Source organism: Orcinus orca, chromosome 6 (genome assembly GCF_937001465.1).
Source record: "Orcinus orca chromosome 6, mOrcOrc1.1, whole genome shotgun sequence".
In the NCBI taxonomy this organism is placed as follows: Eukaryota; Metazoa; Chordata; class Mammalia; order Artiodactyla; family Delphinidae; genus Orcinus; species Orcinus orca.
The window spans coordinates 50,906,450-50,957,622 of record NC_064564.1 but is presented as its reverse complement, the minus strand read 5'-3'; the positions used below and the strand labels follow the sequence as shown (position 1 = coordinate 50,957,622).

At 42.1% G+C, this 51,173-nt stretch overlaps 4 protein-coding genes, 2 long non-coding RNA genes and 2 pseudogenes across 6 annotated transcripts; 2 read left to right on the top strand and 6 right to left on the bottom strand.

Moving 5' to 3' along the window:
* Positions 1-2,886: 2,886 nt before the first annotated feature.
* LOC125964703 (interferon alpha-3-like) lies at positions 2,887-3,485 on the bottom strand. The gene has a single exon (XM_049711086.1). It carries the CDS (start codon positions 3,483-3,485, stop codon positions 2,940-2,942), a length of 546 nt encoding a protein of 181 aa, XP_049567043.1. The 3' UTR covers positions 2,887-2,939.
* A 1,584-nt stretch (positions 3,486-5,069) lies between these two features.
* Positions 5,070-7,000, top strand: LOC125964711 (uncharacterized). The gene is made up of 2 exons (XR_007477947.1): positions 5,070-5,283; positions 5,676-7,000. It is a non-coding gene; the product is annotated as an uncharacterized LOC125964711 (long non-coding RNA).
* Positions 7,001-7,176: 176 nt separating this feature from the next.
* LOC125964708 (interferon alpha-13-like) lies at positions 7,177-7,750 on the bottom strand (annotated as a pseudogene).
* Positions 7,751-17,787: 10,037 nt separating this feature from the next.
* On the bottom strand, positions 17,788-18,447 carry LOC125964694 (interferon omega-1-like). The gene has a single exon (XM_049711077.1). It carries the CDS (start codon positions 18,388-18,390, stop codon positions 17,803-17,805), a length of 588 nt encoding a protein of 195 aa, XP_049567034.1. The 5' UTR covers positions 18,391-18,447; the 3' UTR covers positions 17,788-17,802.
* A 9,896-nt stretch (positions 18,448-28,343) lies between these two features.
* On the bottom strand, positions 28,344-28,920 carry LOC125964702 (interferon alpha-3-like). The gene has a single exon (XM_049711085.1). The coding sequence runs from the start codon at positions 28,918-28,920 to the stop codon at positions 28,375-28,377; it is 546 nt and encodes a 181-aa protein (XP_049567042.1). The 3' UTR covers positions 28,344-28,374.
* A 2,017-nt stretch (positions 28,921-30,937) lies between these two features.
* LOC125964712 (uncharacterized) lies at positions 30,938-33,380 on the top strand. The gene is made up of 2 exons (XR_007477948.1): positions 30,938-31,100; positions 32,892-33,380. It is a non-coding gene; the product is annotated as an uncharacterized LOC125964712 (long non-coding RNA).
* Positions 33,381-33,556: 176 nt separating this feature from the next.
* On the bottom strand, positions 33,557-34,130 carry LOC101288804 (interferon alpha-13-like; annotated as a pseudogene).
* A 10,024-nt stretch (positions 34,131-44,154) lies between these two features.
* LOC125964696 (interferon omega-1-like) lies at positions 44,155-44,825 on the bottom strand. Its single transcript, XM_049711079.1, has one exon. The coding sequence runs from the start codon at positions 44,766-44,768 to the stop codon at positions 44,181-44,183; it is 588 nt and encodes a 195-aa protein (XP_049567036.1). The 5' UTR covers positions 44,769-44,825; the 3' UTR covers positions 44,155-44,180.
* Between the last annotated feature and the right edge of the window lie 6,348 nt (positions 44,826-51,173).

Sequence of the window (51,173 nt, the reverse complement as noted above, 5' to 3'; positions counted from 1 at the left end):
TTTAGGGTGAGGAGTTACAGTTATCTTCCTACGAGGTTGGCTGTGTTTACTTCTAGTCCTGGGCTGTGTTTCTGCCCTCTTTATTTTCCATATCAGCGAAGCTGGCTTATCCTTTGGGATTGGTCTTCTTGAAAATAGATTTATTAGACCTGTTTGACAAGTAACCACCATAGGTGACAGGTCTATATCTTGTTCACCATTTTATCATTAGTACAGAGTTCATAATAATTATTCCAAATAATTATTAACAAAGAGTATTCTTAGATTTTCCATTAGACCTCCCATCAGAAGCTTCTAGTGACCTCGCGTCAGAACCTTATATTGAAGTAATTATTAAGCATCATTAGATGATTCAGTACATTTCTACTGAGCCTCTTGGTTCATCATTCTCCATCTCACAGTGAAGACGTAGGGTGGTAAAAATGTAGGGCATAGGATGCTAGATAAAATTAGCCTTCTCTGCTTTCCTGGTGTCAGAGTCTTTGTAATGTTATACGTTCTTTTTCATTTAGTATTTTTCTGGGCAGGGGTTGTCTTGCTACTACTGATTTACTTCCTTTTTCATCTTGAGTTGAGTATCTTAAGAGGGAAGCAAAAATGGAAACATAAAGGGCCCATACCATGATTTTCCATAATGTGCAATACATCATTGATTTGCTTCTCCATTCAACTTTCTTGGAAAGCTGTCCTTGCATTTGATGTACTGAGGTAAAAGGAAAACAAATGCAAATCTGACTATGATGAGAGTGAAAGAAGTAAAGTGACTCCCCAGGTGAAATAATGACAATGGGAGTTCTACTCTTGTTACCCTTCCACTTGCTCCAGAATGGGTTCTGCTGATTAATTTCAGCAAATCAGCTCTCACTAAGGTCAGTTCTATCTGTTTCCCTTGTAGTGGATGGTTTCAAGCGCAGAGCAGCTTACTGACATTCAACATCATATTCATCAAAATAATGATACATTATCACTGTAAGTGATTAAATGTCAGGATTTAAAGTAAATCAAATCTTGAACATTGATACGAGTTTTCAGTACATCAAATCCATGAAATCTCTTCAGAAGCAAAAAATAGTTCAAAAAAGGAAAACAATGCAGAGAAAAAAATAATCCACATCCATTCTAGGTTCCACCCTATGTCTCTCCTCCAATTCAGACGGCAACTATCTCAAACCTATTTTCTGTATATATTGTCATTCCCTTCTCTTATTCATCCTTCCACCTTCTCCACTATGGTTTCTGCTGATTAATTCTACCAAACAAGCTGTCACTAAGTGGCCAATGCCATCTCTTTTCCCAATGTAGGAGCACTTTCCATCTACGTTTTCACGAATGCATTGAATCTTCTAAGCAGTTCCAGTCTTTCAAACATGGTCTTCTCACTTTTCTCTCTTGTCCTGTTAACATATGGCCATTCCCCTTGCTTTCCTTTGTAGCGTTCCCTCACTTTTAACGTTAAGGTGATAGGATTCAATTTTCAGTCCTTTTCTCATGTGATACTCTCCTCCTGTTTGATCACTTCTTCTGTTCCATGCTTTACACTTCATGGAATTGCTTATAAATTGCCATCTCCAGTATCCAATGGACATTTGCACTGAAATGTCTACTAGTTAACTATAGGTAATATCTACTGCTTTAATTTCTATATCCTCGCATGACATGATCCACCTTCTGCTGGGGAAATTCCATTTTCCCACCTTCTCACTGTAGCACTAAATTTAACCGATATTAATTTCTACTACAAATTAGTACTATTTTAAAAATAATTAAATTTAATTGTGAGTTAACTGATTTTTTAAATTTATTTATCTATTTGGCTGTGGCAGGTGTTAGTTGTGGCACACGGGATCTTCATTGCTGCGTGCAGGATCTTCATCACGGCATTCGGGATCTTTGGTTGCAGCATTCAGGATCTTTTAGTTGCTTGCGGCATGTGGGCTCTTACTTGTGGCATGCAGGATCTAGTTCCCTGACCAGGGATGGAATCCGGGCCCCCTGTATTGGGAGAGCAGAGTCTTAAACACTGTACCACCAAGGAAGTCCCTGTATTACCTGATTATTGTTTTTAGGTTACTTTCCTTTAAAAAAAAAATCAAAGTTACCCAAAGCAGAATTGGATTAGTTATGTTCACCTCTAGGTCCTGAGGGCAACACACGACCTGGCTAGAAGAAGTCTATTTTTATTTCTAACGTGAAAATCGTAATGATGGGTCAAGGAATTGTAACATACATTCTTTCATCAGGTTGCACATTCAGGCTTGGTGTTTCTTTGTCTTTTTTTTTTTTTGTAGTGGTACGCGGGCCTCTCACTGTTTTGGCCTCTCCCATTGCGGAGCACAGGCTCCGGACGCGCAGGCTCAGCGGCCATGGCTCACGGGCCCAGCCGCTCCGTACCATGTGGGATCTTCCCGGACCGGGGCACGAACCTGTGTCCCCTGCATTGGCAGGCGGACTCTCAACCACTGCGCCACCAGGGAAGCCCCTTGGTGTTTCTTTTTTAAAGAAAAAAAACAAAACAGGAAGTTTTCTCTAGTAAGAATTTAATGAACAAAGAAAACTCCTAAACTGAGTTAATACAAAGTATATATTTATTCTCTTAACCACAATGTATACATGCACATAATATTATGTAAATAAAAATAATTTAAATCTTTATAAATAGTGAAATAAATATTAAAATAGATAAATAAATATTTAAGTAGATAAGTAAGTAGATAGATCAACATGGGCATCTATGAGGGACGAGTGCCTGTAGAGTAGAACATCATGTTGCTTACTATTCCTGAAAACACTGGACAAATTCATTCGATTCAGGGCATGATGAGAGCAGAAATGAGAGTCTTTGACATGGCAGCCCAGGTGGAAGTATGGTCTTGTTAGGCAGTGAGAATCATTTCTCAGGTTGAACCAGGTGTGTGTCATTCCTTCCTCCTGAGTCTGTCTTACAAGTTCGTTGATGAAGAGAAGGATCTCATGACTTCTGCTCTGACAATCTCCCAGGCACAAGGGCTGTACTTCTTCTCTTGCAGATAGACAGTGATTCTGTGGAAGTATTTCCTCACAGCCAGGATGGAGTCCTCCTTCAGCAGGGGAGTCCCTTCCAGCCCCGCCTCCTGCATCAGACAGGCTTGCAGGTCAGTGAGCTGCTGATAAAGTGCAGTGCAGAACTTGTCCAGGAGGGTCTCATCCCAAGCGGCAGCCGAGCCCTCTGTGCTGAAGAGCTGGAAGGTCTGCTGGATCATCTCATGGACGACAGCGATGGCTTGAGCCTTCTGGAACTGGTTGCCTCCAAACGCCTCCTGGGGGAATCCAAAGTCATTTCTGTCCTTCAGGCAGGAGAAGGGGGAGATTCTCCTCATCTGTTGCAGGAGCATCAGGGCCCTCGTGTTAGCCAGGCTGTGGGTCTGAGGCAGGTCGCAGCCCAGAGAGCAGTTGGAGTGGCAGCTGAGCAGCACCAGGGCCAGGAGTAAGGACACGGTTGGGGCCATCGGGGACCCTGCAGATGCTGCCGGCCTGGCTGAGGTGGGGTCTCTGTGAACCCTGCTCTCTAGGTTCTCTGAAGACCTTCCTTCAGGCCTGGGTCTTAAATGGGAGCGAATTGGTTTCCATTTTCTGAATGTTCCCTCTTACTTTCTACTTCTGTTTTTGCTTTTCATTTTGCACTCTCCAGACAGGTTAGGGCAGCGTTTCTCAACCACTGTTTTTCATCCTTGCCTCCCCTTCTCCTGCCCACAGAACCTTTCTAGATATTTTTTTTCCATACGGCCCCCCTATGAAATTTTGATACACAGATATACTGGGTACATCGGTATGTACTCCATGCGTATCTCTACTTTATAAATAGAAAAAGAAAGTGAAAAGTTTTTTCTTTTTATTCAAAGCAGTGGTGAGTATGACAAAAATATTTAGGCTAAAAATTAGCTGTAAAAGCTACTGCAATTAATTTAACATTTTGGTTAAGTGTGCAGAATGACTTTTAATGTAATACATTTACTTAATAAATAGGAATGTATCAAACTACATATTCAATAAAAATTTATACAAATACTTCATAAGAATACCAATGTGTAGATATATTTAAAAATCTATCAAAACTGCTAAAACCATTGAAAATTTAAATGATTTTCTTAACATTTATTTTTAAGTAATTCTTAGTTTTGATTCATACCATAAAATGATTTCTAACTTCACTAGATGCTAGATATTCCTCTAGATATTGTCAACAACTTTTTCTCTTTAGGACTAGACGTAATTATTGATCTCCTAGATAACTTTTTTAGAATTAAATAATAAAATACAACCTATTTGTGCTTAATTCCCGATGCCCACATCACACTGAGGCTCAAACATAAGCAAAATCCACAAGACAGACAAGGACAGCTCATAAGTAAGCAGAGGGCACCTCTCACATTATGACTTTGAGTTCAATCATATGACGGAGAGAAAGTCCTGTAATGAAACATCAAGCCACCATGGCTTGTAGCACTGATCCTGCATATTGTGTATCTTCCATGCACTCAATGTCAATGCCTCTCGTCTCATACACAAGAAAACCCAAAGAGAAAAATGAATACAAAGGATAGGGTTGGATAGGGTTGAGCTTTGGAGTGCCACCCACCATTGTAGTAGCTAAGATTTGTTCGCACCCCTAACAACTACTGTTTGCACCCGTGGGAGCGATCTGCTCCCAGATGATTTAGGAATCATCATCGATTTGAATCTTTCTCTGTATTTTTGCATTGAATTTCAGATTCCCCAAAGGACTGTCAGAGGTTCCAATCCAAGCCTATTCTTTTCAAACAAAAGAAAACCATCTTTGTAATTAATTGAGAACTGGATAAATGTTGATTGGGATCATGGAAAGAATTCACTTTCAACTCTGATCATGAATTCTTTTATTTTGCAGTGGATGTTCTGTGGCCTCAGCCCCCTCTAGTACCGATCTTTCAATAAATAATAGGTATGTGACTATCTGTGGCAAATCAGCTCTGTAGCAACTGGACTCTGTCGTATTCTCTGTGGTATCCTCGGCACCAGGCCCAGTGTAATCACGCAACAGGTAATTGTTTTTTTGGTTTTTTTTTTTTTGCGGTACGTGGGCCTCTCACTGTTTTGGCCTCTCACATTGCGGAGCACAGGCTCCGGACACGCAGGCTCAGCGGCCATGGCTCACGGGCCCAGCCGCTCTGCGGCATGAGGGATCTTCCCAGACCGGGGCACGAACCCGTGTCCCCTGCCTCGGCAGGCGGACTCTCAACCACTGCGCCACCAGGGAAGCCCGAACAGGTACTTTTAACGAAAGCAGTTTCTCAGATGGTCTCCTCCCACTGGAAGGCAGTTACGAATGACCAAGCTATTTTCCTTTATCACGGTCATATTTGCTGGGATTATAATAGACAGTGGCTGGTATTCCCACTCTACTCCTACTGGTATCAGTCATGCCTACTGAGTTTGTTGCTAAAACCACTAGGATTCTCTTTCCTTTAAGGTGCCTATGGCTCTGGGGATTCAAGTTGTAAGAGCAGCACAATTTTCAGCCGTTGCCCGGCACTCTATTAAACTCAGGAGGATGGCCTCGTCGCTAATTTGTCCTCTACTAGGTCATGACAGAAAATAACCAGCTTGATGTCACATACAGAGCCATGTATCTGAACTCAAAGTCTCCCTGATTCACACAGGTCACAGCGACCAGACAATTAACCACGTTACTCTTCGGTGGATCTTTACGGATGTGGCAATGACTACCTATATCCTGAGATTCTTTGGAGACTCCTCACAAAGACTGATGAATGATCCTTTTCCTCCTGTGTCTTCATTCCCTTTCAAGGGACGATGGGGTCCACTTCAGTTTGATTTCCAAATTTTGACACATAATAATTAAAGCATTACTGCAGGTTTGAAATCAAGAGTTTGGATTCTGAGTCCTCGGTCTGCTCTTTTGGCCTGGTAAATGGCTCATTCTTCTTTATTTACATGAATATATTCTCTCTTCTGGTTGCCAAGACATGTAGCCTTCAATGCCCTTTCTGGTCTGAATGTTTCCGTCCCCACAAAATTCATATTTGGAAGTCCTAACCCCCAAAGTGATGGTATCAGGTGGCGGGCCCTTTGGGACTTGATTAGGGTGTGAAGATGGAGGCCTCACGATGGAATTAGTGCCCTTATCAACGAGGTCAGAGATAAATGCCTCCCTCTCCTGCTGTATGATGATACAAGGAGAACTCTGCAGTGTGAGACCTGAAGCAGGCTTTCACCAGAACTGGACCGTTTCTGTATTGTAAATAAGTTCATTTGTATCCTTTTTTTTAGATTCCACATATAAATGATATGTCTCTTTCTCTGTGGGTCAGATTGTTTTTTAATGAAGTGTGTGCAAGCAAGAACATTACTTGTTCCCCTCCACCCCACCCAGAACTTCATTAGGACAAATAGTGTAAAGATGAAAAGTGGTCTTATGCACTGAACTTGTCTCCTCGTCTATTAATCATCCAATAATTTCCCAACTTCTTTGCAGTGAGATTTCCACGAGGATAAATCCAGGCCATGTAATGTGAGCAGAAGGGCTCTTGCCCTGTATAGTCCTGGCCCTTGAAAACGTCCCATGTGATGCACCGGACTTTTTCCCTTTACCACTGAGTGGAATAGACTCAAATACTGCAGAAAAATTTGCAGTCACCTGTTGATGATGGAAAAATCCACAAAACAGGGGGTACCCATGTCCCCGAATCACTCTTTGGAGAGCAACTTAGAACATCCATCTGATCAGGAATGCCTGCCTTGTGTTCTTATACCAGGGAAAGATAAGATTCTATTATGATCAAATTCCTGACAGCATTCTCTTTACCCGTTACAGCAGTCAGCATTAAGTTAACTGACAAATATCTTTAACACCACACTATCCAAAAAACCTTTCTATACTTCATGTGTTGAAAATAGCAAATACCTCTCCCAAAACTTAAAGTGATCTTTTAAATTACGTTATAAAATTATTTATACAAGAAAAGAGATTGTGTTCTGTCAAAACCTTTTTTAAAATCATGATTTTCTTTTCAGACATTTTTCAGCCTGTGAGGAAACACAAGTCGAGATTGCTTTGGACTTGAACACTAATGTAATTGAATGAGAAGTGTCACGAGTATAAAAAATATTCTGTATTTGTTGACATTTCTTTGAGGATTCTTACATAAGGGAAAGGCACCTTTTAATTTCCACTCTGACAACCTCCCAGGCACAGGGGCTGTATTCCTTTGCCTTCAGATAGACATGGATTCCATGGAAATACTCCCGGGCAGCACGTCCCAAATCTCGACAATCCAGATTGTCTTTTTTCATCTGCTCCAGTCGGTGCAGCCTCAGATGAAGGCTAGAGAGAAGTTTATCGAGGAGGGTGTTGTTCCAGGCAGCACGGCTGTCCTCTGTGGTGAAGAGGTTGAAGATCTGCTGGAGCATCAGATGGTGGTGACAGGTGCCTTGAGTCACCTGGATTGGGTGACTCAATCAAATTTTTCCAAGGAAATTTGAAGTCGGTTCTGTCCTTTAGGCACCACTGAGAGGGGATTCTTTGCAACTGTTCCAAATGTTGGAAGACGTCCTTGTTTTCCTGGCTATGGCTTCTAGGCAAGTTCCAGCCAAGAGAGTAAGCAGGGATAGAGCAGAGCAGCACTCCTGCCACTAGCAAATAGATCTGGGCCATTAAGAAAGGGTGATTCACTAGACGGCCGCCAGGAGAGGCGTGGGCACCGCCAAACAATTAATTGGAGGGAAGCTTCCTTCCCTGGAACTGTGGACAGCGTCCTTCCCTAGGCGGCCGGTAGAGGGCGCAGAGTTTGTTTGGGAAACGCCGACGATTAAGTTTGCCTTCTGCAGCTGTCTCCTGCAGCTCGAGAGACAGGGCGAAAAGTAGTCCCTGAGGCTGCTTTAACAATCAGCATAGTGCGCGAAACACCTTGGTTTTCTCGGTGCTGAGTGTTGAAGAGGAAGCCTTGTCGCGGCCTCGCCAGAGAATTTTTGTGTGGCTGGGAACAAGAACTTTGCATTTTCAGGCTTCCCCTGAGTTTTGCGCTTTATTTTCTCACAGAAACTTGAGCGAGGCAATTTTTGGGAAAGAAGCCTTTTTCTGAGCGGTCTGAGGTGGGGAATCAGAGCGATCCCCAGCCGCAGAGAAAAGGGAGCCGATTTTTCCGATTCGGGCTCGTTTCTGGCGCGAGACAGCGAAGGCCCAGAGAAAGGGGAACGCGGCGGCGGCGATGGGACGACAGGACGGTGTTGGGGACGCCCTGAGGGGTGAGTCGGAGCGCGGCCACCACCGGGGCCGAGGACGCGGGAGCTGAGCGCCCCTGTAGATTCTCTGGGACTTCATGGAGTCTTTCAAGGATACAGCGTTAAAGTGAGGGAGAAAGTATTGAGTATCTGAAAAGTAGGAATATTAAAAAAATTCACAGCCTTTTTTTACATTTTAAAATTAATTTTATATTTAACTTAATTCATATGATATTTAAATTAAATATTTTAAATGTTTGATATTTTTATAAATTTATGTTAAAATATTTTCAATATTAAGCGTAGAATATTAAAATATATTTTCATATTAAAATATAGCATTTTATTAAACTTTATTTAAACTATATTGTCTTTATACTAAAGTAAGTATTTCATATAATTAATTATTTGTCTATTTATTTTAGGCTGGGTTCAGTCTTCATTGCGGTGTGCAGGCTTCTCATTGTGGTGGCTTCTCTTGTTGAGGAGCACAGGCTCTAGGTGCGCAGGCTTCAGTGGTCGTGGCTCGCGGGTTCCAGAGCACAGGCTCAGTGGTAGCAGCACATGGACTTGGTTGATCCACGGCATGTGGGATCTTCCTAGACCAGGGCTCGAACCCGTGTCCCCTGAGTTGGCAGGCGGATTCTTAACCACTGCGCCACCTGCGAAGCCCCAAGTATTTAATATAGTTTTACTTTTCTATCTTTAATGGAAGCCAACTCATTAACTCATATTGTCAAGATTACTTTTTTGCTTGTTTTTAATTGAGGGAATTACCATGTTTGACAATTTCTAATGACCCCGTGATAGTCTTAACTGATTTTTAACTCATGTTCCTGAAATGTCTTTCCCAGGACCTCACCTTGACTATAAGGTTAGAAAGAAGAGTTGGTGTGTACAAGCAATTGAGGACGTTTAGCAGGTCAGACTTTTTCATTTTTCTTTAGTAGGAATTTTATACACAAGTGGAATTTGCCCAGATTTCATTTACATCATGAAGGCTTACTTTGTAAGACTGTCAGGGCCATGCAAATGGAGGTCAGCTTCATTTCTTTACTTAAAATTTTTATATTTTGTTCCTCGTGCATATTTTGGTATTAATTTTCATTTTAAAATGTTGCATTAAAACATCCTTTACCTTGATGACTTAGATTTGGTGCCTTCTTACCATTCGTGCTTAAGAGAAGTACTAGCTTAACGTTGCCCTAATGCTAACCCAGGAAATAGCTTTTGAATTAGAGTATTGTGCTGTTCCATGGCTGAAAATCTAGGAATGCTTTAATTCTCATCATCTCTCCCTCATATATATATTTCTTACCATTTTCCTGGTCTCTACAACATTATTTTAATGTCTTTTTTTAAAGGAAGAAAAAACCCTTTTGACTGCCTTCATCTGATTTTCTCAACTCACACCCCCTTGGCTATGGTAACCACAAATCTGATCTTTTTCTCTGAGGTTATGTGTTTCTTTTTAAAGTATAATTTAATCTGTGTCTTAAAAATTAACACCAGAGGTGGTCTGAAACAAAATAAGGTGAGGAAAAGGACTATTTATCTCATTTATACTAGTCACAGAGCAGGCTTTTTTTTTTTTTCTTGTGGGGAGGAGGTCAAAACACTTTCTTAGATGCTGCAAAGAGCCTCAGGTGCCGTAGGATTTCTCTCCTTAATGTACGGGGCACTGCTCTAAGGGTGGAGACTAGGTCTCTACTCCTTCGCAGGCCTACAGGCAATCCCTCTCCTAGAGTTTGCATTTGGGGGCCTCAACATGCAGACCGCTGAGTGTTAAGGAACCTGTAGTCAGAGCTTCTCTTGGCTGGGCTGAGGGTGGACTATAGAGGTTTCCATTTGTTATATTAATACAAAAGCCTTCTATCATTCACTCTGTTCAAATTCTCAGCCTGTACTTTGCAAACTTTATTTTATTTGATCTCGGCAATGTCTTGTGTGACCACAACTAACGGTGTCTCCATTTTTTAAAAGATGAAATGAAAATCTGATGTCATTTAAATTCAGGAGCCCCAGATTTTTGTCAGAGTGGAGCCTTCTGCTGCTCCCAGGCCCTCCTCTTCATCAGCTCTGAGCACTGGCCCTCAGCTGCACTGAGCCCGTGGTGCTTCCTTCATCCTAATCCTGCCTCTAAAGTCTGTCCTCCCTGCTCCCTGGAGGGCAGTCACCATCCCTGCCTCACTTTCCTGGAATCCACATTGCCAAGCGCATTGTCACATATATACGCAGTCAGAACATTTCTGGTGACAGAATGAAGAGAACTGCATGAATTCACCCTTGTTGTTCATTTTTATGTCACCATTATCTGTAAACTTTCAGAAAATGTGAGCTATGGTCCTGTAAAGAAATGTGGAAGAATTTAAATCTGAGGTATGAGTCCCTTTAGAGGAGAATGCAGAGAGGTGAGGCTAGTTGTATTTTGGTGCAATTTAAGAAGTGGCAAAACAGAGTACAGGGTCAAACCTCTAAGTATTCGTATTAGAACTGAAAAAGAGATATATTGAGACTCAGGTTTTTATTTCAACCTTGGGTCTCATTTAGATGAATACATCCTATTGGATTGATACTCTTTCATGTTCCAGGAATGTGTTTAATTTCCAGTGTAATAAAAGAATTGAAGTTGTGACATTCTATGTTGCCCATAAATGGCTTATTTAAGAATCTCCTTTGCAGGCAGGTACCCACAGCAGCTGGATACAGGCTCCCACAGCCAGACACCTGCATCACCAGGCTCACCGGGGCCTGCCACCCTCCTCACTGAGGACACCCAGGATGATGTTCTCCAGCCCTGTCTGCACCCTTAGCTGTCACCTGGCCCAGAACCACAGCCTGCCAAAGCAGGAGACCCTCACAGTCCTGCCCCTAACAGGGAGAATCTTCTTTGTTTTCCTGCCTGAAGGACAAGGAGGTTTTCAGGTCCCATCAGCACCAGCTGGCTGACAGCCAGTTCCCAAACGCTCAGGCCGCCTCATTCTCCATGAGACGATACAGCACTTCTCCATCGTCTTCAGCACAAAGAGCTGAAATTCCTCAGTGGGCTTGATCAACAGTGGGCAGACCTGGAGACTAGTTTGGTGCAGGAGATGGAGAGAAAAAGACCCTGCTGGGCAATGAGGACTCCAGCCTGACTTTGAAGAACTTCCAAAGGACCAGGCTCGATCTGAAAAGAAAGTCCACAGCTGCTGTGCCCAGGACAATATGAGAGTGGAAGTTAAGGCGTGAAAATCAGAGTGTGCTTTCCCTGTACGTTCAACCTCAGAGAACCCAGGAGTGGGAAAAGGAGACCTGGACCCAATCTTCTACAATGGAGTCTTCTCTGCTTAGAGGTGGCCTCTAGCGCGTCCATATTCACTCCCTTCAATGACTTTTCTTCTGATTCAGTTGTAAATACATCGAGTCATCTCAGGACATTGTTTTTCAACAGTAAGTGGAACAATACTTTTGAATGGAGAGAAAATTTATTTTTAATTTGTAATAATTAGAATTTATTTCTCTATGATGATTGTTATATTTACCAAATTTATTCTTCATATTATGATATGGTCAGCTTTGTGTCTTGTTTTCATTTGCTTTGGGGGTACAAAAGGTATATTTTAAGTGTTAGGTTTAACTCATGCTCTTAAAGAAAATCAGAGTGTCCTTAAACCTTTAATCTGCCTTAAAATCCAACAGGAACATAAATCGTTTTATTCATTTCATTGGTTCTTAAAATATTTTGAAGTATCTCTGCTTTCAGGATTTTACTTGTGTTTTTTAATATATTGGTAGATAAAACAAAGATATTACTTTCTTAATGGAGCACTCTGTCAGAGAAGACAGGCATTAAAGAGTAAAAAATTCTCTTGAAACCCTTTCTAGGTTATGAGGGAGATGCACAAGGCATTATGACAGGTTATAGCAGCTGGAGCTATTCTCTTTTACTTGTTCTTTCTCGGAGAAAGCATGTCTAATGGTTGCTGATTCAGTTTCAGCAGTTGCATGATCAATAAACTGTGAAATACATTATAGAATCATGGAATTTAAACTTCAACAAAGAAGTGTGACTATCCCTTGTATTGTTGGCACTGTGGTGGGTGCCAGGTGCAATGAAAATAGTAGACACATTGCCTGCTGTCACAGAGCTTGCAGTCTGGTGGGGATATGGGTAACTAGGTGTTCAATGAAAGGAATGCTAATGCTGTGACAGGGAAAGTACAGGTTCTTGAGAGTATGTGGGCTTGCATGGATCAGGGAAAGCATCTGCAAGAGCAGTTGGTAAGCTGGCATCCCAGGGGTCTGCAGGAGTTTGCCAGGTAATTACATGCTGGTCAAGTTTGGCCATGTGTGGAGATCATCTAGGGTAGCAGGTAAATATGAGGGTTTGGAGCTAATGACATTTGTTTGGAGATGTGACCCTGGGTAAAGACATGCATATGGAAGTCAACAATCATAGAGAGGACGTTTGGAACTATTTGGGAGGTTGAGACTATATGTGCAGAGAGGATGAAGTGTGGGACTAGCATAGATCGTTGAGGAACACCAATTCCCTAAGATGAGAGTGTGGAGTCAACAAAGGAAGGAGAGAAGGAGGGGCAGAAAAGCAGAGGACGGTGGTGACAGGGAGACCAGATGAGCGTCAGACTTTAAAATGGCGGGTATAATAACAAGTATCTGATGCTTCGGACATGTCAGCCAAGGCTGCTTCACGTTGATCTCTAACCTCAGTAAGATGTAGCTTATTGGCAATATCTTATGACCTAGTAAGTATGTTAAGAAATTAATCTCAATTTTCAAGATATTTTTTTCCTCTCATATGTTTTAAGCAAGGGGTTAGAAGACCCTTAAGGCTTCATAGATAAAGCATTCAGCTTTATATATATAATCAGGGTTTTTCATTGGAGAGTTTTATTCACTACTTCAAAATGTCATCTTATATGGATAAATTGCATAAAAATTTGTAATCTGCATCAAAATGCTTTTAATTTCAGCATGATGTAAATTTAAATTTAATATATTACTTTCTACTTAATATTGATAAATATCTTCTGTGCCAATGCACTGACTGCATTTTGTTTTGATGTCCCCTAGAGATCCATGGGTATTTGCAATCTAGTGTTTGGTACATCTGTGAGAATATTGCATTTGCTCGTAGAATTTAAAAATGTGTTTGTATGCTTTGCACAATACTTAAAAAGATGATCCTATTTTAATTCACAGAGGTAGAATTTTTGCATAACAAAATTATGAGCTCAGTAAGGCACAAATATGGCATTATATCAATATCTTCTGGGGACTTCCCTGGCGGTCCAGTGGTTAAGACTTCTCCTTCCAATGCAGGGGGCGTGAGTTCGATCCCTTGTAGGGGAGCTAAGATCCCACATGCCTCAGGGCCACAAAACCCAAACATAAAAAAAAAACAAGCAATATTGTAACAAATTCAAGAAAGACTTTAAAAATTGTCCACATCAAAAAAAACTTTAAAAACTATGTATCTTTTGAGTGGACATGAAATAATGGCTTTTATTCCTTTGTGCATACCTGTCACTATAACAACTATCATTGCTTTGTTTAATATGTCCCTGGTGCTTAAAATAATCTGCTCACTTAAGATAAGTTTATGACTTGTTATATTCTCATGATATAGAGCATATAACATGCGATGGTATGTTGAATGGAATATAGTAGTCTCATTATCCCTATTCTAAAGCTGAGAAAACTGTACTGTAGGAAAAAGAAAACAATTGCCCTAAGTCATGCATGAAGCCGAAGGAAGACTAAGGAGATGCCGAGCTAACGAATTTACTGGTCACCTGAGAAGACAAGAGTAACCCACAAGAGAAGATGCAGCAAGACTGTCATTTTCAAACACTTTTACTGACACAACTATGTTCAGCTTATTACACTTATCGCTTTTATTAACAACTCTGAGGACCAATGATGTCCCTAACAGTGTGCAGGTTACTGGGTGGGAATAAGAAGTGTAGCTGGAGAGTGAGCTGAGTGCTATGGTACCTGATGCAGATGGAGATCTCTTTCCTAAGCCTGATAAGACTATGCAGTTCCACTCCCAGGTTTGCTAAGACCCTATACTGCTCTGCCTCCCCTTTGGCCTCCTCTTGTCCCTGCTTGCTCAACCACAAACATGGCCAGGAGTTCTGCATCCCTGCTGCTGCAGAGCCTGTCCCATGAGAAAGGAAAGGCGAAAAGTCCTCAGCTGTACACTTTCGTTAAGGCTAAATTGAGAACTGGGGAGCTGAGCTGCTTTGCCCAGCCTTCATCAGGACACAAGAAGGCCTTGGAGTTAGAAGAAAGTTATTCTCCATCAAAATATTTGGGGTCCTCTGGTTTGTTCCATTTCCTTCTGAACTTGAGACCTCAGGAATGCCAAATTCCAGTGCTGTTTTGGGGAATATGTGAAGTTTCTTGTCTCTGTTCCTAGAGGCTGATTGGGACATTTGGGAATCTATGTGCCTGTGTAACCCGAAACATTCCAACCCACGGCTGTTTACAGATCAGTATCATGATGGAGAAGGGGAAGGACTGGGAAGTCCAGTTCCTGAGACTCGTTCTTTAATGGATTTTCTCAATTTTTAAAGCCCCTCAGCATTTGTCAAATTCCTACGCTTTTGTATTTGCTTTGTGAAGGGCTGTATTCATCATGACACAAATGAAGGTGGCTGAGATGGTAGAGGGTGTGCAAGGCCACTGTCAGACTCTCTCCCTAACCTTCCTCTGCCTCAAACACTCAAAGTCAGCTCTCAATCAGAACTGGAGAACCTCTTCCTTTCCCTAGACCCAGTTCCTGGACTACTGCATCCTTCCCCCAAATGCAGCAGAGACAAAAGAAAACACTCTTTTTTAGAAGAAACGATTTACTTGTGAAGAATGAACTTTGCTGTTTTTGAGAGAGACCATTTTGTTTTCAGAAGATGCCTTACCCCAAGGCTTCCTTCCATAATCTGTTCCCAGTGGGACTCCCTCGTGTCAACCTCTTGCTGGACTAGGACCCTGGAATTCCACAGGGCCAGCTAGCAAGAGGGATGCCTGAGATGACAGAAGATATGAATCACCTTTCTGAAGAGAGGGTGGGGCTGATGTCACATGAGTGCCTTTCAGGTGAGCTCTGCAAACCAAAAATAGGAGCCTGGGTGTGTCTAGGGAGAGTGGAAGCAAAGAGAGAGTGGAACATGCTGAGCAGACTGTTCTACTGGGAAGAGATTCTTTCAAGATTAATGCCCAGGAACTAGAATTCGAGGTCAGAGGTTCAATGACACTAATAGTAAGGTCCATGTGTGTAGAGCGGTGTCATTTCAAAGCTCTTTCACACACATTGCCCCAGGCAATCATCACAACAATCCTGGGACTCTCCCAGACACAGACTATGAAACTTAGGGAGGTTAAGTTGTCTGAGTCATTACCCAAAATTTTGCCCCCAAAACAGTCATTGTTCCACCACGTCTCACACTGTCACTTGATGGGTAAGCGCCATGGCCCAGCTTTCACATGGACGAGCAGAGCCTGGGTTAGAAGTGTCCCAGGTCCTGACTTCTTTGCTTTCTAGCTCTGAGTCTCTCCTCTGGGGGGGCCATTATTTTCTGAGAGTACAGGCTCTAGGAGGTGACATTGCCAGCAATTATAGACCTGGGACTGTATGGAGAAGAGAACTAAGATCAAACCCGGGAGAGCCCAGGATTAGAGAGCAGAACCTTACCTTTCATAGCTCCTGCTTTTTTCTTCCTGCTTCTGCGTTGCTGCTGAAAGCCCCCAAAATGAAAGAGTTCAGAAGCTATTTTGTGCCTTTCTCATACTAAAGAAGCAACAAACATTATTAATGAAAAATGTGACTTTTTACATTATTTGAGGTCTCTGTTATGTCCATATTATTCATTTTTAAAGTAGATCCAAGTATTTTCTACTGATCCTTCTTTCTCAAAGAATTTTTACTAATTCCCAGAAAATCTTTCAGAAGTAGAATACACAAGGACTTCCCTGGTGGCAGAGTGGTTAAGAATCCGCCTGCCAATGCAGGGGACACGAGTTCAAGCCGTGGTCCGGGAAGATCCCACAAGCCGCGGAGCAACTAAGCCAGTGTGCCACAACTACTGAAGCCCGCGTGCCTAGAGTCCATGCTTCGTGACAAGAGAAGCCACCGCAATGAGAAGCCTGCGCACGGCAAGGAAGAGTAGCCCCCACTCGCTGCAACAAAGACCCAATGCAGCCAAAAATAAAATGTAAATAAATAAATAAATTTATTGTTTTGAAAAAAAAGAAGTGTAATACACAGAAATTGCAAGTATCTTCAACATGCAGCACAGGGAAATTTCACACACTGAATACATTGTGAAACTAGCACCCAAGTTAAACGTAATAGATTTTGCCCAGGACCTAGCATGTTTCTTATGTTGCTTTCCAGTTGCTACCTCAGAGCAGCTCTCCTTCTCCTCCCCGATGGTAGCCACTCTGTGACTCTAACAGTCCTGATTATTTCTGACAGACACACTTTTATGCCTCTTGTGTATATTTACTCACTGTATCCTGAGAATAATCCTATGAAAAAATACTACTACTGTCCCCATATTAAAGATGAGGAAACTAGGGAGCTTAGTGATTGTGTTATTTGTCAAGGTCACACTGCTATTAATAGCAGAGCTGGGATCCAGTGCCATGAACCCTGGCTCCTTCTCATAGAGGTTTTGAAAATCCTAGAACCCTCCTTTAACTGTGCTCTCTTCCTGTGGCTTTCACTCTAACAGAAACCTGGAAGCTGGAAACCTGCACAGAACCAGAGCAGCTGTGTAGCTGGTCAGTGAGGTGGAGGGACTGAAGTTATGTGTAAGGGATGAATGGTTCAGTAAAGCAGGACCGGGGAGAAGGTGAGAGGAAGGTGCCAGGATTGGCCAGTCAACACCATATGTCACCAGCTTCCCTCGAGGAGATGACTCCTTCCCACAGGTATTTGCACCGACCACTCTTTCCTGGTGGTATAAATCAGTTACACCTATGACATCAGGACTAACCATTCTCCATAATTTCCAGGACTTCCCTCAATTCCATGGAATTCCACCTTTTGACAAGCATTTCCTGAAATGAAAGTGGTAGGACTGTTCCAAAGGACAAAATGGACCAATACTAGTCTGAAATAAATTTACACAGAAAAAGATAAGAATGTAGGTTTCAGAACTTAAAAAACTCAAGAAGTTTTCTCTCATAAGAATTTAATAAATAAAACAAAATGCAAATTTAATGAAATGGAAAGGTGAATATTTTCTAAATTTTAATACAATGTAAGTATAAATATATTGATATGAAAATATAAAAATAAGATACATAAATAAATAAACAAATAAACAGAATAAATAAATAACAGGGTAGTCATTGCTTAGGGACTGATGCCCTGAAGCTGAATAATTTTAACATATACTTGCTTATCACTACTGACAAAGTAGTAGCTGAATTAATACAATAAATTCTGTGATTAAAGTTGAAATAAGAGCCTTCTGAAATGACTAAAGACATGTGTGCAAGGGTGATAGGGCATCTTAGTCAATGAGAATCATTTCAAGGTGACCCCAGGTCTCCATGCATAATTCTTATCCTTTCTTGCAAGTTGGTTGATGAATACAAGGATCTCATGATTTCCACTCTGACAATTTCCCAGGCACAGTCACTGTATTTCTTCTCTTTCAGGTAGAGGTGGATTCCCTGGAAGTACCTCTTCACGGCCAGTGTAGGGCCCGTCACTCCCAGGGCAGTTTCTTCATCTCCCATCGCCTGCACCAAGCAGGCGTCCAGGTCCTCCAGCTGCTGATGGAGTCCAGTGCGGAGTTTGTCCAGGAGGGAGGTGTCCCAGGTGGCAGGGGAGCGCTCTGTGTGGAAGAGGCGGAAGACCTGCTGGAGCATCTCGTGGAGGACAGAGGTGGCCTGGGCCTTCGGGAGCTGGCTGCCATCCACCATGTCCTGGGGGAAACCGAAGTCTTTTCTGTCCTTCAGACAGAAGCGAGGGGAGATTCTCCGCACCTGGCCCAGAAGCATGAAGTTCTTCCTGCTAATCCGCACGTGGTTCTGAGACAGGTCGCAGCCCAGAGATCCACCAGGGCCGTAGCTGAACACCACCAGGGCGGTCAGTAGAGAGAGCACGAAGGCCATGGGGCAAATGAGGCTGCTGCTGGCCTGGCTGAGACGGGCGTCCGGGGGAACCTTGGGGGTAGGTTCTGTGATGACATTCTTTCTAAGCAAGGCCATTAAATAGGGAACACAGTAATTTTCATTTTCTAAACATTTCTATACACTTTTACTTCCTTTTTTTGATTTTCACTTATATCTTCTCAGTATGGTCTATGAAGATGTCATCATTCTAAACTATTAATTTTGCAAGAAGTTTAATTTTCCCAGTAATTTCAGATGTGCCCATCCAAATGGATATTTATTAATCAAATGAGAAAGGTTTTCGTCTTAAAGTCAGAAGTGATGTAGGTTTGTAAATATGCACATTCTATATCTCTTTCATGCATAAATGTTGGTCTTCTCTGTTCCAGGAACAAATTTTTAGCCCTGATCTTAGGTTCCATTTTTACCTCTTAGTTTACCTAGGAAGGCAGGCTCTCTCAGCCGTATGCTTTCTGTATTTGCTTAGGGATTTACCAGATCACTCTGGCATAGGCTGTTTGAAACAAAAGATGGGTTTTGTTTAGTGTTTGATTTAGAGAAGAGGCTGATTATTATGAGTCCATGAGCTTCTCCCATGTTTCCTTTCCTTCTAGAACATGTTCCTTCACGTCCATGTGGTCATGCTTCAGGGGACCACGAGGTGAGGACTATTATAGATATTGTCCTTTCTTTCCACCATTTTCTTACTGGAGACCTATAGTCCTCCACAGGCTGGGCCAGTACCCCCACCAGGAATCCTGGTTCTTTTCAGGAGAATATGGGTGTGGAGATCCTAATTCCAAGACAATTGTATTTCCCCAGCAGCACCTCAGTCACAAGGGAGAGATCACATCTAGTTACACCCTCTCCTCTAGAGTGACAGAGTCCCCTTCCTAACCTGGACTCCCACCCTGAGGGCAGGCTCACCACATCCTGAGGACTTTACAATCTCCTATCTGTGGAGGGGCTTGTTTATTTGTTGGGGAAATAATTCATCTTCCAGGACCCTCACCCTTGCCCCCGGAGTGTTTGTGTGAAGGACCCTAGTCCTCAGTGGTGACCTCCTCCCCTCCTGACCCATGTCCTCAGGTATCAGAAGTGTCAGCAGCCCTCAGATGCTGAGAGCAAAAGTGTGTTTTCTCTAAGGTGGTGGAGGAGTTACCCAATTCTAATCATTTTACCCTGAGTAGACACATAATTTTTATTTTGCCAAATACAAATTTTATTATTCAACTCTTTTACTAAAACTAGTCAACACTTGTTATGCTCAAAGTTTCTGAGCTGGGGGCAGAGAATTCAGCGACGGTGTTGTCTCTCATTAAAGCTTATGTCACAGAAACCAGTGAGGTTCAGTTGTTCATTCAGTCAGTTGATGCCAGTGGGCTTCTCCCTTCCTCTGTCTCTGTCTCCCTCTGAGAATGCAGGGCAGCGAGGCCCAGGATTAGGTCAGAGAGAAATCGCCTTCTTTCCTTTACTTGTGTGTAATTTTTCATTTAAAGTTTTTGTCACTTATATTCACTTAGTGACTTATTGGACAAGATTTGTCTCGCTGCTCCTGCATTAGTTCTAATTCATGATGAGGTAAGAACAATAAAGGGAGGTAAAGAAAGGCAAAGGGGCTCCAGTCTCTATCATTTTCAAACTTTAGATTTTTTGTTTATCACTGCAACTGTCCTAGAAAGTAAAAGTCGACAGCAGTCTTGTGGGCATAAAGAAAACAAATGTGAGTCTGAATGTCCTGAATGTGAAAGAAGGGAAGTGATTTCCCCCCGACACAATGCCAGATTCTAAGTTAGCTAACTTGAGTGCAGCAGAGTTGGGGACGAGGCTACGTCAGAGGGGAAGGATGAGGCCAATGTGAAAAACAGAAAGACAGGAACATGGTTGCTTCTGCCAGAAGCTCAGAAAAGACCAAGTCCCGGGTCAGTTGATGGCCTTCAGCTTCGCAAGACCAGCTCCCTCATTCTTCTTTCATTTAATCCATGAATGATCAGTTTTGAGGAGAGAAGGAAGAAGTCACACCCACCAGCTCACAAGTGACTGGCAACCAGGACCCCAGTTGCTAGAACACTAACCCTGTCTGGGAGGATCAGCAAGATCCGTCTTGCTGAGCATCCGTCTAGGTGATAAATGCATTCAGGCAATGAGAAGGGTACTTTAAGAAAACTAGAATTAAAGGAAGGGAATTAGATGATTCCAAAAGATCCTGATCTTATCTGGTTAATAGGAATCGTGATATTAAAAAGTAAGAACTGAATTTTATTGCTTGCTACTAATGGACTAGCCACTTTCTAAGTTCTTTAAAATTTAGCGACTTCCCTGGCAGTCCAGTAGTTAAGACACCGAGCTTCCACTTCTGGGGGCACAGGTTCGATCCCTGGTCGGGGAACTAAGATCTCGCATGCCCCGTGGCGCAGCCAGAAAATAGAAAAAGAAATTAACTCAACACTCTCAATAACACTATTGGATCCAACTCACTTATACAACTGGAGAGAAATATAAATCTGGACGAATGAACTGTTCCAAATGTACCAAAGATACAAGGGCAAACCTTAGGGTGCTTACAATGATTTGTCTGAAAGCATCCATTAAAGAAAGTGAAGACTGCATATGAACATGATATTTAGGAACCAACGAAATAAGCAGACAGAGGACAGTGAGATGACAAAGGACCCTTATTCCACTTAAGATGCCAAAGGGTTACTGTCTGTGGTTTTGTAGGGCTACATGAGGTGTGGTCTGAGTCCACTGAACTGACTTTAAGTTCTAATCAAAATAGACAAAATCACTATTAAGTAGTTAGAAGGGAATAGATTTTTCTGCCTATTGAAAAAAAGGAAGTTTCCTAGTGGCCTAGTGGTTAAGATCCGGCACTCTCACTGCCATGGCCCCGATTCAATCCCCGGTGAGGGAACTGAGATCACACAAGCCACGCAATGCCCAGTCTAAGATTTCGTGAGTGATTTCTTCAATGAAATATAGTAAAATAACTTTATTAACCCTAGAAGAGCTGACCCGTGGAGTCTACGTATTTTTAACGCTTGAGTTTTCTTGTGAGTTTAAGAAAAAAAAAAAGCACCTAACAATTTCTAGCCATGTGAACTCTGACGTTTCTCCTTCAGGATGACAGCTAAAAAGTCACTCACCATCTGGTTCTACAAGAATAAAGTCATTAGCCACAGCAGTCCCTTACCCCAACACGCCCTGACAGGAGTTCAGGGTGGAGATCAGGAATGGGGCACTCTCTGCTCTGGGAAAACTGACAGAATAGGCCTGCAGGTAGTTAGATAATTTCCTGAGAAAATTCTATGAATTCAATTTTTTGCAACTTCTCATACTTAGAAAAGCACTAAAAGCATTAATAGTGACAAATGCTCCTCATGACTAGCAGCAACCTTCTACAAAGATGTGTCCTTGATTGCACGTATCCCCTTCACCACAATCACCTATATACTGACGTCCCCATTATGTCCTTGGAGCAGTTCGTCAGAGCTGACTGAGAGGCTGTCCTCCAGGCTATAGTCCAGTGAGTCCTCCCAAAAAACTGAACTCCCAGCTCTTATGTTGTCGTTTGTTTCCAGTCAACAAGGACCTCACTGATTTCCCAGGAGACCTCCTCAGGTGAGCCTGTTCTCATTCTCAATGAAGACACTTCCATTTCTCACCTACAGTCTAGGCTGGACATCGTTTGTCTACTTATAGAGTCCAGGGAAGGATCTCTACGCCATTGTTCCAACTCTTGGTTAAGATATGGGTATGACCAAGACGGAAGAGCATACGCGCTTCTTAGACAGAAGCAGTGAAGGTTTTTAATGGGCTCCTTAGCAGGGAGAGTCTGGCTTGAACTCCAGAGTCACCCTCATGGCCTTGTATAGTTGTCTTTATTTAAATTTCTAGCCTCAGCCCATTAAAACATCATAATACTGAAGAATTGAAATAAAAATATTATTTAAAAACTCATTTGTTAATAAAATGATATTTTTAGCAGTAATATAGGAATGGTTTCTGCTTGTTTTAGAACCCTAATCCTTAGAAAGTTTCCCAAACCTCTAAATGTACTTTAAATGTCCTTCTGACTTTAAAAGTACCTACTCAGTGCTGTATGCACCAACTGGAAAGGATAGAAAGATGATTGATCCATCAGTGTCCTCTTTCCAAAGTGCCTAAATTAAATAAATGAATTTCCACTTAGCTCTTTGTTGCTTTTAGAAATTGTGACCTTCCAGTGTGCATGTTACTGATACCTGCCCTGCTGGAAAGGCTCTACCCCAGTTGTTGCTAAATATATTAAAATCCCTGCCTGTGTCCCTTCTATTCAAGCATGTTTTATTTTGTTTGTCTTTCAAAGGGGCAAAGACATCATGATGGAATGTAAGAAATTCCTTGGATTGCATTGTCCCCAGGAATATCCTTCCCTGCTCTGTGATTACTTGCTGGGTCCTAAGGACAAAACAAGTTTGCAGCTGGCACTGAGGTAACCCTCGTCCCTTCCAAGACTCCGCAGGCTGCTGTGGTATCAGTGCTGGGGACACTGCTAGTGGCCACATCCTCATGAGAGAACTCTGTGCTATCGCATGCACCTCATTCTTTTCTTCTCTGAAAAGGAATGTTCTGGAGAAACACTTGCCTCGGTGCAGCTGATCTGAGTTCTTCCATGTCCTGAGGACCTGCCGCTGTTCCAGTGAACGCTTTAAACATCTCTGTTCTCCTTCCAAGTTCTCAAGCTGCTGCTGCCTTTCAACTCCATGTTTCCTGCGCTTTGGGCTTTTTGAGCAAATAAGAGTCCTGAACCAGGTGAGTTCCTCCTAGTGCAGTCAGCACGTGGAAGTGTGCAAATAGAGGCACAGGTGAGCTCCTGGATTCTCCACCACTGTTCAGTGTTGGGCAGGGTGCCATCTATTTACTGTGTTTCTCTGGGAGTCTGGACAGTCTGGACCTGCAGTGCTTGGCAGGCGGAGAGCGTGGAGTCATATGAGAGTTTCTGACAAACCTAGAACTTTCACTCAGCTTCTGCTTTCCATTGGTGGCTTTGTAGTCTTAAGGGGAAATTGACAGCCAGAAACCCTAATGGAGAAGGAAACAGCGGTATGAATGGGCAGTACAGCTTAATGCAGAGTGAATGGGGAAAGTACACTATGGATTTCTACACTGGGTGGAACTGAATGATTGTGATATTTTTAGTGAAAGAATGGAATCCAGGAAAACAGAGGGGAAGGGGAATTGTGCCATGTATCAGAATCAGCAGATAGATATATGGTATATTTTATACTATGTATTCATATATATGTACCATATATGTATATTATTGTATGTAAAATTACATACAATTGATGACACACTTTCTCCCAGTTCTGTTTTTTAGGCTGTCATTGTTCTGCAGTCAGTGACAGAGAGAGGGGGAGGAGAATTCATTATTCCCATTTAGACCTATATGAAAAATATAGGAAACAACACACTACCTGTTTAGCCCTCACTCTGTGGATGATACTCTGCTAAGTGCTCTTAAATGTTCTGGTTGGTCTAATATTCAATACAACTCTAGGAATATTTTCCCGACTTTATATTTGAGGAAACTGAGGCTCAGGGAAGTTAAGTGATTCCCCAGCATCACACGTGTGTCCTGGCAGAATCTAGACTCAATGCAGAAACCCATATCACATATAAATAATTATTTAACTTCCATCCTCTGTAATTCTCAAGCTCTTTGTTTTCTTCTTTGGTGCTTTCTGAAGATCATTTTTCCCTGCTTGACTCCTAAGTGCACTGGCTACTCCAGCTTTGTGCCCTCTTCAGACTCTCCTTCTCTTTCTCACTCCTAAAAGTTGAAGGTCCTCATGAGCTTTCGGTCGTCATCTCGTTCTACACTCTACTCCTAAGGAACGACATCCACATATGCTGCTTCCAATGGGAAGTCTGTCTTTAGATGTTTCTTGGCCACTTTATGGAGTCCATGTGCTTTCTCCCCTTCTTGAGATGCCTCATTCCAGATTCTGGTGAGAGAATCCCCTTTTCCCTATCTCTCATTGTAATAGGAAACTTAATTGAAATAATTTAGCATGATTACTGTGTTTGTATCTTTTATCTCTTCCAAACTGAACTCTCCAGAAGAATAGGTTTGGCATTCTCTCTTTTCACCTCTGTATTCTCAGAACTATCAAATATCCGATATAGAAATATGAAGTTTTAAAATATAACCTGGAACTTCCCTGCTGGTGCAGTGGTTAAGAATCCGCCTGCCATTGCAGGGGAAACGGGTTCGATCCCTGGTCCGGGAAGATCCCACATGCCGCGGAGCCACTAAGCTTGTGGGCCACAACTACTGAGCCTGTGCTCTACAGCCCGTGAGCCACAACTACTGAGCCCACGTGCAGCAACTACTGAAACCCGCACGCGTAGAGCCCGTGCTCCACAAGAGAAGCCATCGCAATGAGAAGCCCGCGCATCACAACGAAGAGTAGCCCCTGCTCGCCAAAACTAGAGAAAGCCTGCGCACAGCAACAAAGACCCAGCACTGTGAACAATAAATAAAATTTAAAAAAATGAAATAAAATATAAACCACTGAAATAAATGAATGATGAGAATTATGAGTAGAATTTATCATCCATGTTTCAGTATGCCTTGCAAATTAAAGCTACTTCTTTTTGTAAGAATAAAAAAATCCAAATGTCATCTGGGGGAGAGTTTCATAAATTAAACAAGAAAATAATTTGAAACAATATAGAGGTAAGCATATTTTATTATATTGAAAACACTATAAAGGTGAACATGATATTATATGAACAAAACTATTTTAAATACCATACATAGTATGACTGAGATAAAGTAGAAGAATAAATAGATGACTACATTAGAGCCCTTTGCACTTTAATCACTATCATTTTGACTCCTGGTCTGATCATTTCTAAATCTCTACTGTATATGAGTCTAGTTCTGATACTTGCTCTGTCTCTTCAAACTGTGTTTTTCACCTTTCAGTATGGTAAGTTTCTGTTGAAAGTTGAACATGATGTATGGGGTAAAAGGAACTGAGGTAAATTGGCCTTTAGGGTGAGGAGTTACAGTTATCTTCCTACGAGGTTGGCTGTGTTTACTTCTAGTCCTGGGCTGTGTTTCTGCCCTCTTTATTTTCCATATCAGCGAAGCTGGCTTATCCTTTGGGATTGGTCTTCTTGAAAATAGATTTATTAGACCTGTTTGACAAGTAACCACCATAGGTGACAGGTCTATATCTTGTTCACCATTTTATCATTAGTACAGAGTTCATAATAATTATTCCAAATAATTATTAACAAAGAGTATTCTTAGATTTTCCATTAGACCTCCCATCAGAAGCTTCTAGTGACCTCGCGTCAGAACCTTATATTGAAGTAATTATTAAGCATCATTAGATGATTCAGTACATTTCTACTGAGCCTCTTGGTTCATCATTCTCCATCTCACAGTGAAGACGTAGGGTGGTAAAAATGTAGGGCATAGGATGCTAGATACAATTAGCCTTCTCTGCTTTCCTGGTGTCAGAGTCTTTGTAATGTTATACGTTCTTTTTCATTTAGTATTTTTCTGGGCAGGGGTTGTCTTGCTACTACTGAATTACTTCCTTTATCATCTTGAGTTGAGTATCTTAAGAGGGAAGCAAAAATGGAAACATAAAGGGCCCATACCATGATTTTCCATAATGTGCAATACATCATTGATTTGCTTCTCCATTCAACTTCCTTGGAAAGCTGTCCTTGCATTTGATGTACTGAGGTAAAAGGAAAACAAATGCAAATCTGACTATGATGAGAGTGAAAGAAGTAAAATGACTCCCCAGGTGAAATAATGACAATGGGAGTTCTACTCTTGTTACCCTTCCACTTGCTCCAGAATGGGTTCTGCTGATTAATTTCAGCAAATCAGCTCTCACTAAGGTCAGTTCTATCTGTTTCCCTTGTAGTGGATGGTTTCAAGCGCAGAGCAGCTTACTGACATTCAACATCATATTCATCAAAATAATGATACATTATCACTGTAAGTGATTAAATGTCAGGATTTAAAGTAAATCAAATCTTGAACATTGATATGAGTTTTCAGTACATCAAATCCATGAAATCTCTTCAGAAGCAAAAAATAGTTCAAAAAAGGAAAACAATGCAGAGAAAAAAATAATCCACATCCATTCTAGGTTCCACCCTATGTCTCTCCTCCAATTCAGACGGCAAATATCTCAAACCTATTTTCTGTATATATTGTCATTCCCTTCTCTTATTCATCCTTCCACCTTCTCCACTATGGTTTCTGCTGATTAATTCTACCAAACAAGCTGTCACTAAGTGGCCAATGCCATCTCTTTTCCCAATGTAGGAGAACTTTCCATCTACGTTTTCACGAATGCATTGAATCTTCTAAGCAGTTCCAGTCTTTCAGACATGGTGTTCTCACTTTTCTCTCTTGTCCTGTTAACATATGGCCATTCCCCTTGCTTTCCTTTGTAGCGTTCCCTCACTTTTAACGTTAAGGTGATAGGATTCAATTTTCAGTCCTTTTCTCATGTGATACTCTCCTCCTGTTTGATCACTTCTTCTGTTCCATGCTTTACACTTCATGGAATTGCTTATAAATTGCCATCTCCAGTATCCAATGGACATTTGCACTGAAATGTCTACTAGTTAACTATAGGTAATATCTACTGCTTTAATTTCTATATCCTCGCATGACATGATCCACCTTCTGCTGGGGAAATTCCATTTTCCCACCTTCTCACTGTAGCACTAAATTTAACCGATATTAATTTCTACTACAAATTAGTACTATTTTTAAAATAATTAAATTTAATTGTGAGTTAACTGATTTTTAAAATTTATTTATTTATTTATTTGGCTGTGCCAGGTGTTAGTTGTGGTACACGGGATCTTCATTGCTGCGTGCAGGATCTTCATCGCGACATTCGGGATCTTTGGTTGCAGCATTCAGGATCTTTTAGTTGTTTGCGGCATGTGGGCTCTTACTTGTGGCATGCAGGATCTAGTTCCCTGACCAGGGATGGAATCCGGGCCCCCTGTATTGGGAGAGCAGAGTCTTAAACACTGCACCACCAAGGAAGTCCCTGTATTAACTGATTATTGTTTTTAGGTTACTTTCCTTTAAAAAAAAAAATCAAAGTTACCCAAAGCAGAATTGGATTAGTTATGTTCACCTCTAGGTCCTGAGGGCAACCCACGACCTGGCTAGAAGAAGTCTATTTTTATTTCTAACGTGAAAATCGTAATGATGGGTCAAGGAATTGTAACATACATTCTTTCATCAGGTTGCACATTCAGGCTTGGTGTTTCTTTCTTTTTTTTTTTTTTTTAGTGGTACGCCCGCCTCTCACTGTTTTGGCCTCTCCCATTGCGGAGCACAGGCTCCGGACGCGCAGGCTCAGCGGCCATGGCTCACGGGCCCAGCCGCTCCGTAGCATGTGGGATCTTCCCAGACCGGGGCACGAACCTGTGTCCCCTGCATCTGCAGGCGGACTCTCAACCACTGCGCCACCAGGGAAGCCCCTTGGTGTTTCTTTTTTAAAGAAAAAAAACAAAACAGGAAGTTTTCTCTAGTAAGAATTTAATGCACAAAGAAAACTCATAAACTGAGTTAATACAAAGTATATATTTATTCTCTTAACCACATTGTATACATGCACATAATATTATGTAAATAAAAATAATTTAAATCTTTATAAATAGTGAAATAAATATTAAAATAGATAAATAAATGTTTAAGTAGATAAGTAAGTAGATAGATCAGCATGGGCATCTATGAGGGACGAGTGCCTGTAGAGTAGAACATCATGTTGCTTAATATTCCTGAAAACACTGGACAAATTCATTCAATTCAGGGCATGATGAGAGCAGAAATGAGAGTCTTTGACATGGCAGCACAGGTGGAAGTGTGGTCTTGTTAGTCACTGAGAATCATTTCGGTGTTGAACCAGGTGTGTGTCATTCCTTCCTCCTGAGTCTTTCTTACAAGTTCGTTGATGAAGAGAAGGATCTCATGACTTCTGCTCTGACAATCTCCCAGGCACAAGGGCTGTACTTCTTCTCTTGCAGATAGACAGTGATTCTGTGGAAGTATTTCCTCACAGCCAGGATGGAGTCCTCCTTCAGCAGGGGAGTCCCTTCCAGCCCCGCCTCCTGCATCAGACAGGCTTGCAGGTCAGTGAGCTGCTGATAAAGTGCAGTGCAGAACTTGTCCAGGAGGGTCTCATCCCAAGCGGCAGCCGAGCCCTCTGTGCTGAAGAGCTGGAAGGTCTGCTGGATCATCTCATGGACGACAGCGATGGCTTGAGCCTTCTGGAACTGGTTGCCTCCAAACGCCTCCTGGGGGAATCCAAAGTCATTTCTGTCCTTCAGGCAGGAGAAGGGGGAGATTCTCCTCATCTGTTGCAGGAGCATCAGGGCCCTCGTGTTAGCCAGGCTGTGGGTCTGAGGCAGGTCGCAGCCCAGAGAGCAGTTGGAGTGGCAGCTGAGCAGCACCAGGGCCAGGAGTAAGGACACGGTTGGGGCCATCGGGGACCCTGCAGATGCTGCCGGCCTGGCTGAGGTGGGGACTCTGTGAACCCTGCTCTCTAGGTTCTCTGAAGACCTTCCTTCAGGCCTGGGTCTTAAATGGGAGCGAATTGGTTTCCATTTTCTGAATGTTCCCTCTTACCTTCTACTTCTGTTTTTGCTTTTCATTTTGCACTCTCCAGATAGGTTAGGGCAGTGTTTCTCAACCACTGTTTTTCATCCTTGCCTCCCCTTCTCCTGCCCACAGAACCTTTCTAGATATTTTTTTCCATATGGCCCCCCTATGAAATTTTGATACACAGATATACTGGGTACATCAATATGTACTCCATGCGTATCTCTACTTTATAAATAGAAAAAGAAAGTGAAAAGTTTTTTCTTTTTATTCGATGCAGGGGTGAGTATGACAAAAAAAATTAGGCTAAAAATTAACTGTAAAAGCTACTGCAATTAATTTAACATTTTGGTTAAGTGCGCAGAATGACTTTTAATGTAATACATTTACTTAATAAATAGGAATGTATCAAATTACATATTCAATAAAAATTTATACAAATACTTCATAAGAATACCAATGTATAGATATATTTAAAAATCTATCAAAACTGCTAAAACCATTGACAATTTAAATGATTTTCTTAACATTTATTTTTAAGTAATTTTTAGTTTTGATTCATATCATAAAATGATTTCTAACTTCACTAGATGCTAGATATTGTCAACAACTTTTTCTCTTTAGGACTAGACGTAATTATTGATCTCCTAGATAACTTTTTTAGAATTAAATAATAAAATACAACCTATTTGTGCTTAATTCCCGATGCCCACATCACACTGAGGCTCAAACATAAGCAAAATCCACAAGACAGACAAGGACAGCTCATAAGTAAGCAGAGGGCACCTCTCACATTATGACTTTGAGTTCAATCATATGATGGAGAGAAAGTCCTGTAATGAAACATCAAGCCACCATGGCTTGTAGCACTGATCCTGCATATTGTGTATCTTCCATGCACTCAATGTCAATGCCTCTCGTCTCATACACAAGAAAACCCAAAGAGAAAAATGAGTACAAAGGATAGGGTTGGATAGGGTTGAGCTTTGGAGTGCCACCCACCATTGTAGTAGCTAAGATTTGTTCGCACCCCTAAGAACTAATGTTTGCACCCGTGGGAGCGATCTGCTCCCAGATGATTTAGGAATCATCATCGATTTGAATCTTTCTCTGTATTTTTGCATTGAATTTCAGATTCCCCAAAGGACTGTCAGAGGTTCCAATCCAAGCCTATTCTTTTCAAACAAAAGAAAACCATCTTTGTAATTAATTGAGAACTGGATAAATGTTGATTGGGATCATGGAAAGAATTCACTTTCAACTCTGATCATGAATTCTTTTATTTTGCAGTGGATGTTCTGTGGCCTCAGCCCCCTCTAATTCCGATCTTTCAATAAATAATAGGTATGTGACTATCTGTGGCAAATCAGCTCTGTAGCAACTGGACTCTGTCGTATTCTCTGTGGTATCCTCGGCACCAGGCCCAGTGTAATCACGCAACAGGTACTTTTAACTAAAGCAGTTTCTCAGATGGTCTCCTCCCACTGGAAGGCAGTTACGAATGACCAAGCTATTTTCCTTTATCACGGTCGTATTTGCTGGGATTATAATAGACAGTGGCTGGTATTCCCACTCTACTCCTACTGGTATCAGTCATGCCTACTGAGTTTGTTGCTAAAACCACTAGGATTCTCTTTCCTTTAAGGTGCCTATGGCTCTGGGGATTCAAGTTGTAAGAGCAGCACAATTTTCAGCCGTTGCCCGGCACTCTATTAAACTCAGGAGGATGGCCTCGTTGCTAATTTGTCCTCTACTAGGTCATGACAGAAAATAACCAGCTTGATGTCACATACAGAGCCACGTATCTGAACTCAAATTCTCCCTGATTCACACAGGTCACAGCAACCAGACAATTAACCACGTTACTCTTACTGAGATTCTTTGGAGACTCCTCACAAAGACTGATGAATGATCATGTTCATCCTGTGTCTTCATTCCCTTTCAAGGGACGATGGGGTCCATTTCAGTTTGATTTCCAAATTTTGACACATAATAATTAAAGCATTACTGCAGGTTGGAAATCAAGAGTTTGGATTCTGAGTCCTCGGTCTGCTCTTTTGGCCTGGTAAATGGCTCATTCTTCTTTATTTACATGAATATATTCTCTCTTCTGGATGCCAAGACATGTAGTCTTCAATGCCCTTTGTGGTCTGAATGTTTTTGTCCCCACAAAATTCGTATTTGGAAGTCCAAACCCCCAAAGTGATGGTATCAGGTGGCGGGCCCTTTGGGACTTGATTAGGGTGTGAAGATGGAGGCCTCACGATGGAATTAGTGCCCTTATCAAAGAGGTCGGAGATAAATGCCTCCCTCTCCTGCTGTATGATGATACAAGGAGAACTCTGCAGTGTGAGACCTGAAGCAGGCTCTCACCAGAACTGGACCACGCAGACACCCAGATCTTGGATTTCCAGACTCTAGAACTGTGAGCAATACATTTCTGCTCTTTACAAACTACCCAGTCTATGCTCTTTTGTTGAAGAAGCCCAAGTAGTAAGACATGACCTGACCTATTGTGTCCTTAGAATACCTCCCAGAAGTCTGTAAAATACCTAAAGCAAGAGGTACCATCTTACCCAACCCCGTTTCCTAGACAGCTAGTCCAGTCCCAGCATTTCAGGAGCTCAATGCATACTCATGAAGGGACCAGTGATGATAGTAATAGGAGAAGGAACAATACCAACATATATTAGATAGATATGGTATGAGAGGATGATAATCTACAGAGACTTTGGAAATTCTTCATGGTTCTACAAGGGAAGTGATAATGGAATATTGTGTGAGATATTTTTTTAAAGATCATTTGCAGGAATATTTTCTTCTTCAAGTTTGCATTTTCAATACTTAGAAGATCAGGATGAGAATCATGGGCCTGGACGCAAATGGAAGAGTCGCTCTCCATTTTTTCCTCAGTCATCCTCAAGTACTTACAAGGAGCTGCCTGATCATACTTTTCTCGTCTCCCTCAGGCAATAAGGAAGCAACTTGTGTCTACATTTGTGGATATTTTCCTTGTAGGCTATGCCTTTGGGCATCAATTTGAATGCTTCTTTCCAACAGTCTATGATGCTGTGATCCAACAGTCTATGATGCTGTGAACTCTGAGTGACATCCGTGTGATCTTCCCCAAGCTGAACTTGTGAAATAAGAATTTGGGTCTGATTGTGGGTTTGTTTCTTTTTTTAAATTTTCTTTATTTCAGCAAATGAACAATAAATATACCTGAAATCATAATACCACTGAGTCTGAGAATAAATATTCAAACTTGACTCTTTTCTTTCTTTTAAGGCAGAACTAGAGGATGAGATATTTTTTAACTTTTTATTTTATACGGGAGTATATTTGATTAACAATGCTGTGCTAGCCTCAAGTGTACAGCAAAGTGATTCAGCCACACACATTCATGCATCCATTCTTTCTCAAACTCCCCTCCCATCTAGGTTGCCACATAATATTGAGCAGAGTTCCCTGTGCTACACAGTAGGTCCCTGTTGGCCATCCATCCCAAATATAGCAGTGTGTACATGTCAATCCCAAACTCCCCAACTATCCCTCCCCCACCCTTCCCCCCTGGTAACCATAAGTTTCTTCTGTTAGTCTGTGGGTCCGTTTCTATATTGTAACTAAGTTCATTTGTATCCTTTTTTTTAGATTCCACATATAAATGATATGTCTCTTTCTCTGTGGGTCAGATTGTTTTTTAATGAAGTGTGTGCAAGCAAGAACATTACTTGTTCCCCTCCACCCCACCCAGAACTTCATTAGGACAAATAGTGTAAAGATGAAAAGTGGTCTTATGCACTGAACTTGTCTCCTCGTCTATTAATCATCCAATAATTTCCCAACTTCTTTGCAGTGAGATTTCCACGAGGATAAATCCAGGCCATGTAATGTGAGCAGAAGGGCTCTTGCCCTGTATAGTCCTGGCCCTTGAAAACGTCCCATGTGATGCACCGGACTTTTTCCCTTTACCACTGAGTGGAATAGACTCAAATACTGCAGAAAAATTTGCAGTCACCTGTTGATGATGGAAAAATCCACAAAACAGGGGGTACCCATGTCCCCGAATCACTCTTTGGAGAGCAACTTAGAACATCCATCTGATCAGGAATGCCTGCCTTGTGTTCTTATACCAGGGAAAGATAAGATTCTATTATGATCAAATTCCTGACAGCATTCTCTTTACCCGTTACAGCAGTCAGCATTAAGTTAACTGACAAATATCTTTAACACCACACTATCCAAAAAACCTTTCTATACTTCATGTGTTGAAAATAGCAAATACCTCTCCCAAAACTTAAAGTGATCTTTTAAATTACGTTATAAAATTATTTATACAAGAAAAGAGATTGTGTTCTGTCAAAACCTTTTTTAAAATCATGATTTTCTTTTCAGACATTTTTCAGCCTGTGAGGAAACACAAGTCGAGATTGCTTTGGACTTGAACACTAATGTAATTGAATGAGAAGTGTCACGAGTATAAAAAATATTCTGTATTTGTTGACATTTCTTTGAGGATTCTTACATAAGGGAAAGGCACCTTTTAATTTCCACTCTGACAACCTCCCAGGCACAGGGGCTGTATTCCTTTGCCTTCAGATAGACATGGATTCCATGGAAATACTCCCGGGCAGCACGTCCCAAATCTCGACAATCCAGATTGTCTTTTTTCATCTGCTCCAGTCGGTGCAGCCTCAGATGAAGGCTAGAGAGAAGTTTATCGAGGAGGGTGTTGTTCCAGGCAGCACGGCTGTCCTCTGTGGTGAAGAGGTTGAAGATCTGCTGGAGCATCAGATGGTGGTGACAGGTGCCTTGAGTCACCTGGATTGGGTGACTCAATCAAATTTTTCCAAGGAAATTTGAAGTCGGTTCTGTCCTTTAGGCACCACTGAGAGGGGATTCTTTGCAACTGTTCCAAATGTTGGAAGACGTCCTTGTTTTCCTGGCTATGGCTTCTAGGCAAGTTCCAGCCAAGAGAGTAAGCAGGGATAGAGCAGAGCAGCACTCCTGCCACTAGCAAATAGATCTGGGCCATTAAGAAAGGGTGATTCACTAGACGGCCGCCAGGAGAGGCGTGGGCACCGCCAAACAATTAATTGGAGGGAAGCTTCCTTCCCTGGAACTGTGGACAGCGTCCTTCCCTAGGCGGCCGGTAGAGGGCGCAGAGTTTGTTTGGGAAACGCCGACGATTAAGTTTGCCTTCTGCAGCTGTCTCCTGCAGCTCGAGAGACAGGGCGAAAAGTAGTCCCTGAGGCTGCTTTAACAATCAGCATAGTGCGCGAAACACCTTGGTTTTCTCGGTGCTGAGTGTTGAAGAGGAAGCCTTGTCGCGGCCTCGCCAGAGAATTTTTGTGTGGCTGGGAACAAGAACTTTGCATTTTCAGGCTTCCCCTGAGTTTTGCGCTTTATTTTCTCACAGAAACTTGAGCGAGGCAATTTTTGGGAAAGAAGCCTTTTTCTGAGCGGTCTGAGGTGGGGAATCAGAGCGATCCCCAGCCGCAGAGAAAAGGGAGCCGATTTTTCCGATTCGGGCTCGTTTCTGGCGCGAGACAGCGAAGGCCCAGAGAAAGGGGAACGCGGCGGCGGCGATGGGACGACAGGACGGTGTTGGGGACGCCCTGAGGGGTGAGTCGGAGCGCGGCCACCACCGGGGCCGAGGACGCGGGAGCTGAGCGCCCCTGTAGATTCTCTGGGACTTCATGGAGTCTTTCAAGGATACAGCGTTAAAGTGAGGGAGAAAGTATTGAGTATCTGAAAAGTAGGAATATTAAAAAAATTCACAGCCTTTTTTTACATTTTAAAATTAATTTTATATTTAACTTAATTCATATGATATTTAAATTAAATATTTTAAATGTTTGATATTTTTATAAATTTATGTTAAAATATTTTCAATATTAAGCGTAGAATATTAAAATATATTTTCATATTAAAATATAGCATTTTATTAAACTTTATTTAAACTATATTGTCTTTATACTAAAGTAAGTATTTCATATAATTAATTATTTGTCTATTTATTTTAGGCTGGGTTCAGTCTTCATTGCGGTGTGCAGGCTTCTCATTGTGGTGGCTTCTCTTGTTGAGGAGCACAGGCTCTAGGTGCGCAGGCTTCAGTGGTCGTGGCTCGCGGGTTCCAGAGCACAGGCTCAGTGGTAGCAGCACATGGACTTGGTTGATCCACGGCATGTGGGATCTTCCTAGACCAGGGCTCGAACCCGTGTCCCCTGAGTTGGCAGGCGGATTCTTAACCACTGCGCCACCTGCGAAGCCCCAAGTATTTAATATAGTTTTACTTTTCTATCTTTAATGGAAGCCAACTCATTAACTCATATTGTCAAGATTACTTTTTTGCTTGTTTTTAATTGAGGGAATTACCATGTTTGACAATTTCTAATGACCCCGTGATAGTCTTAACTGATTTTTAACTCATGTTCCTGAAATGTCTTTCCCAGGACCTCACCTTGACTATAAGGTTAGAAAGAAGAGTTGGTGTGTACAAGCAATTGAGGACGTTTAGCAGGTCAGACTTTTTCATTTTTCTTTAGTAGGAATTTTATACACAAGTGGAATTTGCCCAGATTTCATTTACATCATGAAGGCTTACTTTGTAAGACTGTCAGGGCCATGCAAATGGAGGTCAGCTTCATTTCTTTACTTAAAATTTTTATATTTTGTTCCTCGTGCATATTTTGGTATTAATTTTCATTTTAAAATGTTGCATTAAAACATCCTTTACCTTGATGACTTAGATTTGGTGCCTTCTTACCATTCGTGCTTAAGAGAAGTACTAGCTTAACGTTGCCCTAATGCTAACCCAGGAAATAGCTTTTGAATTAGAGTATTGTGCTGTTCCATGGCTGAAAATCTAGGAATGCTTTAATTCTCATCATCTCTCCCTCATATATATATTTCTTACCATTTTCCTGGTCTCTACAACATTATTTTAATGTCTTTTTTTAAAGGAAGGAAAAACCCTTTTGACTGCCTTCTGATTTTCTCAACTCACACCCCCTTGGCTATGGTAACCACAAATCTGATCATTTTCTCTGAGGTTATGTTTGTTTTTAAGGTATAATTTAATCTGTGTCTTAAAAATTAACACCAGAGGTGGTCTGAAACAAAATAAGGTGAGGAAAAGGACTATTTATCTCGTTTATACTAGTCACAGAGCAGCCTTTTTTTTTTTTTTCTTTTTTTTTGTGGGAGGAGGTCAAAACACTTTCTTAGATGCTGCAAAGAGCCTCAGGTGCCGTAGGATTTCTCTCCTTAATGTACCGGACACTGCTCTAAGGGTGGAGACTAGGTCTCTACTCCTTCGCAGGCCTACAGGCAATCCCTCTCCTAGAGTTTGCATTTGGGGGCCTCAACATGCAGACCGCTGAGTGTTAAGGAACCTGTAGTCAGAGCTTCTCTTGGCTGGGCTGAGGGTGGACTATACAGGTTACCATTTGTTATATTAATACAAAAGCCTTCTATCATTCACTCTGTTCAAATTCTCAGCCTGTACTTTGCAAACTTTATTTTATTTGATCTAGGCAATGTCTTGTGTGACCACAACTAAAGTTGTCTCCATTTTTTAAAAGAGGAAATGAAACTCTGATGTCATTTAAATTCAGGAGCCCCAGATTTTTGTCAGAGTGGAGCCTTCTGCTGCTCCCAGGCCCTCCTCTTCATCAGCTCTGAGCACTGGCCCTCAGCTGCACTGAGCCCGTGGTGCTTCCTTCATCCTAATCCTGCCTCTAAAGTCTGTCCTCCCTGCTCCCTGGAGGGCAGTCACCATCCCTGCCTCACTTTCCTGGAATCCACATTGCCAAGCGCATTGTCACATATATACGCAGTCAGAACATTTCTGGTGACAGAATGAAGAGAACTGCATGAATTCACCCTTGCTGTTCATTTTTTTGTCACCATTATCTGTAAACTTTCAGAAAATGTGAGCTATGGTCCTGTAAAGAAATGTGGAAGAATTTAAATCTGAGGTATGAGTCCCTTTAGAGGAGAATGCAGAGAGGTGAGGCTAGTTGTATTTTGGTGCAATTTAAGAAGTGGCAAAACAGAGTACAGGGTCAAACCTCTAAGTATTCGTATTAGAACTGAAAAAGAGATATATTGAGACTCAGGTTTTTATTTCAACCTTGGGTCTCATTTAGATGAATACATCCTATTGGATTGATACTCTTTCATGTTCCAGGAATGTGTTTAATTTCAGTGTAATAAAAGAATTGAAGTTGTGACATTCTATGTTGCCCATAAATGGCCTATTTAAGAATCTCCTTTGCAGGCAGGTACCCACAGCAGCTGGATACAGGCTCCCACAGCCAGACACCTGCATCACCAGGCTCACCGGGGCCTGCCACCCTCCTCACTGAGGACACCCAGGATGATGTTCTCCAGCCCTGTCTGCACCCTTAGCTGTCACCTGGCCCAGAACCACAGCCTGCCAAAGCAGGAGACCCTCACAGTCCTGCCCCTAACAGGGAGAATCTTCTTTGTTTTCCTGCCTGAAGGACAAGGAGGTTTTCAGGTTCCATCAGCACCAGCTGGCTGACAGCCAGTTCCCAAACGCTCAGGCCGCCTCATTCTCCATGAGACGATACAGCACTTCTCCATCGTCTTCAGCACAAAGAGCTGAAATTCCTCAGTGGGCTTGATCAACAGTGGGCAGATCTGGAGACTAGTTTGGTGCAGGAGATGGAGAGGAAAAGACCCTGCTGGGCAATGAGGACTCCAGCCTGACTTAGAAGAACTTCCAAAGGACCAGGCTCGATCTGAAAAGAAAGTCCACAGCTGCTGTGCCCAGGACAATATGAGAGTGGAAGTTAAGGCGTGAAAATCAGAGTGTGCTTTCCCTGTATGTTCAACCTCAGAGAACCCAGGAGTGGGAAAAGGAGACCTGGACCCAATCTTCTACAATGGAGTCTTCTCTGCTTAGCGGTGGCCTCTAGCGCGTCCATATTCACTCCCTTCAATGACTTTTCTTCTGATTCAGTTGTAAATACATCGAGTCATCTCAGGACATTGTTTTTCAACAGTAAGTGGAACAATATTTTTGAATGGAGAGAAAATTTATTTTTAATTTGTAATAATTAGAATTTATTTCTCTATGATGATTGTTATATTTACCAAATTTATTCTTCATATTATGATATGGTCAGCTTTGTATCTTGTTTTCCTTTGCTTTGGGGGTGCAAAAGGTATATTTTAAGTGTTAGGTTTAACTCATACTCTTAAAGAAAATCAGAGTGTCCTTAAACCTTTAATCTGCCTTAAAATCCAACAGGAACATAAATAGTTTTATTCATTTCATTGGTCCTTAAAATATTTTGAAGTATCTCTGCTTTCAGGATTTTACTTGTGTTTTTTAATATATTGGTAGATAAAACAAAGATATTACTTTCTTAATGGAGCACTCTGTCAGAGAAGACAGGCATTAAAGAGTAAAAAATTAGCTTGAAATCCTTTCTAGGTTATGAAGGAGAAGCACAAGGCATTATGACAGGTTATAGCAGCTGGAGCTATTCTCTTTTACTTGTTCTTTCTCGGAGAAAGCATGTCTAATGGTTGCTGATTCAGTTTCAGCAGTTGCATGATCAATAAACTGTGAAATATATTATAGAATCATGGAATTTAAACTTCAACAAAGAAGTGTGACTATCCCTTGTATTGTTGGCACTGTGGTGGGTGCCAGGTGCAATGAAAATAGTAGACACATTGCCCGCTGTCACAGAGCTTGCAGTCTGGTGGGGATATGGGTAACTAGGTGTTCAATGAAAGGAATGCTAATGCTGTGACAGGGAAAGTACAGGTTCTTCGGAGTATGTGGGCTTGCATGGATCAGGGAAAGCTTCTGCAAGAGCAGTTGGTAAGCTGGCATCCCAGGGGTCTGCAGGAGTTTGCCAGGTAATTACATGCTGGTCAAGTTTGGCCATGTGTGGAGATCATCTAGGGTAGCAGGTAAATATGAGGGTTTGGAGCTAATGACATTTGTTTGGAGATGTGACCCTGGGTAAAGACATGCATATGGAAGTCAACAATCATAGAGAGGACGTTTGGAACTATTTGGGAGGTTGAGACTGTATGTGCAGAGAGGATGAAGTGTGGGACTAGCATAGATCGTTGAGGAACACCAATTCCCTAAGATGAGAGTGTGGAGTCAACAAAGGGAGGAGAGAAGGAGGGGCAGAAAAGCAGAGGATGGTGGTGACAGGAAGACCAGATGAGCGTCAAACTTTAAAATGGCGGGTATAATAACAAGTATCTGATGCTTCGGACATGTCAGCCAAGGCTGCTTCACGTTGATCTCTAACCTCAGTAAGATGTAGCTTATTGGCAATATCTTATGACCTAATAAGTATCTTAAGAAATTAATCTCAATTTTCAAGATATTTTTTTCCTCTCCTTTGTTTTAAGCAAGGGTCTTAGAAGACCCTTAAGGCTTCATAGATAAAGCATTCAGCTTTATATATTTAATCAGGATTTTTCATTGGAGAGTTTTATTCACTACTTCAAAATGTCATTTTTTATGCATAAATTGCATAAAAATTTGTAATCTGCATCAAAATGCTTTTAATTTCAGCATGATGTAAATTTAATATATTACTTTCTACTTAATATTGATAAATATCTTCAGTGCCAATGCACTGACTGCATTTTGTTTTGATGTCCCCTAGAGATCCATAGGTATTTGTAATCTAGTGTTTGGTACATCTGTGAGAATATTGCATTTGCTAGTAGAATTTAAAAATGTGTTTGTATGCTTTGCACAATACTTAAAAAGATGATCCTATTTTAATTCACAGAGGTAGAATTTTTGCATAACAAAATTATGAGCTCAGTAAGGCACAAATATGGCATTATATCAATATCTTCTGGGGACTTCCCTGGCGGTCCAGTGGTTAAGACTTCTCCTTCCAATGCAGGGGGCGTGAGTTCGATCCCTTGTAGGGGAGCTAAGATCCCACATGCCTCAGGGCCACAAAACCCAAACATAAAAAAAAAACAGAAGCAATATTGTAACAAATTCAATAAAGACTTTAAAAATGGTCCACATCAAAAAAAACTTTAAAAACTATGTATCTTTTGAGTGGACATGAAATAATGGCTTTTACTCCTTTGTGCATACCTGTCACAATAACAACTATCATTGCTATGTTTAATATGTCCCTGGTGCTTAAAATAATCTGCTCACTTAAGATAAGTTTATGACTTGTTATATTCTCATGATATAGAGCATATAACATGCGATGGTATGTTGAATGGAATATAGTAGTCTCATTATCCCTATTCTAAAGCTGAGAAAACTGTACTGTAGGAAAAAGAAAACAATTGCCCTAAATCATGCATGAAGCCGAAGGAAGATAAGGAGATGCCGAGCTAACAAATTTACTGGTCACCTGAGAAGACAAGAGTAACCCACAAGAGAAGATGCAGCAAGACTGTCATTTTCAAACACTTTTACTGACACAACTATGTTCAGCTTATTACACTTATCGCTTTTATTAACAACTCTGAGGACCAATGATGTCCCTAACAGTGTGCAGGTTACTGGGTGGGAATAAGAAGTGTAGCTGGAGAGTGAGCTGAGTGCTACGGTACCTGATGTAGATGGAGATCTCTTTCCTAAGCCTGATAAGACTATGCAGTTCCACTCCCAGGTTTGCTAAGATCCTATACTGCTCTGCCTCCCCTTTGGCCTCCTCTTGTCCCTGCTTGCTCAACCACAAACATGGCCAGGAGTTCTGCATCCCTGCTGCTGCAGAGCCTGTCCCATGAGAAAGGAAAGGCGAAAAGTCCTCAGCTGTACACTTTCGTTAAGGCTAAATTGAGAACTGGGGAGCTGAGCTGCTTTGCCCAGCCTTCATCAGGACGCAAGAAGGCCTTGGAGTTAGAAGAAAGTTATTCTCCATCAAAATATTTGGGGTCCTCTGGTTTGTTCCATTTCCTTCTGAACTTGAGACCTCAGGAATGCCAAATTCCAGTGCTGTTTTGGGGAATATGTGAAGTTTCTTGTCTCTGTTCCTAGAGGCTGATTGGGACATTTGGGAATCTATGTGCCTGTGTAACCCGAAACATTCCAACCCACGGCTGTTTACAGATCAGTATCATGATGGAGAAGGGGAAGGACTGGGAAGTCCAGTTCCTGAGACTCGTTCTTTAATGGATTTTCTCAATTTTTAAAGCCCCTCAGCATTTGTCAAATTCCTACGCTTTTGTATTTGCTTTGTGAAGGGCTGTATTCATCATGACACAAATGAAGGTGGCTGAGATGGTAGAGGGTGTGCAAGGCCACTGTCAGACTCTCTCCCTAACCTTCCTCTGCCTCAAACACTCAAAGTCAGCTCTCAATCAGAACTGGAGAACCTCTTCCTTTCCCTAGACCCAGTTCCTGGACTACTGCATCCTTCCCCCAAATGCAGCAGAGACAAAAGAAAACACTCTTTTTTAGAAGAAACGATTTACTTGTGAAGAATGAACTTTGCTGTTTTTGAGAGAGACCATTTTGTTTTCAGAAGATGCCTTACCCCAAGGCTTCCTTCCGTAATCTGTTCCCAGTGGGACTCCCTCGTGTCAACCTCCTGCTGGACTAGGACCCTGGAATTCCACAGGGCCAGCTAGCAAGAGGGATGCCTGAGATGACAGAAGATATGAATCACCTTTCTGAAGAGAGGGTGGGGCTGATGTCACATGAGTGCCTTTCAGGTGAGCTCTGCAAACCAAAAATAGGAGCCTGGGTGTGTCTAGGGAGAGTGGAAGCAAAGAGAGAGTGGAACATGCTGAGCAGACTGTTCTACTGGGAAGAGATTCTTTCAAGATTAATGCCCAGGAACTAGAATTCGAGGTCAGAGGTTCAATGACACTAATAGTAAGGTCCATGTGTGTAGAGCGGTGTCATTTCAAAGCTCTTTCACACACATTGCCCCAGGCAATCATCACAACAATCCTGGGACTCTCCCAGACACAGACTATGAAACTTAGGGAGGTTAAGTTGTCTGAGTCATTACCCAAAATTTTGCCCCCAAAACAGTCATTGTTCCACCACGTCTCACACTGTCACTTGATGGGTAAGCGCCATGGCCCAGCTTTCACATGGACGAGCAGAGCCTGGGTTAGAAGTGTCCCAGGTCCTGACTTCTTTGCTTTCTAGCTCTGAGTCTCTCCTCTGGGGGGGCCATTATTTTCTGAGAGTACAGGCTCTAGGAGGTGACATTGCCAGCAATTATAGACCTGGGACTGTATGGAGAAGAGAACTAAGATCAAACCCGGGAGAGCCCAGGATTAGAGAGCAGAACCTTACCTTTCATAGCTCCTGCTTTTTTCTTCCTGCTTCTGCGTTGCTGCTGAAAGCCCCCAAAATGAAAGAGTTCAGAAGCTATTTTGTGCCTTTCTCATACTAAAGAAGCAACAAACATTATTAATGAAAAATGTGACTTTTTACATTATTTGAGGTCTCTGTTATGTCCATATTATTCATTTTTAAAGTAGATCCAAGTATTTTCTACTGATCCTTCTTTCTCAAAGAATTTTTACTAATTCCCAGAAAATCTTTCAGAAGTAGAATACACAAGGACTTCCCTGGTGGCAGAGTGGTTAAGAATCCGCCTGCCAATGCAGGGGACACGAGTTCAAGCCGTGGTCCGGGAAGATCCCACAAGCCGCGGAGCAACTAAGCCAGTGTGCCACAACTACTGAAGCCCGCGTGCCTAGAGTCCATGCTTCGTGACAAGAGAAGCCACCGCAATGAGAAGCCTGCGCACGGCAAGGAAGAGTAGCCCCCACTCGCCGCAACAAAGACCCAATGCAGCCAAAAATAAAATGTAAATAAATAAATAAATTTATTGTTTTGAAAAAAAAGAAGTGTAATACACAGAAATTGCAAGTATCTTCAACATGCAGCACAGGGAAATTTCACACACTGAATACATTGTGAAACTAGCACCCAAGTTAAACGTAATAGATTTTGCCCAGGACCTAGCATGTTTCTTATGTTGCTTTCCAGTTGCTACCTCAGAGCAGCTCTCCTTCTCCTCCCCGATGGTAGCCACTCTGTGACTCTAACAGTCCTGATTATTTCTGACAGACACACTTTTATGCCTCTTGTGTATATTTACTCACTGTATCCTGAGAATAATCCTATGAAAAAATACTACTACTGTCCCCATATTAAAGATGAGGAAACTAGGGAGCTTAGTGATTGTGTTATTTGTCAAGGTCACACTGCTATTAATAGCAGAGCTGGGATCCAGTGCCATGAACCCTGGCTCCTTCTCATAGAGGTTTTGAAAATCCTAGAACTCTCCTTTCACTTGTGCTCTCTTCCTGTGGCTTTCACTCTAACAGAAACCTGGAAGCTGGAAACCTGCACAGAACCAGAGCAGCTGTGTAGCTGGTCAGTGAGGTGGAGGGACTGAAGTTATGTGTAAGGGATGAATGGTTCAGTAAAGCAGGACCGGGGAGAAGGTGAGAGGAAGGTGCCAGGATTGGCCAGTCAACACCATATGTCACCAGCTTCCCTCGAGGAGATGACTCCTTCCCACAGGTATTTGCACCGACCACTCTTTCCTGGTGGTATAAATCAGTTACACCTATGACATCAGGACTAACCATTCTCCATAATTTCCAGGACTTCCCTCAATTCCATGGAATTCCACCTTTTGACAAGCATTTCCTGAAATGAAAGTGGTAGGACTGTTCCAAAGGACAAAATGGACCAATACTAGTCTGAAATAAATTTACACAGAAAAAGATAAGAATGTAGGTTTCAGAACTTAAAAAACTCAAGAAGTTTTCTCTCATAAGAATTTAATAAATAAAACAAAATGCAAATTTAATGAAATGGAAAGGTGAATATTTTCTAAATTTTAATACAATGTAAGTATAAATATATTGATATGAAAATATAAAAATAAGATACATAAATAAATAAACAAATAAACAGAATAAATAAATAACAGGGTAGTCATTGCTTAGGGACTGATGCCCTGAAGCTGAATAATTTTAACATATACTTGCTTATCACTACTGACAAAGTAGTAGCTGAATTAATACAATAAATTCTGTGATTAAAGTTGAAATAAGAGCCTTCTGAAATGACTAAAGACATGTGTGCAAGGGTGATAGGGCATCTTAGTCAATGAGAATCATTTCAAGGTGACCCCAGGTCTCCATGCATAATTCTTATCCTTTCTTGCAAATTGGTTGATGAAGACAAGGATCTCATGATTTCCACTCTGACAATTTCCCAGGCACAGTCACTGTATTTCTTCTCTTTCAGGTAGAGGTGGATTCCCTGGAAGTACCTCTTCACGGCCAGTGTAGGGCCCGTCACTCCCAGGGCAGTTTCTTCATCTCCCATCGCCTGCACCAAACAGGCGTCCAGGTCCTCCAGCTGCTGATGGAGTCCAGTGCGGAGTTTGTCCAGGAGGGAGGTGTCCCAGGTGGCAGGGGAGCGCTCTGTGTGGAAGAGGCGGAAGACCTGCTGGAGCATCTCGTGGAGGACAGAGGTGGCCTGGGCCTTCGGGAGCTGGCTGCCATCCACCATGTCCTGGGGGAAACCGAAGTCTTTTCTGTCCTTCAGACAGAAGCGAGGGGAGATTCTCCGCATCTGGCCCAGAAGCATGAAGTTCTTCCTGCTAATCCGCACGTGGTTCTGAGACAGGTCGCAGCCCAGAGATCCACCAGGGCCGTAGCTGAACACCACCAGGGCGGTCAGTAGAGAGAGCACGAAGGTCATGGGGCAAATGAGGCTGCTGCTGGCCTGGCTGAGACGGGCGTCCGGGGGAACCTTGGGGGTAGGTTCTGTGATGACATTCTTTCTAAGCAAGGCCATTAAATAGGGAACACAGTAATTTTCATTTTCTAAACATTTCTATACCCTTTTACTTCCTTTTTTTGATTTTCACTTATATCTTCTCAGTATGGTCTATGAAGATGTCATCATTCTAAACTATTAATTTTGCAAGAAGTTTAATTTTCCCAGTAATTTCAGATGTGCCCATCCAAATGGATATTTATTAATCAAATGAGAAAAGTTTTCGTCTTAAAGTCAGAAGTGATGTAGGTTTGTAAATACGCACATTCTATATCTCTTTCATGCATAAATGTTGGTCTTCTCTGTTCCAGGAACAAATTTTTAGCCCTGATCTTAGGTTCCATTTTTACCTCTTAGTTTACCTAGGAAGGCAGGCTCTCTCAGCCGTATGCTTTCTGTATTTGCTTAGGGATTTACCAGATCACTCTGGCATAGGCTGTTTGAAACAAAAGATGGGTTTTGTTTAGTGTTTGATTTAGAGAAGAGGCTGATTATTATGAGTCCATGAGCTTCTCCCATGTTTCCTTTCCTTCTAGAACATGTTCCTTCACGTCCATGTGGTCATGCTTCAGGGGACCACGAGGTGAGGACTATTATAGATATTGTCCTTTCTTTCCACCATTTTCTTACTGGAGACCTATAGTCCTCCACAGGCTGGGCCAGTACCCCCACCAGGAATCCTGGTTCTTTTCAGGAGAATATGGGTGTGGAGATCCTAATTCCAAGACAATTGTATTTCCCCAGCAGCACCTCAGTCACAAGGGAGAGATCACATCTAGTTACACCCTCTCCTCTAGAGTGACAGAGTCCCCTTCCTAACCTGGACTCCCACCCTGAGGGCAGGCTCACCACATCCTGAGGACTTTACAATCTCCTATCTGTGGAGGGGCTTGTTTATTTGTTGGGGAAATAATTCATCTTCCAGGACCCTCACCCTTGCCCCCGGAGTGTTTGTGTGAAGGACCCTAGTCCTCAGTGGTGACCTCCTCCCCTCCTGACCCATGTCCTCAGGTATCAGAAGTGTCAGCAGCCCTCAGATGCTGAGAGCAAAAGTGTGTTTTCTCTAAGGTGGTGGAGGAGTTACCCAATTCTAATCATTTTACCCTGAGTAGGCACATAATTTTTATTTTGCCAAATACAAATTTTATTATTCAACTCTTTTACTAAAACTAGTCAACACTTGTTATGCTCAAAGTTTCTGAGCTGGGGGCAGAGAATTCAGCGACGGTGTTGTCTCTCATTAAAGCTTATGTCACAGAAACCAGTGAGGTTCAGTTGTTCATTCAGTCAGTTGATGCCAGTGGGCTTCTCCCTTCCTCTGTCTCTGTCTCCCTCTGAGAATGCAGGGCAGTGAGGCCCAGGATTAGGTCAGAGAGAAATCGCCTTCTTTCCTTTACTTGTGTGTAATTTTTCATTTAAAGTTTTTGTCACTTATATTCACTTAGTGACTTATTGGACAAGATTTGTCTCGCTGCTCCTGCATTAGTTCTAATTCATGATGAGGTAAGAACAATAAAGGGAGGTAAAGAAAGGCAAAGGGGCTCCAGTCTCTATCATTTTCAAACTTTAGATTTTTTGTTTATCACTGCAACTGTCCTAGAAAGTAAAAGTCGACAGCAGTCTTGTGGGCATAAAGAAAACAAATGTGAGTCTGAATGTCCTGAATGTGAAAGAAGGGAAGTGATTTCCCCCGACACAATGCCGGATTCTAAGTTAGCTAACTTGAGTGCAGCAGAGTTGGGGACGAGGCTACGTCAGAGGGGAAGGATGAGGCCAATGTGAAAAACAGAAAGACAGGAACATGGTTGCTTCTGCCAGAAGCTCAGAAAAGACCAAGTCCCGGGTCAGTTGATGGCCTTCAGCTTCGCAAGACCAGCTCCCTCATTCTTCTTTCATTTAATCCATGAATGATCAGTTTTGAGGAGAGAAGGAAGAAGTCACACCCACCAGCTCACAAGTGACTGGCAACCAGGACCCCAGTTGCTAGAACACTAACCCTGTCTGGGAGGATCAGCAAGATCCGTCTTGCTGAGCATCCGTCTAGGTGATAAATGCATTCAGGCAATGAGAAGGGTACTTTAAGAAAACTAGAATTAAAGGAAGGGAATTAGATGATTCCAAAAGATCCTGATCTTATCTGGTTAATAGGAATCGTGATATTAAAAAGTAAGAACTGAATTTTATTGCTTGCTACTAATGGACTAGCCACTTTCTAAGTTCTTTAAAATTTAGCGACTTCCCTGGCAGTCCAGTAGTTAAGACACCGAGCTTCCACTTCTGGGGGCACAGGTTCGATCCCTGGTCGGGGAACTAAGATCTCGCATGCCCCGTGGCGCAGCCAGAAAATAGAAAAAGAAATTAACTCAACACTCTCAATAACACTATTGGATCCAACTCACTTATACAACTGGAGAGAAATATAAATCTGGACGAATGAACTGTTCCAAATGTACCAAAGATACAAGGGCAAACCTTAGGGTGCTTACAATGATTTGTCTGAAAGCATCCATTAAAGAAAGTGAAGACTGCATATGAACATGATATTTAGGAACCAACGAAATAAGCAGACAGAGGACAGTGAGATGACAAAGGACCCTTATTCCACTTAAGATGCCAAAGGGTTACTGTCTGTGGTTTTGTAGGGCTACATGAGGTGTGGTCTGAGTCCACTGAACTGACTTTAAGTTCTAATCAAAATAGACAAAATCACTATTAAGTAGTTAGAAGGGAATAGATTTTTCTGCCTATTGAAAAAAAGGAAGTTTCCTAGTGGCCTAGTGGTTAAGATCCGGCACTCTCACTGCCATGGCCCCGATTCAATCCCCGGTGAGGGAACTGAGATCACACAAGCCACGCACTGCCAAGTGTAAGATTTCGTGAGTGATTTCTTCAATGAAATATGGTAAAATAACTTTATTAACCCTAGAAGAGCTGACCCCTGGAATCTACGTATTTTTAACGCTTGAGTTTTCTTGTGAGTTTAAGAAAAAAAAAAAGCACCTAACAATTTCTAGCCATGTGAACTCTGACGTTTCTCCTTCAGGATGACAACTAAAAAGTCACTCACCATCTGGTTCTACAAGAATAAAGTCATTAGCCACAGCAGTCCCTTACCCCAACACGCCCTGACAGGAGTTCAGGAATGGGGCACGCTCTGCTCTGGGAAAGCTGACAGAATAGGCCTGCAGGTAGTTAGATAATTTCCTGAGAAATTCTATGAATTCAATTTTTTGCAACTTCTCATACTTAGAAAAGCACTAAAATCATTAATAGTGACAAATGCTGCTCATGACTAGCAGCAACCTTCTCCCAAGATGTGTCCTTGATTGCACGTATCCCCTTCACCACAATCACATATATACTGACATCCCCATTCTGTCCTTGGAGCCGTTCGTCAGAGCTGACTGAGAGGCTGTCCTCCAGGCTATAGTCCTCAGTAAGTCCTCCCAAAAACTGAACTCCCAGCTCCTATGTTGTCGTTTGTTTCCAGTCAACAAGGACCTCACTGATTTCCCAGGAGACCTCCTCAGGTCAGCCTGCTGTTCTCAATCTCAATGAAGACACCTCCATTTCTCACCTACAGTCCAGGCTGGACATCCATCTGTTTACTGATAGAGTCCAAATAAGAATCTCTACTCTTTATTGGTCCAACTGTTGGTTAAGATGTGGGTACCGAAGAGGCCTTATGTATGACCAAGACGGAAGAGCATACGCGCTTCCTAGACAGAAGCAGTGAACGTTTTTAATGGGCTCCTTAGCAGGGAGAGTCTGGCTTGAACTCCAGAGTCACCCTCATGGCCTTGTATAGTTGTCTTTATTTAAATTTCTAGCCTCAGCCCATTAAAACATCATAATACTGAAGAATTGAAATAAAAATATTATTTAAAAACTCATTTGTTAATAAAATGATGTTTTTAGCAGTAATATAGGAATGGTTTCTGCTTGTTTTAGGACCCTAATCCTTAGGAAGGTTTCCAAACCTCTAAATGTACTTTAAATGTCCTTCTGACTTTAAAAGTACCTACTCAGTGCTATATGCACCAACTGGAAAGAATAGAAAGATGATTGATCCATCAGTGTCCTCTTTCCAAAGTGCCTAAATTAAATAAATGAAGTTCCACTTAGCTCTTTGTTGCTTTTAGAAATTGTGACCTTCCAGTGTGCATGTTACTGATACCTGCCCTGCTGGAAAGGCTCTACCCCAGTTGTTGCTAAATATATTAAAATCCCTGCCTGTGTCCCTTCTATTCAAGCATGTTTTATTTTGTTTGTCTTTCAAAGGGGCAAAGACATCATGATGGAATGTAAGAAATTCCTTGGATTGCATTGTCCCCAGGAATATCCTTCCCTGCTCTGTGATTACTTGCTGGGTCCTAAGGACAAAACAAGTTTGCAGCTGGCACTGAGGTAACCCTCGTCCCTTCCAAGACTCCGCAGGCTGCTGTGGTATCAGTGCTGGGGACACTGCTAGTGGCCACATCCTCATGGGAGAACTCTGTGCTATCGCATGCACCTCATTCTTTTCTTCTCTGAAAAGGAATGTTCTGGAGAAACACTTGCCTCGGTGCAGCTGATCTGAGTTCTTCCATGTCCTGAGGACCTGCCGCTGTTCCAGTGAACGCTTTAAACATCTCTGTTCTCCTTCCAAGTTCTCAAGCTGCTGCTGCCTTTCAACTCCATGTTTCCTGCGCTTTGGGCTTTTTGAGCAAATAAGAGTCCTGAACCAGGTGAGTTCCTCCTAGTGCAGTCAGCACGTGGAAGTGTGCAAATAGAGGCACAGGTGAGCTCCTGGATTCTCCACCACTGTTCAGTGTTGGGCAGGGTGCCATCTATTTACTGTGTTTCTCTGGGAGTCTGGACAGTCTGGACCTGCAGTGCTTGGCAGGCGGAGAGCGTGGAGTCATATGAGAGTTTCTGACAAACCTAGAACTTTCACTCAGCTTCTGCTTTCCATTGGTGGCTTTGTAGTCTTAAGGGGAAATTGACAGCCAGAAACCCTAATGGAGAAGGAAACAGCGGTATGAATGGGCAGTACAGCTTAATGCAGAGTGAATGGGGAAAGTACACTATGGATTTCTACACTGGGTGGAACTGAATGATTGTGATATTTTAGTGAAAGAATGGAATCCAGGAAAACAGAGGGGAAGGGGAATTGTGCCATGTATCAGAATCAGCAGATAGATATATGGTATATTTTATACTATGTATTCATATATATGTACCATATATGTATATTATTGTATGTAAAATTACATACAATTGATGACACACTTTCTCCCAGTTCTGTTTTTTAGGCTGTCATTGTTCTGCAGTCAGTGACAGAGAGAGGGGGAGGAGAATTCATTATTCCCATTTAGACCTATATGAAAAATATAGGAAACAACACACTACCTGTTTAGCCCTCACTCTGTGGATGATACTCTGCTAAGTGCTCTTAAATGTTCTGGTTGGTCTAATATTCAATACAACGCTAGGAATATTTTCCCGACTTTATATTTGAGGAAACTGAGGCTCAGGGAAGTTAAGTGATTCCCCAGCATCACACGTGTGTCCTGGCAGAATCTAGACTCAATGCAGAAACCCATATCACATATAAATAATTATTTAACTTCCATCCTCTGTAATTCTCAAGCTCTTTGTTTTCTTCTTTGGTGCTTTCTGAAGATCATTTTTCCCTGCTTGACTCCTAAGTGCACTGGCTACTCCAGCTTTGTGCCCTCTTCAGACTCTCCTTCTCTTTCTCACTCCTAAAAGTTGAAGGTCCTCATGAGCTTTCGGTCGTCATCTCGTTCTACACTCTACTCCTAAGGAACGACATCCACATATGCTGCTTCCAATGGGAAGTCTGTCTTTAGATGTTTCTTGGCCACTTTATGGAGTCCATGTGCTTTCTCCCCTTCTTGAGATGCCTCATTCCAGATTCTGGTGAGAGAATCCCCTTTTCCCTATCTCTCATTGTAATAGGAAACTTAATTGAAATAATTTAGCATGATTACTGTGTTTGTATCTTTTATCTCTTCCAAACTGAACTCTCCAGAAGAATAGGTTTGGCATTCTCTCTTTTCACCTCTGTATTCTCAGAACTATCAAATATCCGATATAGAAATATGAAGTTTTAAAATATAACCTGGAACTTCCCTGCTGGTGCAGTGGTTAAGAATCCGCCTGCCATTGCAGGGGAAACGGGTTCGATCCCTGGTCCGGGAAGATCCCACATGCCGCGGAGCCACTAAGCTTGTGGGCCACAACTACTGAGCCTGTGCTCTACAGCCCGTGAGCCACAACTACTGAGCCCACGTGCAGCAACTACTGAAACCCGCACGCGTA

Bases quoted from the DNA above. Each gene is read 5' to 3' on its own strand.
- LOC125964696 (XM_049711079.1), bottom strand. From the start codon at position 44,768: ATGACCTTCGTGCTCTCTCTACTGACCGCCCTGGTGGTGTTCAGCTAC.
- LOC125964694 (XM_049711077.1), bottom strand. From the start codon at position 18,390: ATGGCCTTCGTGCTCTCTCTACTGACCGCCCTGGTGGTGTTCAGCTAC.
- LOC125964702 (XM_049711085.1), bottom strand. From the start codon at position 28,920: ATGGCCCCAACCGTGTCCTTACTCCTGGCCCTGGTGCTGCTCAGCTGC.
- LOC125964703 (XM_049711086.1), bottom strand. From the start codon at position 3,485: ATGGCCCCAACCGTGTCCTTACTCCTGGCCCTGGTGCTGCTCAGCTGC.